This window comes from Coregonus clupeaformis, chromosome 13 (genome assembly GCF_020615455.1).
Source record: "Coregonus clupeaformis isolate EN_2021a chromosome 13, ASM2061545v1, whole genome shotgun sequence".
NCBI classification, from domain to species: Eukaryota; Metazoa; Chordata; class Actinopteri; order Salmoniformes; family Salmonidae; genus Coregonus; species Coregonus clupeaformis.
The window spans coordinates 52,184,388-52,256,476 of NC_059204.1; the positions used below are offsets into that span (position 1 = coordinate 52,184,388).

The 72,089-nt window shown below is 42.4% G+C and overlaps 2 protein-coding genes across 3 annotated transcripts; one reads left to right on the forward strand and one right to left on the reverse strand.

The window, feature by feature from the left end:
* The first annotated feature begins 6,350 nt into the window (after positions 1-6,350).
* LOC121580278 lies at positions 6,351-9,216 on the forward strand. Of its 2 annotated transcripts, none has more exons than XM_041895335.2 (3): positions 6,351-6,576; positions 7,573-8,321; positions 8,519-9,216. In XM_041895335.2, exons 2-3 carry the CDS (start codon positions 7,697-7,699, stop codon positions 8,584-8,586), a joined length of 693 nt encoding a protein of 230 aa, XP_041751269.1. In that variant the 5' UTR covers positions 6,351-6,576; positions 7,573-7,696; the 3' UTR covers positions 8,587-9,216. The 2 variants fall into 2 exon arrangements, with proteins under 2 accessions (XP_041751269.1, XP_041751268.1); XM_041895334.2 differs by having other exon boundaries at positions 8,523-9,216.
* Positions 9,217-15,412: 6,196 nt separating this feature from the next.
* LOC121579724 (transmembrane protein 272) lies at positions 15,413-42,397 on the reverse strand. Its single transcript, XM_041894563.2, has 5 exons — positions 42,173-42,397; positions 34,195-34,278; positions 33,696-33,746; positions 33,174-33,383; positions 15,413-16,354 (listed from the first exon to the last, which is right to left on the reverse strand). The coding sequence occupies exons 2-5, from the start codon at positions 34,256-34,258 to the stop codon at positions 16,146-16,148; spliced, it is 534 nt and encodes a 177-aa protein (XP_041750497.1). The 5' UTR covers positions 34,259-34,278; positions 42,173-42,397; the 3' UTR covers positions 15,413-16,145.
* Between the last annotated feature and the right edge of the window lie 29,692 nt (positions 42,398-72,089).

The window sequence follows — 72,089 nt, forward strand, 5'->3', positions numbered from 1 at the left end:
ATGTACTGGCTTAAGCAGGGGGACACGTCTGGCACTGCAGGATTTGAGTCCCTGGCGGCGTAGTGTGTTACTGATGGTAGGCTTTGTTACTTTAGTCCCAGCTCTCTGCAGGTCATTCACTAGGTCCCCCTGTGTGGTTCTGGGATTTTTGCTCACCGTTCTTGTGATCATTTTGACCCCACGGGGTGAGATCTTGCGTGGAGCCCCAGATCGAGGGAGATTATCAGTGGTCTTGTATGTCTTCCATTTCCTAATAATTGCTCCCACGGTTGATTTCTTCAAACCAAGCTGCTTACCTATTGCAGATTCAGTCTTCCCAGCCTGGTGCAGGTCTACAATTTTGTTTCTGGTGTCCTTTGACAGCTCTTTGGTCTTGGCCATAGTGGAGTTTGGAGTGTGACTGTTTGAGGTTGTGGACAGGTGTCTTTTATACTGATAACAAGTTCAAACAGGTGCCATTAATACAGGTAACGAGTGGAGGACAGAGGAGCCTCTTAAAGAAGAAGTTACAGGTCTGTGAGAGCCAGAAATCTTGCTTGTTTGTAGGTGACCAAATACTTATTTTCCACCATAATTTGCAAATAAATTCATTAAAAATCCTACAATGTGATTTTCTGGATTCTTTTTTCTCAATTTGTCTGTCATAGTTGACCTGTACCTATGATGAAAATTACAGGCCTCTCTCATCTTTTTAAGTGGGAGAACTTGCACAATTGGTGGCTGACTAAATACTTTTTTTCCCCACTGTATATGGACTAGCAATGACAGAGCGGCATGGACTAAGATACAGTAGAATATTATAGAATAGAATGCAGTATATACATATGAGATGATTAGTGCAAGATATGTAAACATTATTAAAGTGACTAGTGTTCCATTTCTTAAAGTGGCCAGTGATTTCAATAGGCAGCAGCAGCCTCTAATGTGCTAGTGATGGCTATTTAACAGTCTGATGGCCTTGAGATAGAAGCTGTTCTTCATTCTCTCGGTCCCAGTTGAATGCCATGGAACTTTTCAGAACATTCAAATTATAACAACGGGGGAGCACATAAGACTTATTATGCCACACAGCTCACTCCAACCCACTAAACTAACCTACCAGTGTTTATCTACATGTAGTAATCATTTACTTTTAATCATTTACCTTTAGTCTGTCAGCTGCCTTGCACAGTAGTAAACCCCCACCCAGCTGGTGGCGGTGATGTGCAATTCTGTGCTAGCCACCAACTAGAACCAAGGAATGTTCTAAAATTCCTTGACAAGAACACGGAAGTAAGATTGGCAACGATTTTGTTTTGATTTCAGAAAGACATACTGACTTACACGACACATTCACAACTCTCATTCGACCAAATATGTCCATTCATCCATATTCCATAACTTTGTTAATCTTCGCACTCATCCCTCCATCCATTAGGTCTTTCATCCTGTCTCCTTACTTTATATATTTATTCAATTAGAATGGCGCTGCAGACATGGATATCTACTGTCTTACTGTCTTATTGGCTCCTGACCAATTCTGCTATATTGTGTGTGTTTTTTTACGCTGATCTCAACTATAGTTTTTACATAATATTTCCGCCATCATTTCCTATGATCAAAAACAGCTTCAGGACATCAGAACAGCAATCACTAACCTCAATTTGGATGAAGATTTCTACTTCAACGAGTCAGCAGGTGTGGATGTACTGCTCATCCCGGACCAGGCCCTAATTCACGGGACAGCTGTAGAACATTTTGAGGATTTGAGGGCCCATACCATATCTTTTAAACCTCCTGAGAGAGAAGAGGCGCTGTCGCGCCGTCTTCACGGCTGTGTGTGTGTGGACCATTTTAAGTCCTTAGTGATTTGGAGACCAAGGAATTTGAAGCTCTCGACCCGCTCCACTGCAGCCCCGGTGATGTGGATGGGGGCGTGCCCTGTGGGGCCCCCGTGTTGAGTGTCAGCGTGGCGGAGGTGACGTTGCCTTCCCTCGCCACCTGAGGTCAGCCCTTCAGGAAGTCCAGGATCTAGTTGCAGAGGGAAGTATTTAGTCCCAGGGTCCTAAGCTTGGTGACGAGCTTGGAGGGGACAATGATGTTGAACGCTGAGCTGCATTCTCACATAGGTATTCCTCTCATCTAGGTGGGTGAGGGCACTGTGAGATTGTGTCGTCTATGATCTGTTGGGGCGGTATGCAAATTGGAGTGGGTCTAGGGTGTCTAGGATGATGGAGTTGATGTGTGCCATAACCAGCACTTCATGATTACAGATGTGAGCGCTTCAGGCGGTAGTCATTGTGGCATGAAGCCTTAGAGTTATTGGGAACATGAATGATAGGGGTAATCCTCACTGTGGGGACAACGTCGCCAATGTATTTCCTAATGAAGCCGGTGACGGAGGTGGTTAGCTCGTCAATGTTATCGGCGGAATCTTGAAACATATTCCAATCTGTGCTAACAAAGCAGTCCTATAGCGTAATCTCTGATCCTGGTGACCATTTCTCAACAGAGAGAGTCACGTGTAAACAGGAAGCAGGAGTACGGAGCATCCAAACGTCATTTGGGGTGGCCCCCCTCTTGATGGTGGAGAGAAGTATTCACGTTTTAAATTTAATTTCCTGCAATTTTGCCAATTCTACTGATTTTGCCATGTGGCAGAGAAACTTTTTTGCAGTTTTAAAACAAGTTTTCTGCAGTTCTACACATTTTGCCATGGGGTTGAGAGATTATTTTGCAGTTTTATAGCTAATGTCCTGCAATTCTACACATTTTGCCATGAATGAGAGTGACTAACAAAATCAATGGGGGCCCCCTGGAGGTCAGGGCCCCTGGGCATGTGCCATGTGTGGCCGGTCAGTATTCGGCCATGATTACTATAATAACATAGTAATAGTTACTACAAGTTTAGATAACTGGCTAGACTAACTTACAATCAAAAAATTGTTAGCTGACGTGGCTAATTGAGAGAAAAACTGCTGATGCACAACCCAATTTTTTATTGACACCTGGTGTATTCTACTATTCTAACTCTCAACAGTAAGTTGAGACCCCGACTGAGTTCCCCACAAAAAATGTAAAATGTAAATGAAAACGTTTTTGGGGACCGTTTATGTTGGTTATCCTGGAGCCAGCTCTGGCTTCAATCATTTTCTGGATTCTGGCTTCAAGCATTTTGCAACCTAATAGGTATGATCATATAATTAAATAAATTAAACAGTTGCCAAATCTGATAAAGGCTTACTAGAGCCTGAAACATAAAATGTATCCCAAACCCACAGATCAAATATTTACAGTAGGCCTAGTCAAACCTTTTTTCAAATGGTAACATTATTTATTCTGTCACAAAAATCTCCATGCGTCAATGTCACATGAGCAAGCTCTTGGTCAAGAGAAAGCCCTCAGCGGTATTCAACATATAAGGATATTTTTCAAACCTAAACTCAAGTCTACACAGTCAGTGACACATTAATCCCTCCTAAACTCTGTCTGTGTCCCAAATGGTACCCTTTTACCAATATAGTGCACTACTTTTGACCAGGATCCATAGGGCTCTGGTCAAACGTAGTCCACTAGGGAATAGGGAGCCATTTGGGAAGCACCCTCTGCCAATGTTTGTTGGCCCATGTGAGGTCTCAGGCCAGTCTCAGTCTTCTGGCGCATGTCACTCTGTCATATGGTGGTGAGATAATGTCCAATGAGAAGAGTACACAGTAACACAGTAACTGCTCCAGTCTAGTCTAGACTCATAAAACTACGTCAGTGGCATGGCATGGTGCTTTGGGGTGGACTCTGGCCTGGAGAGGGCCAGTTAGGAATGTTAGAGTTACAAACCATTCCATTTCATTTTATTGTAATCATATTGCATCAGCTTTAACAGTGCATTTCAAATAGCAAACTTTAGGGGAACTGAAAGAGTATCCATATGCTGTGAGTGGCTTTGTTCAGGGCCCAATACCATTGACTCCATATTATATGGTTATAAAGTGCATTCGGAAAGAATTCAGACCCCTTGACATTTTTTTTCCTAAAATGGATTATATCAAATGTTTTCCTCATCAATCTACACGCAATACACCATAATGACAAAGCGAAAACAGGTTTTTAGACATTTTTGCAAATGTATTAAAAATAAAAAACAGAAATACCTTATTTACATAAGACTATTTGCTATGAGACTCGAAATTGAGCTCAGGAACATCCTGTTTCCATTGATCATCCTTGAGATGCTTCTACAACTTGATTGGAGTCCACCTGTGGTAAATTCAATTGATTGGACATGATTTGGAAAGGCACACACCTGTCTATATAAGGTCCCACAGCAGTGCATGTCAGAGCAAAAACCAAGCCATGAGGTCGAAGGAATTGTCCATAGAGCTCCGAGACAGGATTGTGTCGAGGCACAGATCTGGGGAAGGGTACCAAAAATCGAAGGAAGGCAGCAGCTACTCTTCCAGGGGTCCAGCAAAATTAAGGCAACTATACATTTTAAAAACATTACAATACATTCATAAGAGATTTCATAACATATTAAGTGTGTGCCCTTAGTTGAGGTTAAGCGTTTAGTGAATGATTTGTCCCAAATACAGTGCTTTTAGATTTTGAAATATTTAGGACTAACTTATTCCTTGCCACCCATTCTGAAACTAACTGCAGCTCTTTGTTAAGTGTTGCTGTCATTTCAGTCGCTGTGGTAGCTGACGTGTATAGTGTTGAGTCATCCGCATACATAGACACACTGGCTTTACTTGAAGGCAAGGGGCCTAGACAGCTGCCATGGGGATTTCCTGATTCTACCTGGATTTAGTTGGAGAGGCTTCAATTAAAGAACACCCTCTGTGTTCTGTTAGACAGCTAACTCTTTATCCACAATATAGCAGGGGGTGTAAAGCCATAACACATACGTTTTTCCAGCAACAGACTATGATCGATAATGTCAAAAGCCACACTGAAGTCTAACAAAACAGCCCCCACAATATTTTTATCATCAATCATCAGCCAATCATCAGTCATTTGTGTAAGTGCTGTGCTTGTTGAATGTCCTTCCCTATAAGCATTCTGAAAGTTCGTAGAGCTCCGAGACAGGATTGTGTTGAGGCACACATCTGTGGAAGGGTTCCAAAAAAAATCTGTAGCATTGGAGGTCCCCAAGAACACAGTGGCATCCATCATTCTTAAATGGAATTAGTTTGGAAGCACCAAAACTCTTCCTAGAGCTGGTCGCCCAGCCAAACTGAGTAATTGGGGGAGAAGAGCCTTGGTCAGGGAGGTGACTAAGAACCTGTTGGTCACTCTGACCAAGCTCCAGAGATCCTCTGTGGAGATGGGAGAACCTTACAGAAGGAGAGCCATCTCTGTAGCACTCCTCCAATCAGGTCTTTATGGTAGAATGGCAGATGGAAGCCACTCCTCAGTAAAAGGCACGTGACAGCCCGCTTGGAGTTTGCAAAAAGGCACCTAAAGGACTCTCAGACCATGAGAAACAAGATTCTCTGGTTTGAAGGAACAAAGATTGAACTCTTTGGCCTGAATGCCAAGCGTCACGTCTCGAGGAAACCTGGCACCATCCCTACGGTAAAGCATGGTGATGGCAGCATCATGCTGTGGGGATGTTTTTCAGTGGCAGGGACTGGGAGACTAGTCAGGATCGAGGGAAAGATGAACGAAGCAAAGTACTGAGAGATCCTTGATTAACTGATTTTCATCCAGAGCACTCAGGACCTCAGACTGGGGCGAAGGTTCACCTTCCAACAGGACAGCGACCCTAAGCACACAGCCAAGACAACACAGGAGCGGCTTCGGAAAACAAGTCTCGCAAGAGTGGCCCAGCCAAAGCCTAGACTTAAACTGATCTAACATCTCTGGAGAGACCTGAAAATAGCTGTGCAGCGACTCTCCCCAGCCTGACAGAGCTAGAGAGGATCTGCAGAGAAGACTCGAGGCTATAATCGCTATAGTAAATGTGATATTTCAGTTAAAACCAGTTTTTGCTTTGTCATTATGGGGTATTGTGTGTAGATTGATGAGGGGGGAAAAACAATTTAATCCATGTTAGAATAAGGGTGTAATGTAACAAAATGTGGAAAAAGTCAAGGGGTCTGAATACTTTCCGAATGCGCTGTAGAAGTGCATTTAGTGGGAACCTATTATAAAAACGAATTATAAACATTATTACAGCCTATGCTGTTTTGGGGAAAACAGTAGTTACATACATACAGATACTATGGGTCAATTATAAAGCTGGACACTGATACCAACAAGGGTCAGAGTGTAATATTCCCCATCGCTAAAAAAAAGAACGTAAATCCTTCAGATTATTTTTTGCACTGCACAGAGGTTGCCTTACCTCCCGCCCCCTTCTCCCCTTCTCTCCCTTCTCCCTCACACTATCAAGTGGCCACTTCACATAATTTATCTACCGCTGTAGGAGACTTCACGGTACACTGATGGAGCCCTTTCGCAACAAAAACATTACTGTGAAGAATTATTGCAAAGCTATTGGACTTTATGACATACTTTCGGATACATCGAAAGTAGGCTACTTTTTCTTTGGACTTTTTTAACCATTGTAGGGTAAGCGACAGGAGTGGACACAAAGTAAGTGAAATGCTTAAATAAACCAATAGATCTGTATACTTTTATGAAAGATTATGAGTAACTTGTGTAACATTTCTACCCCTTACATATTGATCTTGTTTTGCTCATTTGGGCTTCTACAATCACACTTAAACACCTTTGCTGCACACCACCAGAAAGTGCAGATAAGGATTTTGTGACGACGGCAGCATGGGGGCTGTTTTCGAATTTGAACCATGCAGAGAAGCTAGTGAAATGGGACTGTCTGCCCATTACTCTACTGTTTTGGGGAAATGATCATATAATTTTATAAGACGCATGAAGTTAAGGCAAATAGCTGTATATAGGCCCACAGTTTAAAGACAATATACTTAAAAATGCAATTGTTACTTGCCCAAAATTGAGCCTCTAATTGCGGTGTTATTGTTTTATTTTTAAAAGCCTAGAAGTTGATAATTGTATTGTAATAACTACTGTACTTCCAAGATTGATCGTATTATTTCATTATTTCCATATAGTATTTTTCCAATGATCTGTTTTGATGATTGTTTTGCTGATGTAAATATATAGACTTTAAAGATGACGGAAATACTGCAACTGTATAAATATACTGTACATTCATGTTTGAGATAATCAAATGTACAACATACATACAGCCAGGTGGAGGTGGAGCGCCATAGTAGTTTCCTCAGTTTGAACTCTGGAACTTACATTAAAAGCCATCATTAGAGGGTTGATAAAAGAAGAATGGGCTAAGAAAAGAGAGGGAGGAAGTACATGATGTACTGAAGATATCTTCATTCTGCTAAAACAATGGAAGAACATTTTGGGCCAGATTCCCGGACACAGATTATGTTTAGATAAAGCCTAAAAAGCATCTCCATTCAAATTGCTTTTTTTTGTCCAGGATTTTGTTTGATATGTGTCCGGGAATCCGACCCTTTAAGCTGCTAAGAACTACAACTTTCTTCGCTACACTAATTCATCTTTATTCTAACTTTATTTGTTTACCCCCAGGTGCAGTGAGTGAATAACTTTCTACCGGGTTTAATAACAGAGGCTTCTAGGAAAAGAACAGCAACCAAGGGTTCTGAAGTCTGAACGCACCCTGGTCCTGACCTTTGACCTCTGACCTCTAGCCATGTCTCAGAGTAACCCCTCCTTCCAGCTCATCCAGACTCTGAGGAAGTCTCCCGCTGTGTTCCGCCGCCGGTTCCACCTCCGGCCCGACCGCATCGCCACCCTCTCCCACGGGGACCCCCTCTACAAGGTGCACTACCTGGGCACCAAGAAAATCTACTCCCTGGATTTGGAGCAGGCCCAGGGGGCCATAGACCTGATGCTCCAGCAGCTGGCCCCGGAGGCCCCTGAGAAACTGGGCAAGGAGCACGCTCTGGTGGTGCGGCGTCGTTACATAGAGGTGAAGGAGATTGCCACGGGGAGACAGCTCACTAAGACCTATCTGAGTGACATAGCGTTCTGCGCGGCTGACACCAAGCACCCCAATGTGTTCCTGTACATCTGTAAGCAGCAAGGCCAGCAGCTGCAGTTACAGTGCAGGGTATTCTGGTGCACCAGTGCTGAGAGAGCTAAGGACATCACCGCCTGTCTGGCAAGGAGCTTTCAAACGGCTCTCAGTGATTGGCAGGGTACCGAGACCACTCACATGGAGGAAGGGGCGGGATCATCGGAGGTGGATCGACTGTCAGTCAACACGAGTCTTCATCCTAATACCTCCTCCGCTCTATCAGGAGATCTAAGGACAGGTGAGAGTGTTTTGAGACGATTTTGTCATTACTATTCTGTAGGTTACTGGTGTTTGAAATTGATGATGTTTGTGTCAAAGTCAACTTTTAAATATATTTGCATGTATTTGAGAATGAATGTGTCCCTTTGAGTTCTACAGAGGCTTCAACAAAGTGCACTTGGTGTTGTTAACGGTCCTGTTTGTCTGTTTGTGAAGACAGGTCGCTGGAGGAGGAGGAGGGGTGTGGCTACTCTGTGTCGTCTCAGAGCGATGAGGGGGAATGAGAGGACATGCTGCACCACCACCATCAGCAATGACGGCACACAGTCAACCATTTGATCTTTGACTTTGACTCTATCTCTGCCAACTGATAATGTATTGGGCATAGCAGAGACTCACTAGCTCCTGCAGTGCCCACCAGTGTTGAAGAATGGACCACTGCCAAACTAAGCTTGGAGCCCAGAACTACATTTTATGTGTGCGTTGGCCAGCTAAGGGTGTGAATCAAAAGCCCCACATGCCACAGAGCACCCCTTGTATCACCACCAACAGGATCATTGTGTTTACCCCTGAGTATTATTTTGGCTTGGTGTGAACTGGACTCCCTCTACTCAGTAGTTTCCCTCTGGTAGTAATTTAGCATCCTCATATGACAAACATGAAGACACCTAGACAGGGACAAGAGCATACTAGGTATTTATTTACTTTCACCCCATTGAGCTAACTAAACTTGTGTTTGTAACTAGGTTTCCATCCAATTGGTGACAGATTTTCATACAAATATTTTAAAATCAGTATAAAAACAGCACATTTCTTCACCAGAGATGTGTTTCCATCAAATAATGTAGTGCACATAAAAATAAATTTTTCTGTTAAATTCCTGTGTACCGAATAAAAAATACAAGTTAAATGGGTTTCCATTGCATTTTCAACTCTACTGATGGTTTTGTTACAGAGAAAATGGACTTATATAGCCTGTGTGCCCACTCTGGTATTGGCACGTTCGCTCTAGCCAACAGCTCGCATAATACAGTACGGGTATAGACTACATGATGAGATTACTATGGACAAAATTATTTGTATTTATCAAACGGCAGCCAAGCATTGATCATTATGTCACCAGCACAAGACCCTCAATATTTATTGGAAAGGCGCATCAAGCCTTTCACCACCCTGTGAAGTTCATCATTTATTTCATCTGTAGCCTAATAAACTGCATGCTTTCCTGAGTCGTAGTGGGAGGACCACACAACATGTCATTGCGTGACTCCAAATTGAATTCAATGTGATGGTTATTCCCAGCTGGCACAGAACGTTCCTGTAACGTTCCCTAAAGGTTCTCCTTTGGTTCTTAGAAAAATAACTTTGACAGAACGTTCTGGGAACATTGTGGGAAAGTATTTTTTTTAAGAGCCAAAAGGAGAACCTTTAGGGAACGTTGCTATTTTGGAAAGGGAGAAACACATTGTTCTGAAAACGTTCAAAAAACCTCATAAAAGAACGTTCTTTTTTGGTGAATTAGAACTTTTACGTAACGTTCCCCTGTGGTTCCTGTTTGGTTGTTGGGAAAAAAAACGTTCTGGGAACATTGCATATCTAATGGCCATATTGGATAGTTAAAACGCTGAAAGAGGAGATAAAGTGTGTGGAGGTGAGTGCACATCATTTATTCCACCCCCCAAAAAAAAGAAAAAACGACATGTTTTGAACTCTTCTATAGAAACGGATTCTTTTAACATCACTTTCTGTTGACTTTACTACTACAATAGAAACTCACCGGACAGTTTATTAGGTACACCACCCTGTTCACGAAAATTGATTGCTCCTACAGCTATTAGTCCGCTTATCTGATCTCTTGGCTACCGTTTTTCCTTTTTTTACAGATGAAGCAATTGTGGGACACCACCACTTGTGAACACCTACTCAACCGCTAAGGTAAATGTCTTACAGTAACTTGATAGCATTGAAGAATTCACATTTGGACCTTTTTTTGGACCTTATTTTGTAGTGTCATACTTTAGAGCCTGAACTTTCAAATGAAGTCTGACATACATTAGACATCTGTTAATGTTAACGTGATTAATTTAGTCTCAGACGTCTCTCCACCCAACCGTACCGCAAGACAGCAGAGGTAAATGGCTTACAGTAACTTCCTATATTTATAAACCGTATTTTGTGGCGTCAGCTTTCAAAGGAAGCGTGACATACAGTACATTAGACATCTGTTAACAGACATCTCTCCACCCAACCGTACCGCAACAGTCCCAGTTTCTCCACTCGTCCTGCAGTCTCTCCACCCAGAGGAGGAGGACCTGCCCTCTGTGACAGTAAATAAACACTGAAGCATACAAATTGAGGAAAAATATAATGTTCATTGTGAGATTAAAGTGAATCAAATCAAATCAAATGTAATTTGCCGAATACAACAGCTGTAGACCTTACAGTGAAATGCTTACTTACAAGACCTTAACCAACAAGGCAGTTTTAACAAAAATAAGTGGTAAGTAAAAAAATATATATAGATAAGTAAACATTTTTTAAAATAGCAGTAAAATAAATAGCAGTAAAATAAAATAACAATAGGGAGGCTAGGCTATATACAGGGGGTACTGGTACAGAGTCAATGTGCAGGGGCACAGGTTAGTCGAGGTAATATGTACATGTGGGTAGAGTTAACCTCTACGGGATCGGTATCCCGTATACGGGACGGTTGAGCTAACGTGCGCTAATGTGATTAGCATGACTGTTGTAAGTAACAGCAAACTTTCCAGGACATAGACATGTCTTATATGGGCAGAAAGCTTAAATTCTTGTTAATCTAACTGCACTGTCCAATTTACAGTAGCTATTACAGTGAGAAAATACCATGCTATTGTTTGAGGAGAGTGCACAACAACAAAAAACTTATCACGGCAACTGGTTTGATACATTCACCTCTGAAGGTAAATCATGTACTTACATTCAATAATCTTGCTCCAATTTGTCATCCTAAGGGTCCCGGAGATTAAATGTAGCATAGTTTTGTTAGATAAAATAAATTGTTATATTCAAATGTAGGAACTGGGTTCTACAGTTTGAACCACTGCTGTCTCTGGTTCCACACCCACCCCGCCCGGCCATCTAGATGTGTGAAAGTTAGTGTATAAGCTAATGATCCATCATGTGTGACATTCCTGGGAGTGTGTAAACTTACATTTTGTATTACCATATCATTTTTGTATGTTCTCTATTGTTATGTACCTGAAAATGTATCAATTGACCAATTCGGCACATTTGGCCAGACCTGATACAAAATAGTCCAGTATTGCAATGCCTCACTGGATCAATCTGAAACTTTGCACACACACTGCTGCCATCTAGTGGCCACAATCTAAATTGCGCCTAAACTGCAATATTATATTGTGGCCTTTCTCTTGCATTTCAAAGATGATGGAACAAAAAAAATAATAGAAAACGCATGTCCTTGGTCCTTATCTTTTACCAGATCTAATGTGTTATATTCTCCTACATTTATTTAACATTTCCACATACTTCAAAGTGTTCCCTTTCAAATGGTATCAAGAATTTGCATATCTTTGCTTCAGGTCCTGAGCTACAGATTTGGGTAAGTCATTTTAGGTGAAAATTGAAAAGGTCAGATCCTTAAGAGGTTAAAGTGACTATGCATAGATAATAAACAGAGAGTAGCAGCAGCGTAAAACAGGGGGTGGGGTGGGGAGGACAATGCAAATAGTCTGGGTAGCAATGATTAGCTGTTCAGGAGTCTTATGGCCTGGGGGTAGAAGCTGTTAAGAAGCCTTTTGACCTAGACTTGGTGCTCCGGTACCGCTTGCCGTGCTAGAATCCTTAATAGAAACCATAAAAAAGCTCCCCGCCTCCATTTTGGTATAAAGCTGAGGGATGGGCCTGTTCATAGACAGATTATCTTTTTCTGTTGCATTTCTCTTATTTATTCCTACAATCCTGTCTCCATAACTCCCCTTATGTATGTTGTTACTATAGGAGCGTGCCAACTTAACTTTAAAAAAGTGAGGAATACGTGGAGGAGGTCGTTGGAGCCATACTGAAAATATTTCCACACCAAAAGGGAGGGAAGAAACAGGTTCGTTTTCACACTACAGAACAAAAACTGAGCCAAGCTAAGCTGTACTGGGCTGGCGTAGATGCACATTGAACACAGTTGCAACATCAGTCGTAGGGTTCTAATTAGCCACTTGATACGTGGGTTACTGATAGCCTGTTTTTGATGCATCTCTCCATCTCCTTCATGTCTCCTCCATGCATCAAACGAGATGTGCCTTTTAACTTGTTCAGATAAACATATTGAAAGGATCAACACTCACTTGATATGATTTGCAGTTAAAGCTTTGTGTTTATTTTCTTAAATTCATAGTATCAATATGTCTTAATACACTACACGGATATGTTTCAACTTGCACCTTCCTCAGTGCGTGTCCAGTTCTTACACTTGCTTCCTGGCCCCAACATGACCAGATGTTTGATGGTTAGCAAGGGCTACTGGCTATTGGTTTGGTTGAGAGGCAGGCAGCAAGGATCCTATGAGCAGCCAGAATGGATCCCTCTTCCTGTAGAAAGGTGATCTTCTCCTTGTGCATTTCCTTTCTGTTGTACACTGCTCCACTGAGTGACCATCTTCACAGATCAAACTAGATACATTGGGTGTATTTTCAGTTAGAATAGGAGAGTTTGACTTATGGGGTCTAAAAGAGGCCTGAGTCTACTGGTGGAATCAAGGGCTCTGACAGATTCATGGTTGAGCCCAAACATTTCTGGGGGTCTGATTGAGACATGGGTCGGAGGCCTAAGAGAGTCAGGGGGTCTGGAGAAGGATGAATATTGTCCTTGGTCCTCCTGTGTTTACATCCAATCCTTAGGCTGCACATTCTGAGTGTGTGACATGGAATGAGAGTTTAGGTTTTGTTTCAGCGTTAGCCATTGAGCAATGAGATTTCAGTGGCAGCTTTCATGTCGCCCCTCATGTCGCTCCTCTCCTCACTGCTTTTAAACATAGAGGGCACTAGTACATTTACATTTAAGTCATTTAGCTGACGCTCTTATCCAGAGCGACTTACAAATTGGTGCATTCAACTTAGGGTATTGCTAGATATTTGATGTCCAGTTTAATAATAATAATAATAATATGCCATTTAGCAGACGCTTTTATCCAAAGCGACTTACAGTCATGCGTGCATACATTTTTGTGTATGGGTGGTCCCGGGGATCGAACCCACTACCTTGGCGTTACAAGCGCCGTGCTCTACCAGCTGAGCTACAGAGGACCACAGCTGCCTACTTTTCCCGGTCAGGGTTCTGCTGAGGTTCTGCTCCCAGTCTGCTTTCTGACCAATACAGCATTCTCTCTCTCATCACCTTTGTGTGTATGTGACATGATTTGTGTTATGTCCTAATTCTCTTCCTCGGGGGTTCAGCTCGAGATCCAAATTAGGAATTAACTGTCCTCCAACGTCCCAAATTAAGAAGAAATAGTATTATGTGATTATAAATGTATTAACTTGCGACCCACCTCTCACATACCCAGGGCCCACTTTGGGTCCTGACCCACCTCCATAAGTATGCACCAATGGCACCCCTCATTAAAGCATTGCATTGAGTCGTTTTATTTTTCCATTCTGGTTTGGATTTAAAACCCAGCAAATGCTTATGATTTCTGATTTTCCTGGTTAAAAAATCACTGAACATTTTCTGTGTTAAATAAATAAATAAATAATTAACATAAGTTAAATACCAATGAACTACCAATGCCCAATGCTAAACTTTTGGGAAGGACACAATATCCTTAAGCCCTGATAATAGTATTTAACTAATTAAGAACTGTTTGTTTTACAGGTTGCAGAGGGTTGCAGAGTGAGCCCTTGACGCCCCTGTACCATAGACGGTGTTCAGACAATTGTGTAATCCTGTGTGTGTGTGTGCCAATCAGATTGCAGATTTCTGAATTGTTAACTAAAATTATAAATGTGTAAACTGTTTATATTTTTAAGATGTATTTTATTCAAACAATACAAAACATGCACATACAAACGACAGCACACAGACACACACAAACATCAATGACATCCCACCTGCTCACACCCCCATCCTTCTCCAGCGCCCGCATCACTCTCCGCCACATGGCCTCAAACTGCACCCTTTTGTTTTTCTCTGTCGCCCACGCACTTTCAACATTTAGATAATAAAGTATTTGACCTTTCCATTGTGTTAGCGATGGAGGATTGGTTAATTTCTAGTTTTTAAGTGTGCATTTTTTCAAGATGATTGATGAGAAAAGCATCGTCCAACCCGTCTGGTATCTCACTGCTCCCTCATATGAAATGTCTTGAAATATGCAGACAGATGGATTAAAAGTACATGTACATTGTAATACTTCTGACAAACAACTTTTTAACTCCGCCCATAACTTTTGGACTTTATAGCATTCACAAAAGCAATGATTGAGTCATTGTTAGTTTTACACTTAAGACATGACACTACCGTTGTGCTGTAGAATTTGTGATTTTTTAAAATCTTGTATAATCAATTCTATACATTAGTCTACACTGGATTAAGTGTCATTTTGCTAGTGCTGTTCCAACATTCCCTCCATCTTGTGCCAATACTAGTTATTTTTAAGTCTTGGAAGACTTTAAAAAATCATTTTTATTCTATTCGTTTTATTTGCCCATATAAAGTCAGTTATGACCGAGTCTTCAGTGGGGTAATTGGTATTACCAAGAATAAATATAAGAACTGTTAATATTTAATTGTGCAAGCCTGTGTGTGTGTGTGTCAATCAGATTGCAGATTTTTCCAAACCCATTTTATAAAATGAATTGATAACTAAAATGATAAATGTGTAATCCTTGGAGTGTGTGTTTATACACATCTCCTAAATAAAATGTTAAATATATTTTGTTTATTTCATGCATCGTTATGAGAAACGTTCAAGGAACATTAAGAAAACCATCCCTGCTGATCTTGAGTGAACATTGGCAACCTTCTGGAACATTCTCTGCATCTCAAACCTTTTTTCTTTCAAATAGACTACTTTTCCTCAGAATGAAAAGGCAGAGGCACATCCAGACACATATGTTATTTTAGCACACTGAGAAAGATAACAATCAGTCACTTTATTCTCAGTGCATTATGCCTACGGGGTGAAATTCTAATCTATACAGTCATATTCAGTCATGTGGAGGCACTATTACATGTGGATTAAATATATTTATGCTGGAATATACAGAAAGAATAGACTAGAAAGAGATTACAGAGACATTAGTATTTAACAATGTACATTCGGTAATATGAAGCAGATTCTTTGACACACACAGACAGGTCGTGAGTACAAAAGGCTAGAAGGCATGGCAGTACGGATAATACTTTTTCACAATGCTAGTGCAATGTGCAGTGTGTGTTGAACAATCCTTGAGCGCCAGGACTCCTCCCACAGAGGTGTATTCGATGACATTTAATGTTCAAAACATTGCAGATGGAAATGTAAGGAATTAAACAACTGATATCCTGTCAAACATGACAGACAATCCAACTCTCTGTTCTACAAAATATATCTGAACGTTCTGAAACACTACGCCCTCCTGAACAGAACCTGATCCCTATGCCCTCCCCACCAAACAGACCTGGGTTCAAATAGTTTTTCTTCTTCAAATACTTTTCAGTGTTTGATTTTGCCAGATGGGTAGGGTTTGTACTTTTGGGACTATTCCATCGGTTCCATTGTGTCATGCAAGCTCAATTAAGCACAGCTAAAGCATTTGCAAGGAAACAAATACTATTTGAACCCAGATATGCACCCCTCGCCTCCCCCTCAGACGTCGGCACTGTTCGAGCCTAGCCCCCTTCCACCACACAGACACATGCAGATAAGCACACAGCAGCCCCCCACCAGGAGCATGCCCAGGAAGATGTACACCAGGGTGGTGGTCCAGAAGGCAAACAGATACAGGGTTCTGTTGCAGTGGAGAGCATCTGCTTCGTTATAGTTGGCAGGAAATATAGAGTAGATCCACACGTTGCCTGGAGATGGAGAGATAGTAGGGAGGGTGAGGAAATATAAAGGGAAGGCTGATTGCCCTTTTGAATACATTATGGGCTGGTTTTGTGGGTTCCTGGGCACAAACTAAATTAAGTCATTCACAAAAAATATGCTTAAAAGGAGATTCTTCATTGAGAGTGCTTCTTAGTCCAGGACTGGGTTTAATCGGTGTCAGGGAGACTGGTCCTATATGTTCAGATAGTCACAAGTGTGACAAATGCCCTTAATTACTGTGCATGCTTCTGTCCATGTGCTACTGCTTGATTCATTGAGTAATGTGATTAGCGCCCCGTTTTTCCCTGCCCCTTTATAACATTTGTTTGAGGTGCGGCCGCCCAGGGGAAGGCGCATGTGAGAGGGAAGTTACGTTTGTTTGGAGGCTGTGGCAGAGCTCCTTTGAAGCCTTGGCTTTGCTAAAATAAGTATTACTTAGATGAGATTATGATTTAAATTAAGGATAGGATTAAAGTTGAAATGCTTTCCCTGCACTGAAACCTGTTTTTGTTTGATTTAATTATTATTTGATTGTGTTCCTCCCTCCATTCTCAAAGAACCTGTGTTGCCTATGGTAGAACTGTTAATCAGATTTCCCTATACTCTTGGGGCCCGATTCCGACCCGAGTTAAGAATGCGTAAATGGAACGTAATTCCCTTTCTCTCTATGCGTATTCTGACCTTGTGCTTAAGCATGAGAATAGCATAATATCCAGCCACTATTTGTTTGGGGTGGAGATGTCTACAGTTACACAGTATTCTGACCTTGACTTAATTCCCTAATAATGCCACCACCTTTACGCGTGAGGAAACCAAGAATAAGGCCTAGTGAACCAACTGGTTCCAAGTGGAAAAAGCATCTACTTTATTTTTCCATATAGAAATAACACCATTCTCCATGCACTGTATTGATAAGAGCTATTGATAAGAGCTAGGTAAATTAGTAATCCGTTTGGAGAAGGGAATTGTATAATCGCTGGAGACAAATGTGAAACCAGTCATATGGCAGCAAACTGAAGCCTATCATTATGAAGAATTTGTATTGTACAGATTTTTAACTTGCAGGGATGGGCACTCTCGAATGTCTTAATTATAGGCTACCCCAACTTTCTCTGTTTCCTATTTCTATCATGTTTAGCCACTCAGTATTGACCGTCACTAGGCATAAAAACAACACATATTCAACTGCCAATATACCGTATTTTCCGCACTATAAGGCGCACCGGATTATAAGGCACACCTTCAATGAATGGCCTATTTTAGAACTGTTTTCATATATAGGGCGCACCGGATTATAAGGCGCATAGAATAGAAGATACTGCAGTCAAACGTTTGACTGGGGTTGTGTTATGCATCCACTAGATGGAGCTGTGCTAAAGGGAATGTCAACAAAACAGTCAGATAAAGTCAAACTTTATTAAGCATTCTGACAACAATTTTGGGGTCTTTATACACACACAAGTGGTGTGGGACTGTGAGTAAGCACAGTACCGGTGTTTACTGACTACGGTAGCCGTAATGCTGCAAGCGGTGCGGCTTTGTAGTTTACCAGTCGTACTGAAACATTTCATTATTATTAAATTGTTTTTATTGGTTTTTCATACTGAAACATTTTGACAGAGCGCCTTGAGCGCCGTGTACAACCAGTATGGATCAACCAATTAACCAATTGATCCATATATAAGGCGCTCCGGATTATAAGGCGCACTGTCGTTTTTTGAGAAAATTAAAGGCTTTTAAGTGCGCCTTATAGTGCGGAAAATACGGTACTGTTAGTTCTCTTCAGTTGGTACAGCCTACATTACCATTCCATTTAATTACATTGTTTCGTTTACCTTCATTTGCTTCCTCTGTAAACGCTGTCACGGCCATGTGGTTAATGAGGATCATTAGTAACAGTTGATAATACACCACATGACCAAAGGTATGTGGACACCTGCTCTTCAAACATCTCATTCCAAAATCATGGGCATTAATATGGAGTTGGTCCCCCCTTCGCTGCTATAACCGCCTCCACTCTTATGGGAAGGCTTTCCACTAGATGTTGGAACATTGCTGCGGGGACTTGCTTCCATTCAGCCACAAGAGCATTAGTGAGGTTGGGCAATGTTGCACGATGCGATTAGGCCTGGCTCGCAGTCGGCATTCCAATTCATCTCAAAGGTGTTAGATGGGGTTGAGGTCAGGGCTCTGTGCAGGCCATACAAGTTCGTCAACACCGATCTCGACAAACCCTTTCTCTATTGACCTCGCTTTGTGCATTGGGGCAATGTCATGCTGAAACAGGAAAGGGCCTTCCTCAAACTGATGCCACAAAGTTGGAAGCACAGAATTGTCTAGAATGTCACTGTATGCTGTAGCGTTAAGATTTCCCCTCACTGGAACTAAGGAGCCTAGCCCGAACCATGAAAAACAGCCCCAGACCATTATTCCTCCTCCACCAAACTTTACAGTTGGCACTATGCATTCGGGCAGGTAGTGTTCTCCTGGCATCCTTCAAACCCCGATTTGTCCGTCGGACTGCTATCACTCCAGAGAACGCGTTTCCACTGCTCCAGAGTCCAATAGCAGCGAGCTTTACACCAGCCGATGCTTGGCATTGCGAATGGTGATCTTAGGCTTGTGTGCGGCTGCTCGGCCATGGAAACCCATTTCATTTAGCTCCCAACAAACAGTTATTGTGCGGACATTGCTTCCAGTGGCAGTTTGGAACTCGGTAGTGAGTGTTGCAACTGAGAATAGACCATTTTTATGCGCTACACGCTTCAGCACTCGGCGGTCCTGTTCTGTGAGCTTGTGTGGCCGTTGTAGCTCCTAGACGTTTCCACTTCACAATAACAACACCGACAGTTAACCGGGGCAGCGCTAGCAGGGCAGAAATGTTACTTGTTGGAAAGGTGGCATCCTATGATGGTGCCGCGTTGAAAGTCACTGAGCTCATCAGTAAGGCCATTCTACTGCCAATGTTTGTCTATGGAGATTGCATGGTTGTGTGCTCGATTTTATACACCTGCCAGCAACGGGTGTGGCTGAAATAGCAGAATCCACTAATTTGAAGGGGTGTCCATATACTTTTGTATATATATTGCATATAATGGCGCAATACTTGGCTGTGTCATCACACAGTTCCATAGTTAGTGCAGGAAAAAGACAAGGGTAGAGCCTACTATTGTACACTATTCTCCCTATTATAATTATATGTACAGTCGTGGTCAAAAGTTTTGAGAATGACACAAGTATTGGTCTTCACAAAGTTTGCTGCTTCAGTGTTTTTAGATATTTTTGTCAGATGTTACTATGTTATACTGAAGTATAATTACAAACATTCCATAAGTGTAAAAGGCTTTTATTGACTATTACATTACGTTTATGCAAAGAGTCAATATTTGCAGTGTTGACCCTTCTTTTTCAAGACCTCTGCAATCCGCCCTGGCATGCTGTCAATTAACTTCTGGGCCACATCCTGACTGATGGCAGCCAATTCTTGCATAATCAAAGCTTGGAGTTTGTCAGAATTTGTGGGGTTTTGTTTGTCCACCCACCTCTTGGGGATTGACCACAAGTTCTCAATGGGATTAAGGTCTGAGGAGTTTCCTGGCCATGGACCCAAAATGTCGATGTTTTGTTCCCAGAGCCACTTAGTTATCACTTTTGCCTTATGGCAAGGTGCTCCAACATGCTGGAAAATACATTGTTCGTCACCAAACTGTTCTTGGATGGTTGGGAGAAGTTGCTCTCGGAGGATGTGTTGGTACCATTCTTTATTCATGGCTGTGTTCTTAGGCAAAATCGTGAGTGAGCCCACTCCCACATGAATGGTCTCAGGATGCTTTACTGTTGGCATGACACAAGACTGATGGTAGCGCTCAACTTGTCTTCTCCGGACAAGCTTTTTTCCGGATGCCCCAAACAATCGGAAAGGGGATTCATCAGAGAAATGACTTTACCCCAGTCCTCAGCAGTCCAATCCCTGTACCTTTTGCACAATATCAGTCTGTCCCTGATGTTTTTCCTGGAGAGAAGTGGCTTCCTCGCTGCCCTTCTTGACACCAGGCCATCCTCCAAAAGTATTCGCCTCACTGTGCATGCAGATGCACTCACACCTGCCTGCTGCCATTCCTGAGCAAGCTCTGCACTGGTGGTGCCCCGATCCCGCAGCTGAATCAACTTTAGGAGACGGTCCTGGCGCTTGCTGGACATTCTTGGGTGCCCTGAAGCCTTCTTCACAACAATTGAACCTCTCTCCTTGAAGTTCTTGATGATCCGATTAATGGTTGATTTAGGTGCAATCTTACTAGCAGCAATATCCTTGCCTGTGAAGCCTTTTTTGTTCAAAGCAATGATGACGGCACGTGTTTCCTTGCAGGTAACCATTGTTAACAGAGGAAGAACAATGATTTCAAGCACCACCCTCCTTTTAAAGCTTCCAGTCTGTTATTCTAACTCAATCAGCATGACAGAGTGATCTCCAGCCTTGTCCTCATCAACACGCTCACCTATGTTAACGAGAGAATCACTGACATGATGTCAGCTGGTCCTTTTGTGGCAGGGCTGAAATGCAGTGGAAATGTTTTTGGGGGATAAAGTTCATTTTCATGGCAAAGAGGGATTTTGCAATTAATTGCAATTCATCTGATCACTCTTCATAACATTCTGGAGTATATGCAAATTGCCATCATAAAAACTGAGGCAGCAGACTTTGTCACAATTTATATTTGTGTCATTCTCAAACTTTTGACCACGACTGTACACTAATCTTCCAACATTACCATGGGTTAAAGAACAGAATGTTGCAATTTTCAGAATTAATCAAACCACCATTTTCTTTCATGCGTAAAGGCTTGCCAAACCTGTTTTTTTATGATTCATAAATACTTTTCTAACCCTAAATAATCTACAAGATCAGAGTATTTTTAAATCTACCATTTGGTGTTGAAACTGAGACGAATATGCATATATTTAGATGGCTTTCTTTCATTGATCCCTATATTCTGAACCCATTCTCTCGATTCTATTGAGTCTGTCGACAAAATTGGGAGGGGGAGGGTGGCCAATTCTAAAGAAAGGTGCACTGTATTTAAAGGGATGGCTTAAGATAAATGTACCGAAAACCCCATTTAATGAAAACTCCACCAGAAAATCTGTTGGCCAGCAAGTGGGAGGGTTTTCAGTGGTTGAATGAAATGTATTCAGAGTGCGCAAGGTAGCCACACCTACAGAGCGCGTTACATGACTAAATAAGGTAAGACCACCAAAAGCGGTATCGATTCAAGACCATGACCAGAGCAAATCGAGTCAAGACCAACACCGGAGGGGGGACGAGACCGAGTCAAGACCGAGACTGGGAGGGGGACAAGGGGTCCGAGACCAAGTCAAGACCGAGACCGGGAGGGGGACAACGGGTCCGAGACTGAGTCAAGACCGAGACCAGAAAAATGAGTCCAATTCAAGACCATGATTGTAATTTTGTCAAATCGCCACCATAATAAGAGTTCAAAATCTCCAGTATTTCTGTGTTCATATTTCAGAAGAACATTCTTTAGACATTCAGAATGGTGAAAAAATTTATGCTGAGGGAAAATAGAGCCACTCTAAAAAGTATTACTAACCCAAACACAGTGGGGAACAATGAGGGCCTTCTACGCCTTCAGAGAAGGGCTAAGGATTTATAAAATATTTACATTATTCTTTTCAATTATGTTCTCATTTAATCTCTTTAGTTTTTGTTGGAAAGGAAAGGGTTAACACAGAAGAGAAAAAAATATCTAAATCAGGATTTTTCTTTTGTAGTCTCTGGGGAGATAAATCTATCTAGCTAAGTCAGCCATTGGCTAGGCCATCAGAAGCTAGATAGAAGGCATCTGCCATTCAACTGTATTAGGGCAACATTTTGGAGTGACAGTGGAATCAACCAATCACATTTTGACTTATAATGGATGGGACGTTTTTTCAAAAAACATATGGAAACTTATGCCAACCTTAAGGCCAACAGGTCACTGCGCGATAGCGAGCAGTAGTTGTTGCATTTCAACTTTAGGTCACCGGTTACTTTGTGTGCTAAACATGAAATGTTTTTTGCAATGGGAAGTAATAGTTGTACATTTCAATTAGGAAATGCTTAGCCTAACGGTTGTATTCTTATGATTGGGACCTACTGGCTTATTATGTCCGTGTGAATCGAACCCACAACCTTGGCGTTGTCATTAATTCATACATTGTTGTGCCCCTGGCCTGAGAGGATGGAAGTTCAATATGTAGCTAGATGTAGAAGGCTAATAATGTTAACTAGCTAACGTTGCCCATGAATGGAAGTTAGGCTAGCGAGCAAGCATTTTAGCCAGGTAGCCTAGGACAACAAAACATTTAAGTGTGTACTGTAAGACAGAGTGATAGAACGTTTCGTCAACATGAGAGGAGGATGGCATTGGCGTTTCTCTACAAGTAGGGTGAGTCAACGTGTTTTTCTACTTGCACGAACGCACGCACACTCACATGCGCAAACAGAAATCAGAACCATGGACAGCCACATTATATTTAGCTTATGTTGATTGGACTAAATTGTTTTTGGTATCTTTAAGTTGTCACTGTATTAGACTAACATGCTGACCACACCACTCACATTACGTGCGTGAGCATTGCAAAATAAATGTACACATACATGTTATTCAATCATTTCATCCAAACTGCTTGCGAGCGTCTGCATAGCCAGGTACTAAAATAGAACTTGGTTCTATTTTTTACGCTTGTCGCGCTGCAAGTCCTGCCTCTCCCATCTCCTCATTGGTTTTTAGGAGCATATGCCCACATGGGGGATATAAAGATGCTGATTGGCTGACAGCCGTGGTATATCAGACCGTATACCATGGGTATGACAAAACATTTATTTTTACTGCTCTAATTACGTTGGTAACCAGTTTATAATAGCAATAAGGCACCTCACAGTTTGTGATATAAGGCCAATATCCCACGGCTAAGGGCTGTAATCCAGGCAATATCCTTAGCCGTGGTATATTCTCCATATACAGTGGGGAAAAAAAGTATTTAGTCAGCCACCAATTGTGCAAGTTCTCCCACTTAAAAAGATGAGAGAGGCCTGTAATTTTCATCATAGGTACACGTCAATTATGACAGACAAAATGAGTATTCTTTTTCCAGAAAATCACATTGTAGGATTTTTAATGAATTTATTTGCACATTATGGTGGAAAATAAGTATTTGGTCAATAACAAAAGTTTCTCAATACTTTGTTATACAGTGAGGAAAAAAAGTATTTGATCCCCTGCTGATTTTGTACGTTTGCCCACTGACAAAGAAATGATCAGTCTATAATTTTAATGGTAGGTTTATTTGAACAGTGAGAGACAGAATAACAACAAAAATATCCAGAAAAACGCATGTAAAAAATGTTATAAATTGATTTGCATTTGAATTAGGGAAATAAGTATTTGACCCCCTCTCAATCAGAAAGATTTCTGGCTCCCATGTGTCTTTTATACAGGTAACGAGCTGAGATTAGGAGAACACTCTTAAAGGGAGTGCTCCTCATCTCAGCTTGTTACCTGTATAAAAGACACCTGTCCACAGAAGCAATCAATCAATCAGATTCCAAACTCTCCACCATGGCCAAGACCAAAGAGCTCTCCAAGGATGTCAGGGACAAGATTGTAGACCTACACAAGGATGGAATGGGCTACAAGACCATCGCCAAGCAGCTTAGTGAGAAGGTGACAACAGTTGGTGCGATTATTCGCAAATGGAAGAAACACAAAATAACTGTCAATCTCCCTCAGCCTGGGGCTCCATGCAAGATCTCAACTCGTGGAGTTGCAATGATCATGAGAAAGGTGAGGAATCAGCCCTGAACTACACGGGAGGATCTTGTCAATGATTTAAAGGCAGCTGGGACCATAGTCACCAAGAAAACAATTGGTAACACACTACGCCGTGAAGGACTGAAATCCTGCAGCGCCCGCAAGGTCCCCCTGCTCAAGAAAGCACCATCTGAATGATTCAGAGGAGAACTGGGTGAAAGTGTTGTGGTCAGATGAGACCAAAATCGAGCTCTTTGGCATCAACTCAACTCGCCGTGTTTGGAGGAGGAAGAATGCTGCCTATGACCCCAAGAACACCAAACAATCAAAACGTCAGCCTCGAAACCTTAATGACTTGGAGAAGATCTGCAAAGAGGAGTGGAACAAAATCCCTCCTGAGATGTGTGCAAACCTGTTGGCCAACTACAAGAAACGGCTGACCTCTGTGATTGCCAACAAGGGTTTTGCCACCAAGTACTAAGTCATGTTTTGCAGAGGGGTCAAATATTTATTTCCCTCATTAAAATGCAAATCAATTTATAAAATTTATGACATGCGTTTTTCTGGATTTTTTTGTTGTTATTCTGTCTCTCACATTTCAAATAAACCTACCATTAAAATTATAGACTGATCATGTCTTTGTCAGTGGGCAAACGTACAAAATCAGCAGGGGATCAAATACTTTTTTCCCTCACTGTATACCCTTTGTTGGCAATGACACAGGTCAAACGTTTTCTGTAAGTCTTCACAAGGTTTTCACACACTGTTGCTGGTATTTTGGCCCATTCCTCCATGCAGATCTCCTCTCGAGCAGTGATGTTTTGGGGCTGTCGCTGGGCAACACGGACTTTCAACTCCCTCTAAAGATTTTCTATGGGGTTGAGATCTGGAGACTGGCTAGGCCACTCCAGGACCTTGAAATGCTTCTTACGAAGCCACTCCTTCGTTGCCCGGGCGGTGTGTTTGGGATCATTGTCATGCTGAAAGACCCAGCCACGTTTCATCTTCAATGCCCTTGCTGATGGAAGGAGGTTTTCACTCAATATCTCATGATACATGGCCCCATTCATTCTTTCCCTTACACGGATCAGTCGTCCTGGTCCCTTTGCAGAAAAACAGCCCCAAAGCATGATGTTTCCACCCCCATGCTTCACAGTAGGTATGGTGTTCTTTGGATGCAACTCAGCATTCTTTGTCCTCCAAACACGACGAGTTGAGTTTTTACCAAAAAGTTATATTTTGGTTTCATCTGACCATATGACATTCTCCCAATCCTCTTCTGGATCATCCAAATGCACTCTAGCAAACTTCAGACGGGCCTGGACATGTACTGGCTTAAGCAGGGGGACACGTCTGGCACTGCAGGATTTGAGTCCCTGGCGGCGTAGTGTGTTACTGATGGTAGGCTTTGTTACTTTGGTCCCAGCTCTCTGCAGGTCATTCACTAGGGTGAGATCTTGCGTGGAGCCCCAGATCGAGGGAGATTATCAGTGGTCTTGTATGTCTTCCATTTCCTAATAATTGCTCCCACAGTTGATTTCTTCAAACCAAGCTGCTTACCTATTGCAGATTCAGTCTTCCCAGCCTGGTGCAGGTCTACAATTTTGTTTCTGGTGTCCTTTGACAGCTCTTTGGTCTTGGCCATAGTGGCGTTTGGAGTGTGACTGTTTGAGGTTGTGGACAGGTGTCTTTTATACTGATAACAAGTTCAAACAGGTGCCATTAATACAGGTAACGAGTGGAGGACAGAGGATCCTCTTAAAGAAGAAGTTACAGGTCTGTGAGAGCCAGAAATCTTGCTTGTTTGTAGGTGACCAAATACTTATTTTCCACCATAATTTGCAAATAAATTCATTCAAAATCCTACAATGTGATTTTCTGGAGAAAAAAAATCTCATTTTGTCTGTCATAGTTGACGTGTACCTATGATGAAAATTACAGGCCTCTCCCATCTTTTTAAGTGGGAGAACTTGCACAATTGGTGGCTGACTAAATACTTTTTTTCCCCACTGTACCACAACCACTCTGGCCTTATTGCTTAATTATGTTCCGACCCCCAACCATCCGCTCAAGAAAAATGTTGGCCCGTGTCTGAATCTAGTTGATGATCCCTGCCATAGGCTGTAGGCTTATTCATTTAGCAGACAAGATATGCTTATGATTCCCTTGCCATTATTTTATATTATATGATTTTATAGTAAGAAGAATATCATTGAACATAGCTGAATAAAATAGAAAGGATATTCTTCCCATTCCGGAGCGAGTGTGCATATGAAGTTGCTATGTTGAGCGTAAAAGTGATAAATTGAAACAGGTCCTATACGTACAGTTGAAGTCAGAAGTTTACATACACCTTAGCCAAATACATTTAAACTCAAGTTTTTCACAATTCCTGACTTTTAATCCTAGTAAACATTCCCTGTCTTAGGTCAGTTAGGATCACCACTTTATTTTAAGAATGTGAAATGTCAGAATAATAGTAGAGAGAATTATATATTTCAGCTTTTATTTCTTTCATCACATTCCCAGTGGGTCAGAAGTTTACATACACTCAATTAGTATTTGGTAGCATTGCCTTTAAATTGTTTAACTTGGGTCAAACGTTACGGGTAGCCTTCCACAAGCTTCCCACAATAAGTTGGGTGAATTTTGGCCCATTACTTCTGACAGAGCTGGTGTAACTGAGTCAGGTTTGTAGGCCTCCTTGCTCGCACACACTTTTTCAGTTCTGCCCACACATTTTCTATAGGATTGAGGTCAAGGCTTTGTGATGACCATTCCAATACCTTGACTTTGTTGTCCTTAAGCCATTTTGCCACAACTTTTGAAGTATGCTTGGGGTCATTGCCCATTTGGAAAACCCATTTGCGACCAAGCTTTAACTTCCTGACTGATGTCTTGAGATGTTGCTTCAATATATCCACATAATTTTCCTTCCTCATGATGCCATCTATATTGTGAAGTTCACCAGTTCCTCCTGCAGCAAAGCCCCCCCACAGCATGATGCTGCCACCCCTGTGCTTCATGGTTGGGATGGTGTTCTTCGGCTTGCATGCAACCGCCTTTTTCCTCCAAACATAACGATGGTCATTATGGCCAAACAGTTCTATTTTTGTTTCATCAGACCAGAGGACATTTCTCCAAAAAGTATGATCTTTGTCCCCATGTGCAGTTGCAAACCATAGTCTGGCTTTTTTATGGCGGTTTTGGAGCAGTGGCTTCTTCCTTGCTGAGCGGCCTTTCAGGTTATGTCGACATAGGACTCGTTTTACTGTGGATATAGATACTTTTGTACCCGTTTCCTCCAGCATCTTCACAAGGTCCTTTGCTGTTGTTCTGGGATTGATTTGCACTTTTCGCACCAAAGTATGTTCATCTCTAGGAGACAGAACGCGTCTCCTTCCTGAGCGGTATGACGGCTGTGTGGTCCCATGGTGTTTATACTTGCGTACTATTGTTTGTACAGATGAACATGGTACCTTCAGGCGTTTTGAAATTGCTCCCAAGGATGAACCAGACTTGTGGAGGTCTACAATTTTTTTTCTGATGTCTTGGCTGATTTATTTAGATTTTCCCATGATGTCAAGCAAAGAGGCACTGAGTTTGAAGGTAGGCCTTGAAATACATCCACAGGCACACCTCCAATTGACTCAAATGATGTCAATTAGCCTATCAGAAGCTTCTAAAGCCATGACATCATTTTCTGGAATTTTCCAAGCTGTTTAAAGGCACAGTCAACTTAGTGTATGTAAACTTCTGACCCACTGGAATTGTGATACAGTGAATTATAATTGAAATAATCTATCTGTAAACAATTGTTGGAAAAATGACTCAAAGTAGATGTCCTAACCGACTTGCCAAAACTATAGTTTGTTAACAAGAAATGTGTAGAGTGGTTGTAAAACAAGTTTTAATGACTCCAACCAGTGGCGGCTCCTGAAAAAATTCTCAGGGGGGGCAATTTTTCTGATGATTTAGGTGACCTACACACATTTTAAAAAAGATATGTCCAGCAACAACATGAAGACAGGGGCAGCATATAAGTCAATACCAGAAGCATTTATTGACTGATCTCAAAAGTGTTGGCTTACCAGGGTTGGTGGAGCCCTCAGTTTCATCTTTGCCTCGCAAAGCTAACTCAAACACTCCGCAAAACTTCACACACTGGATTAGCCGGCTGAGGATGTGGCGGTTCTTGCTAATGTCGTAGTAAATATATTTGTTATAGTGAATATGGAATATGATATGTTGAGTAAAATGTTGTGCTAAGATCTATTTAGGTCAGGAGCTGGTTATAAGTTATGTTCCTATCCAATAACAATGGACAAAAGGGTCCTATCTTGTCAGCCTTGTCAGCAGGTGGCCAAGGACAACACCCACGCCATAGGCCTCTCAGTTCTTCCAACTCACGAGTTCTTGCTCTGAGGACACACACACACACACACACAAACACACACACACACACATCATCACTGTTAAACACACACACACACACACACACACACACACATCATCACTGTTAAACACACACACACACACACACACACACACAAAAAATCCCCTCTCTTAGGCTGAACATTTGAAGACAGAGAACCCGACTCAGAGCCAATGCAACAGTGACAGTAGCCTGGAGGGGACCTCGCCCAACTCATCAGGACCAATCAGAAGATCAGAACTACTAGATTCAACCTACTTCATTTATTGCATAAAATGTCTGCACACAATGTTTCGGGGCTCTCTTCAGATAATAATAATAATAATAATATGCCATTTAGCAGACGCTTTTATCCAAAGCGACTTACAGTCATGCGTGCATACATTTTTGTGTATGGGTGGTCCCGGGGATCGAACCCACTACCTTGGCGTTACAAGCGCCGTGCTCTACCAGCTGAGCTACAGAAAGTGGATACTCATGGATGCGCATCGCAATTGTAAAATGTCAACACAATTGGAGACACCACGTCATTTTTGGAGACATGTTATTGACAGTAAACTATTGTAGATGCGACTGCTAACTAAATAAAACATTTTAGCTGGCTAGCTAATCATCTTAGCTAAATGTGGGGCAAACAATTCAGTTATTTACCGTTAATTTGAGGGATTGGGGTGAAAGAAATCGAGTTACATAGTGATACTTTACGATATACTGTATTGACAATATCGCAATATTTTAGCGCTAGTTGGCTGTACCTGCACCAAAACACCATTATTGTTCCTTCATAGCTTGTTCTCAATCTTTTCACATTGGGAGCCAATTTGTTTTCAGCACTTTTATTTCCATGACTGATCAAAACTCGTTCTCATGGCTTTCTGATCCCTCTGCAACAGACATATGGTGCGCAATAAAATCACAGTATCGAATCTCAATACGTATAGAATCATGAGACTCGCAATGCATATATCTTATCGTGAGGTTCCTGGCAATTCCCAGCCCAAGTTCATTTGCCACAACAAATCTCTTCGCTAGCAAACGCGATGTCTTCTCCAAAACGGCAATGTGTCTCCAGCAATGTTTACTTTTTTGACGTTCTATGGCATCTCCACTTTCCAAGCATATATGACCACATGTAATATTTTGGTAAGTGATGCAAATAGTGAACTATGTAGGGCCAGGATGTAAAATATATGTAGTTGCAGCAATTTCTCTTATCTGATATGGTAAGTAATGGGGCTTAATGTATAGCTCCCTAAGAGTTTGACGAACGGGTCCGTGCACGCGATTCCAGATATCTTTACCTCTGAATAAACTGCCTTTATTATACCATATCCACCCTGTCCAAAGTCTCTACTTGGTCTCAGTTCTCCAGTAAACTTGTGATTATCAACACTAACCTCATCGTTGTGGCGGCGGACAGCTAGCCTGTATCCCTCATCCAGTTGAGTGGCAATGTTATTTTTTCGTTCAGTACCAATTTTTGGAAAATCCTCGGGTGTAGGACTTTCCGCCTTTAGTAGAAACCTGTTGAATTATTAAATTTGGTCTGGGAGGTCCTAATTGTTTCGTTGCCAATTTATCTTCATTTGTTCGCCGACAAAAAGGAACTTCTTTCAAAGACACAATCGAGTTGCACTGAAGCCTAGCCATTTTGATAGTAGTAGTGAATTGATTGAGGCTGCTACCCGGTCTTTTCTTAGTTACGTTCATGGTTACGTTACGTATGACGAAAGCGCTGTAAGTGCAAGCCCTCAGACACCCATAGAGATTGTATTGAAAGCTCTGAAATTTGAAAAAAATAGATTTTACATGGGAGTCTATGACAGACTTCTGGGGCGATTTTCAACCTGACTGAAATCGCCCCAAAAGGGGGGGGAGCCATTTGAAGCACGACTTTAGCCTGATTGGACATTTAGTGGCAGTGTGGCACTGTGGCAGATCAGACGTCTAGATTACAACACTGATAACTACTGTTGCCGTGATATAATTGATTAGAAAAAAAATCCCTTCCTTTTCCCGTTTGGCAGTGCGTCGCCCATATCGCCCTATTGAACACACCGCCCCTGACTCCAACCTAAGTGTATATAAACTTCCGACTTCAACTGTATGTGCTGCATGATGCGACTATAGGCTATTGATGATTTGAGAAAGTCTACAAAAAAACTTGCACTCTGTTCCTTGCTCAGGCTGCACACGCTGTTCTGTCGTCAAGTGATCATATTTCCACCCATTAGACTATTCTCAATTTAATATTGTCTATACTAATATGTCAAATTAGTTTCGATTTAGAATGGCCCATTATCAAATGGGCAGGAACAGGGGCAGGTGAAAAAAAGACATGTCATCTGTATGCACTCGAATAGTGAAGGCCACTTTCCCGCCAGTTAGTTTTTCACTCATGCGGGTCAGGCTACTCAGGTTATTTCACTCCACACACCAACCACTGTCTGAGGAGCATGCAGCCTCTCTCTATGCGACAGGTGATATTCCACCCAAACACTGTATGCCGTGTGCTCTCTGACCCAGTTCCTGCATCTACCCAGTACTTAATTGGGAAACGAAGTGAAATCTGTTCGGGAACATCGATAGTAACATGTTTTCCCAACTAAACATATTTAATTAAACTGTTGACAGCCCCTCTCTTTGTGCGCTTGAGAAAGGAATGAAGGAGAAATGGTGAGATATTCTGTAGCTAACGTTAATGTGTCAGCCTATTAATTATGAAGATATCAAAACATCTCTCCCAGAATAATGGATAGATAGTTTGGAGCGTAGCATAAGGTCACCAGTCCATCCAGTATGCATAATAATACAATGCACACTCAAAGGCGATTACTAGAATTTGTTTAACTTTGGAGTATAGGCTAGACCAATTATGTACCAAAGACATCTTAAATAATGTTTTTTAATGTTTTTCTGCCGTGCGTAATATGCAGTGCAGTGTACGGCTTAAAGTGGTCCTATGGACAGATACTCCAATCTCCGCTGTGGAGCTTTGCAGCTCCTTTAGGGTTATCTTTGGTCTCTTTGTTGCCTCTGATTAATGCCCTCCTTGCCTGGTCCATGAGTTTTGGTGGGCGGCCCTCTCTTGGCAGGTTTGTTGTGGTGCCATATTCTTTAAAAAAAATTATAATGGATTTAATGGTGCTCCGTGGGATGTTCAAAGTTTCTGATATTTTTTTTATAGCCCAACCCTGATCTGTACTTCTCCACAACTTTGTCCCTGACCTGTTTGGAGAGCTCCTTGGTCTTCATGGTGCCGCTTGCTTGGTGCTGCCCCTTGCTTAGTGGTGTTGCAGACTCTGGGGCCTTTCAGAACATGTGTATTTATACTGAGATCATGTGACAGATCATGTGACACTTAGATTGCACACAGGTTTACTTTATTTAACTAATTATGTGACTTCTGAAGGTAATTGGTTGCACCAGATCTTATTTAGGGGCTTCATAGCAAAGGGGGTGAATACATATGCACGCACCACTTTTCCATTATTTATTTTTTAGAATTTTTTGAAACAAGGTCTTTTTTTAATTTCACTTCACCAATTTGGACTATTTTGTGTATGTCCATTACATGTAATCCAAATAAAAATCAATTTAAATTACAGGTTGTAATGCAACAAAATAGGAAAAACGCTAAGGGGGATGAATACTTTTGCAAGGCACTGTACATGTCGGCAGTGAGATTCTCGGTGTGTTTCATGCTTTATGGGGCTAGTTAGGGACCATCAGTAAATTACACAATGTACATGGGATAAGGTCAATAGCTCCAAATTTCAATGACTTAAAACCTCAAACCAACCAATATTAATGAGATGTGCAACATGAAAATATTGTCCCATTTACATTGTATCATTTAAATGTACATAGAATTTCATATACAAATACTGAAAGCATTTAATGAGATGTGCAACATGAAAATATTGTCCCATTTACATTGTGTAATTTATTGATGGTCCCCAACTATCCCCAGAGATAGGCTATCCAAAGTCAAACCAACTTTGCCATGGTCGCACACCAGCCGGCTAAAGCTAATTGGCAAAATAATTTGTCCAACGATTCCCACCTGCGAACATACACGAGACACCCACATCAAACCACACCCAGAAACCAACTCACGTTTGAATTCAGTCAGCGAGGAAGAGGCAAAGCGAGAGCATTTACTCCGCCTAAAATCTGTCCATGTGAGATAAGTGTCCATTTACGTGAGGCTTATTTAATCGAATAGAAGTTTCATAATGTTTAGGCTGTTACAAATGTACTAATATAAGTGGATGCACGTGGTGTTCCGGCAACTATCTGCCCCCTCATTGGCTAGAATGGTCCCACCTGATCTTGCCTGCCTTCAATCATTGAGGACATGTATTTTAATTGTTAGAGCGGTCACTCAGCTCTCTTGTCAATATAATAGGTACTTTTTTATTCAGTCATGGCCGCTAGCATTTCTTAATGAACCAAATCTAAAACGAGGCCAAATCACTGCAATAGGCCTCCAAGTACCTACAACTTCCCTTTTCACATCTCACACCATTAACAACCACTCTCATTATCTTTTCTCACCCGCTATGAACCAGCAGAAGAGGAATAGTGACACCAGAGAGTTCCAGGCGGTACAAAGGCTGCTGAGAGGGCTCTGCTGCTCCCCCTCAGCCTGCTCCCTGGTGCAGGGTAGGCAGGACAGGACAGCCAGGGCCAGGGCAAACACCCCCGTCACCACCAGGTAGATGGGGATATAGCGCTGCTGGGGGCAGTTCTCCAGGAACATACCACCTAGTAGGGAGAAGAAGGTGTATGGGTGTAGGAAAGTAGGCTAAACAAAGGTAATTCACATTAGATCTGCAGGAGTGTGGTACATTTTACATTTTAGTCATTTAGCAGACGCTCTTATCCAGAGTGACTTACAGTTAGTGAGTGCATACATTTTCCATACTGGCCCCCCGTGGGAATCGAACCCACAACCCTGGCGTTGCAAACGCCATGCTCTACCAACTGAGCTACACGGGACATAGTAGTAGTTGTTGATCGGTTAGTGTGTGTGTGTGATCATTAAAACACTTATAATTAATAGTATATGATACATACCTATTACGATCTGGGCGACTGGCAAGGCAGTCATGATGAGTTTGGATATGACTGAAGGCACAGAGGAACAAGGCAGACAATCACAACAGTTCTCTTTCAATGTTTCTGCATTCATGATGATGTGGCAAGTTAAAATTAGCCTTTTGAAAGTCCTATATCTTGAAAACTTGATTCCTGACATGCAAAACATTTTGGGACTGTATGGACTAATGAAAAGAATACCAAAATATTGTTTTTGAGTGGATTATTCCTTTCAGTGGTGTACAGTGGCTAGCCACTTATAAACATTTCTAGTTAAAGTCAATCTACCTCAGAACACTGGGTAGAGAAAATAAGGCTAAAGTTGCATCAGATAAAACATGCGGTCACAAGTTGTTACATAAAGGCACAGAGGAACTATGAAAAAAAAACTGCAAACACCCACAAACATACACCCATAACTCAACACAAAAACACAGTTTAAAAACACAGCTTGAAAACTGTATGTAGGATAGCATACCAAGCACAGGTGTACTTGGTTTGGGCGCTTGGCGCATGTTCTGCAGTAAAGTCCCGTCCTCCATTTCTACTGATACTCACTGACCTGCAGAGTGGGGCAGACAGTGAGCTGTTAGAGTCTAGTTCATAATAATCATCATCATTTAACTGTGTGACTGTGGATGGATATACATTACATTTTACATTTTAGTCATTTAGCAGACACTCTTATCCAGAGCGACTTACAGTTAGTGAGTGCATACATTTTCATACTGGCCCCCCGTGGGAATCGAAACCACAACCCTGGCGTTGCAAACGCCATGCTCTACCAACTGAGCTACACGGGACACATCAACCGGGTCATGTTCATTAGGCACCAAAGAGAAGAAAACTGACAAACAGGGAGGGACTACCAGGGGTGTATTCATTAGTCGGATAATGTTGCAAAATGTTTTGCCTGTTGCAAAACGTTTTGTAACATAAACCGTTTACTCCAGACGCTCTTCAACATGATGTAAAAGCTGCTGGGTTCATAAATGGAAGTTGTAGTGTATTTTAATTTAATGGTTTCCACGCATTGCCATTCCAATCCGAATAGTTTGCTAAGTATTGACATGAGCTGCACATCTATAAATGATCGATTCTTCCATGCTCTAAAGTGGAGTGAAGTCCACATGGTTCCTTCCGACTTCTTGCAGACGCTTATTTTTTTTTAAAGAGAGACACGACTGAACTACAACTTCCGTTTAAGAACAAAACGGAACTCAACAGCATTCGGAGCAGTGGAGGCTGCTGAGGGGAGGACGGCTCATAATAATGTCTGGAAAGGAGCTAATGGAATGGTATCAAACACATGGAACCATGTGTTTAACGTATTTGATACCATTACACTTATTCCGCTCCAGTCATTACCTCGAACCCGTCCACCCAAATTAAGGTACCACCAACCTCCTGTGGTTTGGAGTAAACGGATTCCGTTGCAAAATGTTTTGCCACAGAATCCGACTAATAAATACACCCACCCCTGGACTCGTCCAAAAAGAAACACTTGTTTTCGTTTCCGTTGCAAAACATTTTGTTACGGCATGCCCTAATGAACAAGACCTAGGTCACCAAACAAGTATAACTCAGGGGCAGTTCAGGGCCCGGTTACCCGAAAGCGATGGAACTTAGGCTTACGAGTTTTTTAACAATGCATCTTTCACACAAAACGTCCGAAGATGTAGCATGCATTTCCCAAAACACCACGCAGAAAAAGCGTTCGCTAAGTGCGTCATTGAGGCATGTGTCGATACTGATAGGATCAAAATAAAAGGCAGTGCTGCTCTCAGATCAGCATCTTCCCATTCAAATATTACCTTAACATTAGATTTATTCCACAATACTCACGACAGATCAGCTTCTACTAGTGAGATATTATCACTTATGGCTACAAATATTGAGGCGGCTTATTCTAATGCTTAGGCTACCCCAATAATAATGCACTAAATCAAGATTTGGCACATCATTGCGCAATGTTAGGCATACACATCATGAAATATATTGAGACAAAAATGACAGACAGTAGCATACAAAAAGCTAAATTTAATTTAATGAACATGAAATGTATTCCAATATCATTGAAATATATAGGTCTATGTAGCCTATACTCTATTTAAATTTAAATAGGCTTCAAAGTGTCAATCAGTACATATCCAATTCAACTAATCATAGACTCCAATCAAAACTTGATTAGTTTGAATCAGGTGTGTTATTGCTTGGTTAGAACAAAACCTGCACCCACACTGGCCCTCTGTGGATAAGAAGCCATGCACAAAGACCATAACACACGCAACTTTCAATGAATTATCTGAAAGCTATTTCACATTTACTGTACTGCTACTCATGTTTTGGAAAGGCACACACCTGTCTATATAAGGTCCCACAGTTGACAGTGCATGTCAGAGAAAAAACCAAGCCACGAGGTCGAAGGAATTGTCAGTAGAGCTCCAAGACAGGATTGTGTTGAGGCACAGATCTGGGGAAGGGTACCAAAACATTTCTGCTGCATTGAAGGTCCCCAAGAATGGAAGAAATTTGGAACCACCAAGACTCTTCCTAGAGCTGGCCGCCCGGCCAAACTGAGCAATCGGGGGAGAAGGGCCTTGGTCAGGGAGGTGACCAAGAACCCGATGGTCACTCTGACAGAGCTCCAGAGTTCCTCTGTGGAGATGGGAGAACCTTCCAGAAGGACAAGCATCTCTGCAGCACTCCACCAATCAGGCCTTTATGGTAGAGTGGCCAGACGGAAGCCACTCCTCAGTAAAAGGCACATGACATCCCGCTTGGAGTTTGTCAAAAGGCACCTAAAACTCTCAGACCATGAGAAACAAGATTATCTGATCTGATGAAACCAAGATTGAACTCTTTGGCATGAATGCCAAGCGTCACGTCTGGAGGAAACCTGGCACCATCCCTACGGTGAAGCATAGTGGTGGCAGCATCATGCTATGGGGATGTTTTTCAGCGGCAGGGACTGGGAGACTAGTCAGGATCGAGGGAAAGATGAACGGAGCAAAGTACAGCGAAATCCTTGATGAAAACATGCTCCAGAGCGCTCAGGACTTCAAAATGGGGCGAAGGTTCACCTTCCAACAGGACAACGACCCTAAGCACACAACCAAGACAACACAGGAGTGGATTTGGGACAAGCCTCTGAATGTCCTTGAGTGGCCCAGCCAGAGCCCGGACTTGAACATCTCTGGAGAGACCTGAAAATAGCTGTGCAGCGATGCTCCCCATCCAACCTGACAGAGCTTGAGAGGATCTGCAGAGAAGAATGGGAGAAACTCCCCAAATACAGGTGTGCCAAGCTTGTAGCGTCATAACCAAGAATACTCGAGGCTGTAATCGCTGCCAAAGGTGCTTCAACAAAGTACTGAGTAAAGGGTCTGAATACTTATGTAAATGTCATATTTCAATTTTTTATTTTTAATACATTTGCAGAAATGTTTAAAACCCTGCTTTTGCTTTGTCATTATGGGGTATTGTGTGTAGATTGATGAATTTAGAATAAGGATGTAACTTTACAAAATGTGGAAAAAGTCAATGGGTCTGAATACTTTCCGAATGCACTGTATCAGCAAATTAATCACTTAATTTTACATAAAGTATGATCACTTATCTGAGAAGGTACTAAAAATAGCTGGAAAATGTGTTTATCTGAGGGTCGCCTCAACACCAACGTTTTTTTTGCAACTTTGAAATTGGGAACTTACACATAACTGTCAATAACTTAATAATAAACCATCTGATTGGCTTAGAATAAAAACTGTTATGGATATAACAACCAGATGAATTGGTTGAAACATTAAAAATAGCGGAACATTTATTTGAAGCCAAAGATGGAAATGGGCTTAATAGGTACGCTTAACCTACTGTTGGATGAATACATGGCTACTATTTAGAGTTAGCGATCTAGTTAATGTGTTTTGAGTTTCCACTTCCTCACGTGTTGAACCCCAAATTAATTAGCCCATGATATTAGTTAGTGCATAAAAATGTATGTCATTAATCTCTATTGAACAAAACAATCAGGAAATTCTGGGGTCCTATTTTGACAGTAACATATAGCAATTATAGTCTAATTGTCAACCCATTATTCATGACAATCACTGGATTAGGTTGCACATCCAAAATATCTTGAGTCATGCATTCCTGCTTGGACGTGTTAGATGAAACAATGTATTTCTTGAATTCCTCTATTTATTACACGTCATAATAAAGTACTATGAATGACTTTATAAGATGATTAGGGCTGGTGCCACCAACTGTAAAAGTTATTGGCATCAGTTACACCAGGGGAAAATGTTAGTCTGCAGCCCTGTAATAGCAATTAACACTTGGGGTAGTTGTTGATTCAGAGGCACACATATGACAGGCAATAATTAGCAATATAGGCTAAGTTGTTAGCTTGGCTTTTGTAACGTATAAGGCGTAAGCAGACAGACAGAACAAGAAGCACAGAGTGACAGCAGAGAAGATGCAGAGACAGACAGCATAACAGGGAAGCAAACAGATTGGCTAGAGCAGAGGCACAGTTATAGTATCTCCAGTGGTATTTTTACATATTCTATTTGTTTTAAGCATGAGCTGGTTAAAAAAAATGAGGAGGTCCATGTCTCGCCGGTACTGGTACAGAAATGGTTGAGAAACACTGTACTGTACTGCCAATGTTGTGTCAGCACTATATCCTGTGTCTTAGTAGGGTGTGTGTGTGGGGATGGGGTGTGTGTGTATGGTTTGGGGAAGCCGATAACTTCAGAACAAAGTTGACTACAAATACAAAGTTGCCAATGTCTTTGCAATTGATACAAACAATCCGAGATGACTGCATTAAAATATAAACAGTAGGCTATAGGCCTATTTCAATTAAATTAGTTATATTTTGCTACTTGTAGGCTACTGTCTGTAATTTGTCTCAATGTACACTGAACAAAAATATAAATGCAACATGCAAAAATCTCAAAGATTTTACTGAGTTACAGTTCATATAAGGAAATCAGTCAATTGAAATAAATCAATTAGGCCCTAATCTATGGATTTCACGACTGGGAATACAGATATGCATTGGTTGGTCACAGATACCTTCAAAAAAAACTAGTCAGTGCATTTGCCTCATGCAGTGCGACACATCTCTTTCGCAGTTGATCAGGCTGTGGATTGTGGCCTGTGGAATGTTGTCCCACTCCTCTTCAATGGCTGTGCAAAGTTCCTCGATATTAGCGGGAACTGGAACACGCTGTTGTACACGTCGATCCTGAGCATCCCATACATGCTCAATGGGTGACATGTCTGGTGAGTATGCAGGCCATGGAAGAACTGGGACATTTTCAGCTTCCAGGAACTGTGTACAGATCCTTGCGACATGGGGCCGTGTATTATCATGCTGAAACATGAGGTGATGGCAGCGGATGAAAGGCACGACAATGGGCCTCAGGATCTCGTCACTATCTAAAATTGCCATTGATATAATGCAATTGTGTGCGTTGTCTGTAGATTATGCCTGCTTATACCATAACCCCACCGCCACCATGGGGCATTCTGTTCACAATGTTGACATCAGCAAACCGCTCTCCTACAAGACGTCATACTATCTGCCCAGTACAGTTGAAACCGGGATTCATCCGTGAAGAGCACACTTCTCCAGCGTGCCAGTGGCCATCGAAGGTGAGCATTTGCCCACTGAAGTCGGTTAGGACGCCGAACTGCAGTCAGGTCAAGACTCTGGTGAGGATGACGAGCATGCAGATGAGCTTCCCTGAGGGTTTCTGACAGTTTGTGCAGAAATTATTTGGTTGTGCAAACCCACAGTTTCATCAGCTGTTCGGGTGGCTGGTCTCAGACAATCCCGCAGGTGAAGAAGCCTGATGTGGAGGTCCTGGGCTGGCGTGGTTACATGTGGTCTGCGGTTGTGAGGCCGGTTGGAGGTACTGCCAAATTCTCTAAAACGGCTTATGGTAGAGGAATTAACATTAAATTCTCTGGCAACAGCTCTGGTGGACATTCCTGCAGTCAGCATGCCAACTTGAGACATCTGTGGCATTGTGTTGTGTGACAAAACTGCACATTTCAGAGTGGCCTTTTATTGTCCCCAAGGTACACCTGTGTAATGATCATGCTGTTTAATCAACTTCTTGATATACCACACCTGTCAGGTGGATGGATTATCTTGGCAAAGGAGAAATGCTCACTAACAGGGATGTAAACAAATGTGTGCACAAAATTTAAGAGAAATAAGCTTTTTGTGCATATGGAACATGTTTGGGACATTTTATTGTTGGGTTTATATTTTTGTTCAGTACATTTCATGTGTAGCCTGATCCGAGAGCAGCGCTCCCTTCCTTTCGATCCTATCAGTATCAACACATGCTCCAACGACGCACTTAGCAACCGTTCTCTCTGCGTGGTGTTTTAGGAAATGCATGTTACATCTTCAACCGTTGTAGGAAAGATGCCTCGTTAAAACACTTGTAAGCAGGTGTGGTGATACTGATGATTTGTCGGCAGAGATGGTTTGTTTAGGCTACATTGCAGGTTAGGATACTGTGGCAGGTTAGGATAATGTGGCAGGTTAGGATAATGTGGCAGGTTATGATACTGTGGCAGGTTATGATACTGTGGCAGGTTAGATTAATTAACTTGGCAGGTTAGTAGAACTAACGCAGCAGGTTAGGTTAATTAATGTAGCAGGTTAGGAGAATGAGGTTAAGGATAGAAAAAGGGTTAGGGTTAGGCTAAAAGCCTATTTATGCTTGATTCGAAAATGTGGTCAGAGGCGCCGTATGGATGGTGTGACACAATTGTGGAGCCTCCGGAGGCATGCAGAGGCCAAATTGAGTTCTGTACAGCAACGCCGTGCGCCTCTCAAATTTTGTAACAATGCAGAGGGCTCCGTAAAGCTCCGCATTGACATGATTGGTTGACAGTAGGTGAGGGTGGGAGGTCCTGTATAAACACAAACTCACTTCCTTGACAACTTCCAATCTGTGGTGACAAATCATCAGTGTCATAACACCAGACCCTGTTCTATTTGACCACAAGGGAAACCTCTGGGAACAAATGGCCTATCACATGGCCTAACATATGCTGCATGGACAGAACCCCTGATAACCCACAGTAACCCAATTACCTAGTAAATCTGAACAGGCATGACTCTCCACATCTGAGGCAAACAATGCAGCAGTCAGCCTCATAGTAAAAGCCAAGGATATCTGGCTTAAGCCGTCACAAGCTCAGTGGCTGAGCCTTGCGCTGCTCTAAGAGCGAAAGAATGTCTCTGAGTACAGAGTAGTAGAAGAAGTACTAGCACAGGGCCTTATTACATAAAGAGGAGAATGTATGGAGAAACTTCTTAGAATGGCCCTGAATTTTCTTTTCATGACAAGAGGGCTTCAGTTTAAGATTTCAACCACATTCCATAACCCAACATTATGTTACCTACTACAGCCTGAGCCTCTAAATCTATACTGCAATGGTCATTGCTTACAGTATTCTCTGTGTGTGTGTGTGTGTGTGATAATATCATAGCTGTGGTTGGTTGATCACACATGCTCCAAACCAACCAATCCAAACGAAGCTACAAGTAGTTTTAACTTTTCAGATCAAGCTCTTGATCAAGTATTATACAATTGTCTCCAGAACCCAGATCTTGCTGTGCAATTGGCTCTCCTCCAGCAGAGGATTACAATCTCACATCACCAATCACATGTTGTTTTGCATTTCCTTTGGTCTTGTGAAATAGAGCAGCCACTCACTCACCTCTTGACTAATATTTTGTAGTTATGGCTACAAAGGTTATGGATATGGTGATGGCCTAAATTGGCCTAAAAATCTATAGAGATTTAATGTAGAAATTGTATAAGGATTGATATTAATTACAAGATTGATAAAATCAAACATTAAATCATGTTAATTGTCGGCAAAATATCCGTGAACAATTTAAACAAAATGAGCAAAGCAGACACATTTCTCACTTGCTGTTAGAGCATTATCCTAAGAAACATCCTGATCTAGCAAGTTAACGTTCTGTTTCGCAACAGGGATGTGTAGCGAAACAGAATGTAAACTCGCGTGATCATGATGGTTCGTACGAGGCTAACAACAGGTGAGGCACACCTGAAAAAGTTGCATTTATCGTGTGTAAAGAATGGGGACTTTCGATTTATTTTACAAACGTTACATTGTTGCTTGACATTCCAAGCAAATAAAGGTGCGCTTTTCTGCGGGAATTTTTAAACAGAGTAGGCCTACAATCCGGGGTGTATTCATTCCGCCAAACAGTTGCGAAACGTTTTACAACTAAAACGAATACGTTCATATTGGACAAATTCAGGTAGGTCCGTTTCGTTCCATTTGCTTCCGTTTAAGAAACGTTTTGAAACAGAATTAGCTGAATGAATAAACCCATGGTATTTTCTTAGTTCAACAAAAGTTTACAGTATCCGAAAGCAATATTTTACCTGTCGGTCGTAATTGTGACAGTGTCCAAATCACCAGTGAATGCGATGGTGTCATAAAATTAGATACAAATGAATGCAGCTTAGAGGCAAAATGAAAGTAAAGACAAAAAGTAGACTGAGGAGATTCAGCAAATTCAATAATGTAAACTAACTCCCTCTTTCTCTGCTGCTCCGCTGGGGTGGAGTGAGCGAGGGAGGGACCAGACCAGCAGATCACGCTGTTGCTGATCATACCAAAACTCCGCACAGTGATGGGCCATGAGCGAGACGATCAAAACCGCAATGTATCATGGGTAAATTCTGACTAACTGATCTACAAAAAATAAGGAATCGTTATTTATTATGCAAGCTGATTTTTAGATCAGTCAGTCGGCAATCCCCTGCAGTTGTTTTGATGCTCACGAACACGGCCAATGGGCGTGTTTGAGTGGTAAACCGAAAGTAGCCGACTGTAGACGGAAGTCGACGGTGGTAGTAGGCCCACATATGCATCGACAGCAAGTCTGACAACTTCTGCTGTCTCTAGGAAACGTGACAGTAGCTAGGTTTTCGTCCAATTGGCGACATATTTTCATGCAAATATTCCAAAATCCACATGAAGAAAAATGCGCATTTTCCCACCAGTGGTGTGTTTCCACCAAACTGAGTTTTCATATAGGTCTACTGAAAAAGTTTCCATCACATTTTCAACTCTACCGATAGTTTTGTTACAGAAACTGTTGCATTAAATAGCAAAAGTGTCTACTCTAGCCAGCAGCTCACAGATACAAGGCTAGTCTACATGATGAGATTATTATGGATAAGAGCAATAATAGTTTTATTTGTCAAACGGCAGTCAAGCATCAATCATCATGTCACCAGAATAAGACCCTCATATTTATTGGAAAGAACATTAAGCTCATCACCTTGCACTTTCACCAGGCTGTGAGAATTATTATTTATTGCAGTGAAATTATACAACAAATGTATTTTGTCTCGGAAACAGGAGTGGGAAAATATAATATTTATTTCTGTCAGCATCTCTTGAGAAAATGTGAATGTGTGTCATTGACACTGTTATGCAAGCAGACAGTATTTCAACCACATAAAAGATGCACTCAAGACAAACTGAAGTCTTATCAGAAACATTTTTCTTTGTTTTCTCAGAATTGTATTTCCTTAAAACCGGTCAAACTGATGACATTTGGACATTTTGCACAGGACCAATCTTTCCATCGTTTTCTCCCCGGTCCCTAAACGAAACCCAACAACTTTACCAGTGTTAACTAGATTACTAAGGCATTAATTCTATCGATGTAAGACATTATTCTGGTGAGCACTACTTTATTTAGTCTTCTGTACTTTATTTAGTCTTCTGGGGCAACAAGTTATGACAGAAGAGAAGCTGCAAGTATCAAGATATAGTTGACAAAATATAGTTGGCCTACCAAATGTCGAAAATTATAATATGGCCTACCAAATGTTGGAAATTATAAACAGAAACTTGCCTAAATTAGGGGTGAAAGTAGCAAGTAGTAATTTATAGTAAATTAATTACAGTAGGCTCAATTATTATGGAATTATTATGGTGGATCAAACAGGTAGCCTACTTTATAAAGTGATTTGTTTGACAATCAGATGAAAACATCATCACACAACACCTATGATATGTGAAACTGAGCCTGCACAGACAGCAAAAACAACAGCAAAAACAACATTAAATGGGATGAACTCCAATTTGCATACCACCCCAACAGATCCACAGATGATGCAATCTCTATTGCCGCCCACACTGCCCTTTCACAGCTGGACAAAAGGAACACCTATGTGAGAATGTTATTCATTGACTACAGCTCAGCGTTCAACACCATAGTGCCCTCAAAGCTCATCACTAAGCTAAGGACCCTGGGACTAAACACCTCCCTCTGCAACTGGATCCTGGACTTCCTGACGGGCAACCCCAAGGTGGTAAGGGTAGGTAACAACACATCCGCCACGCTGATCCTCAACACAGGGGCCCCTCAGGGGTGCGTGCTCAGTCCCCTCCTGTACTCCCTGTTCACTCATGACTGCATGGTCAGGCACGACTCCAACACCATCATTAAGTTTGCAGATGACACAACAGTGGTAGGCCTGATCACCGAAAACGACGAGACAGTCTATAGGGAGGAGGTCAGAGACCTGGCCGTGTGGTGCCAGGACAACCTCTCGCTCAACATGATCAAGACAAAGGAGATGATTGTGGACTACAGGAAAAAGAAGAGGAGAGAGCATGCCCCCACTCTCATTGACAGGGCTGTAGAGGAGCAGGTTGAGAGCTTCAAGTTCCTTGGTGTCCACATCACCAACAAACTAACATGGTCCAAGCACACCAAGACAGTCGTGAAGAGGGCACGACAAAACCTATTCCCCCTAAGGAGTGAACATATTTGGCATGGGTCCTCAGATCCTCAAAAGGTTCTACAGCTGCACCATCGAGAGCATCCTGACTGGTTGCATCACTGCCTGGTATGGCAACTGCTTGGCCTCCGACCGCAAGGCACTACAGAGGGTAGTGCGTACGGCCCAGTACATTGTAGTATCTTAACAGTCTAGAAACGCTGACCGTTGCAAAAAGTAGGAAACTTGGCTCTAAGATTTTGCTGATGTGGCAAAATGGTCTAATAGATGAACTCGACTCTACGGTGCTGAAAACATCTGGAAAGCATTACTAATGTTCATGGAAAGATGATATGGGGAGAGACTGAAAAAGACTAGGGATTGGTGTGTTGGAATCACGTCATGCTCTGTCATGTATGATATAAATGCCATGTCTTGGACAATAGGGGGAGAAATAGCTAATCAGATTGGGTCGGGCTGTTCTCTAGATATCGGCAGGTATCTGTAAATTGGACACTTTAAACTCTTTGTTATAATAAACCTTTATAATCAAAGTACAGTGTCGGCGGATCTTCTTTTCACTACGGCATTACCAGCAAAAGCTCGGTTTTGTTTACCACATTTAATGGCGACGAGGTAGTTTTAATTTTTATTATTTTTGGGGCGTGTTACGTCTTTTCTTTGCATTCCATTCCTGGGCTACAAAACGACTACCTCTCAAGAAGCCGGCAACTAAGGTGAGTTTTTATCACTAAATCATTGGGCGTTGGTCGTTTTGTGAGTCCAGAGTGTGTGCGTTCAAGATGTACCGTTAAATTACTTATGCGTGCATTTTGCTGGTTCTTTTTGCTGTGTGATAGGAATTCCGTTCTAAATTTTCTAAATTAGTTTGCGTTGAGAACAACGCAGAAAGGGGGGAGAGTCTATAGACATTATTGACACTGGGCACACATATTTTGGCTTGGAAAAAAAAGTGTGTGAGAGAGTGTCCAGGAAAATTATGAAGAAATAAGGCCAGGAATAAAATAAGTATACTTTTAGGGCGCCGTTAATTTAAGCAAGCCCTTGAAACACAAGGCGATCAATATGATGGGCCATAAATCTTGATAGTTATTAGATTAACTCTCAAAGTCAGTTCTGGGAACTGCATGTTGTTAGGACATTTATTCAATTGTATGTTTACCTCTCGGAATATGGTTGACGAATTGTATGTCCGACGTGACCTCTCATTGAATGTCTACAACTGAAGGTAGCAGAAATTTAGCAAAAGGAATATAAAAGAAAATAGAAACGGCGATAGGCATGCCTTGAGTGTACGGATCCGGCGTGTGTGTGTGTGTGTCTGAGAGGAGGAAAAGCACATTTCTCTGTCAGCGTGTGTGTGTGTGAAACAGAGTGAGTGTGGCTGCGTGCTTGATGAGTTCCAGATGTGTGTCGACTAATACTAAGGACCAGGTTTTTTTTTATTTTAGTCTCTTGTAAATAAATGTGTTAGGTATTTTTTTTTGTTTTCAAAAGTTAAGCCCCTAGAGTAAAAAGTTAAAGCCCCTACAACACAGTTAAGGTTAAACATCTTATGAGTCTCTGTTTGTGAGAACGTTTATAATTCTTAAACTATATAAACTATGAGCCCCCTGGAAGGACAATAAGTTTAAAATCTTATGAGTCTCTATAAAAAAAAAAAAGAGAGAACGTTTACTAACTAATCATGAGCCTACAGGGAGGACTTTTTAAGAGTGTATAGAGATGTTTTGTATTTGATAACATCATTACTATAAATCTGCAGATAAGTGATAACAAACTTCGAAGTTGGATATGTCTTGTATGTTCTATGTGTTCAGTTTGTGAGCTCTGTTAATGTCTTAAGTCTTATTGTCTATAGGAGGGGAGCACGGAGCAACAGCGGGTCTGTTTATAGCTCCTTCCACTCTGAAATCACATTGGTGACTGAACTGCGCACGCGTAGGATTTATGAGTTCAGCCACTCCCCTGCACTGAACTGATTGGGAGAGTCCGTTTTCAGTGCAGACAAAAAAGAAAACGGGAGGGGGAATTTTGCACACAAGTGAAATGTTCTCTTGCATTAACTATTGCTTGACTGTAAACCTGTTTGGTTGATAATCGGTTGAGTTGGTGAATGAGAGATATATTAACGGATTAAAAATAATAATAATAAAATAAATGAATAAAATAAAATGTTATTGAGCTATTTATAATATTCCTGGGTTAAGCTGTTTGCTTATTTCTTAGCGTGAATGTGGAAAAAGTATAAACTAAACTCTTCTTTGTTCTTTTGCCTTTCTGTCATATGAGAGACGAGAAGGAGGAGACAGAGAGAGAGAGAGAGAGAGGAGGGGCTGACATCAACTGACACCAGTGACGGCAACCCAGTCCAAATCAAGGCCAGTGCTGTTATTATTCACAAATCTACTTTCCCTTACAGGATATAATTGATACATTGTATTTACATAGAATGTTTCATGTTGTGACCATTTCGCAAGAGCTTGGCAACAGACTGATGAATTTATGTAATTGATAATTGCACATTACAGTTTCCGTCAATGACTTGTTTTGATTAGAGTTGTCTTGGAAATCCAGCATTAACATTATTCTGTAAAATTAAAGTAATTAGGTACTTATTAAGCAATTGGGTAGTGTTGCTGGTACAGGTATTTTATTTTTGAATTGCTCTGGAGTTGACTACTTTCCTTTACTCTTCCTCATCGGATGTGGTAAGACTGCCACCAATCAATAATTTGGTAAAATAAAATTCACAAACAAATTCATATATGGACTGAATTGATTGATTGAATTAGTTGATGAGTTAATTAATTGATATATTGATTTAATTAGTTGATTGATTGATTGATTGGATTAATTGATTAATTGATTTGATTAGTAGTTCATTGATTGATTTGATTAGTAATTGGCTGATTGACTTGATTGATTGATTGATTGATTTGATTAGTGATTGATTGATTGACTTAATTGATTAGTTGATTGATTGGATTAATTGATTGATTGATTGATTGATTAAATTAGTTGATTGATTTTTTTATTTGATTGATTGATTGATTTGATTAATGATTGATTGATTGATTGATTTGGTTAATTTATTGATTGCTTGTTTGATTGATCAGATTGATTGATTGGCTAAATTTGTTGATGGATCGGATTGATTGATTGATTTGTAATTCGTTGATTGATTTGATTGATTGATTTGATTGGTTGATTGGTTGATTGATTTGATTAATTGATTGATTGATTTCATTAGTAATTGATTGATTTGATTGATTAGTAATTCATTGATTGATTTGATTAATAATTGATTGATTGATTGAATTAGTTGATTGATTTATTGATTTGATTTGTTGATTGATCGATTTGATTTGTTGATTGATTTGATTGATTGTTTGGTTGAATTTATTGATTGATTGATTGATTGAATTAGTTGATTGATATATTGATTTGAATTGGTTAATTGATTGGTTGGATTAAGTGATTAATTATTTTTAATTTAAAAAAAAAAAAAAAAAAAAAAAAAAGAAGAGGGAAACAAGAGGGAAACACATAACATAGTCATTACAATGGGGAAAAAGGACATCAAAACTACAAAAGCAATTACTCCTCTTCATGTAGTACAGAATAGTAATCCTCTAGTTAATGGTATAGCAAAATTATCTGAAAAATGGAATAAACGTTGGCCTGACATTGAACAACCATGGCCATTGGAAGGCACTTTTAACCCAGACGTCATCAAGATAACGCAAGTGCTTGTATCCACGTATAAGGCAGAACAAAAGAAGGGGAAGAAGGGAAAACTTCGCAAAGAAAAAAGACAAAGAGAGCTGGATGTTCTTAAGCTGTTTGAAAATGAAGGACAAAAACTGATAAAAGATACAAAAGACAGGAGAGACAGAGGTACAGAGAAAATGGCAAAAGAGGTGAAGGTGACAGAAAAACTGATTGCAGAAGTCAATACACCTTTCTCATATATGGATTCAACAAAAACACCCCCACCTTATGAGAAAGAAGCCAAGTTTAAGGACGTTTATCCTCAGCTTCCAGTGATCATTCAGGAAGGTGATTATTGCATCAGAGATGAGGATGAACGAATAATAGAAAGAGGACAAGCAGAAACGACCATAAAGATGAATCCAAACTCCAAAGGCAGGAAGACAACGAGACGTCTGGAGACTAAGGGTAGAGTGAGATCAAGGAGGATGGAACATGATGATGATGATGATGATGATGATGATGATCAGAGTGATTCAGAAGAGATCATGGGTGGATATGACCCTGTCATCAGACAGAGGTTGGCCAGAGCGGAAAGAAGGGGTGATGGAAGTTGGAAGAAGAAGAATACAAGCGATTCAAGCCCTGATGAAAATGAAGATGGAGACAGCGATGAAGATTTGGAGACTAAAGGTGCTTCATATTCAAGAGGATTTTATCCTCCAATGACTAACACAGAAGAAGTAGAAAGAGATATAGACCGATGCGTATCATACCTGTATAAGGCCAATAACTTAGAAGAAGTAAAAGAACTGGAAGAACGACTCAAGAAGCTGAAGACAAAGGAGAAGAAGCTGCTGAGGAAAGAATCCCAAGAATCTGAGAAGAGATATACATTGAGGCCAAGGAAAGATGGCACTAGTAAGAAAATTATGCCGGTGATCATTCGAGGACAAAACCTAGAATATAAGCCTTTGCAGAACACCGATATGTCAGATATACTTGAGAAGCTGCCTACTCTTCAAGATGGAGCATATCCTTGGATTTCAAAGTTGGAAGAAATTACGGTGGGAACACAGTCTGCCATAGGAGACATTAAGAGACTTTTGGCTAATCTCCTTGGGATTCCAGGCATGGAAGAAATTTTTCAGAGAGCTGGACTTCATAGATACGTGGGAACTGCTGTGAATGATCCTGAATTGTTGGCTGCAAGCAGGAATCGGCTGTGGAGAGCACTGAAGGATACGTTTCCAACCAATGTGCATCCTGACAACATTCTGATTGACCCACTAGGACAACAAGAAAATCCGAGAGCCTACGTGTCAAGAGTTCATCAAGTGTGGAGAAATATTACCGGAAATGATCCAGATGTGAGTCAAATTGAGCAGTCAATCTTGAGAGCTAAACTACAGATGGGACTGCCCTTACCGGTAAGGAGCAAACTGGCAGAAGTGGTTGGACTTGGAAGCATGACAAAAGGCGTCTATACAGATCATATAGCCCATCAAGTGGATCTGTACCGGAAAAAGGAACACAACCAGAAAGAACAGGACCAAGAAACTCTCAGAAAACTCAATCAAATACAATTGGTGGAGAATAAGAAGGAGAAAAAACAAGCTCTGGTGATGCAGAATCAGGGTAAACCAAATCAACAATCACTGCCACAGCTTCAACCAAACCAGTTCCAACCACAATTGTATCAGACACCAATAGCGGTACCAGTTGTTTCATATCCACAGCCAGTTTCTGGACAGAGACAGAATTGGAGAGGAAGAGGACGAGAAGGTTCAGGAAGAGGAAGAGGAGGAAGATTCAAGCCACACTTCCAGCAATCTTCAGAAGTGTGTTATAATTGTGGACAGGTTGGTCATTTTGCCCGTGAGTGTAATGGGCCAGAAGGAAACACCAGAGGGAATTTCAGAGGAAGATACAGGAGCCAGTCAAGATCATCTGGAGGACCGGTGAACCCTTATAGGGGCCCGGAGCAAGGATTCTAGAGGTGCCCAGAAGATCCGAAAGGGGGGTGTCAGCTGGTAGCATCAGGACCGGAAAAAGATCCAACAATTGAGGTGAAAGTAAACAAACGACCATTGGAAGTGATGGCGGATAGCGGAGCTGCTTTTACCTGTGTTCGGCCTGAAGATGCTACACATCTCCCTATGTCCAATCAACTAATTAGGACAATCGGATTTGAGGGAGTGAAACAGCTGATTCCTCTTACGGAACCAATTGAGCTCTGCTATGAAAATCAGAAAATTACAATACCCATACTAGTATCAGAACATACACCTATTGCATTGTTGGGAAGAGATGCATTGTGTAAATTGAACTGTACAATAAAATGTACACCAGACGGCTGTCTGGTAGAGATGCCAAAGGAAAATGTTTACCAATTGTCGATGACGACTGAGATGGATTCTTCTTCAGTATTCTGGATTGGAAATCTCAGTGAAGATTTTTGAAGCAGGCTAAGATATGGGAGAAATTCATTGTGACAAACATGCCAGATGCGAGGCTTCCGGAATATCCATCTCATTGTACGCTCAAGTATTTCAAGAATGCTGCCCAATCGGACTCAGAGGAATGGCTGAGTCGTCAACCAAAGAAAGTTCAACTTACCTCATGTTGCATAATTTTAGGACCACAAGGAGCAGCTATGAAGATAAACACAGACGATTATCTGGATAAAGAATTTGAGATTGAGAAGAGTGTGCCACATGTGACCTTGTTGGTTTCTGAAGGCTATGAGCAGAAGCAAATAGGAGAAATGATGACAGAAGCAGAGAAAGCTGTTTTCATACCGATGAAAGAGAATTTGGCGATCTGGAGGACTGAAGATCATCGATTTCTCAAAATCATGATTTCGGCTCAAGGACAAGGAGAGCCACAAGCTGTACGGATAACACACGAATCTATTTGCAGTGTGAAGATGGATTCAGACCCTATGAAAGAGGAGATGTTGCAACAAGTTCCAGAATTTCTGTGGTCTCAACACAGTACCGATATTGGACTTGTGAAATCAGCCCAACCGGTGAAAGTTGAACTTCGACCAGGAGCCAGACCTCCTTGGAAGAATCAGTATCCATTGAAAGATGAAGCAATCCAAGGGATCGAACCACAAATTGAAGGACTTTCGAAAGCAACTGTTTTAAGGACAACAAAAAATCCTCAGAGTAACACACCTTTGTTACCTGTGAAAAAACCAGATGGAACTTATCGTGTGGTTCATGACTTGAGAGCAGTGAATGAGGTAGTAACTGACTTTCCAGCGGAAGTGCCAGACCCGCATACTTTGTTAGCCCAAATTCCTCCTGATGCGACACATTTTACGGTGTTAGACTTATGTGGTGCATTTTTTAGTGTTCCACTTAGTGTAGAGAGTCAGGGTTTATTTGGGTTCACATATAAGGGACAGTTCTATGAGTACAATCGTTTACCACAAGGTTTTCGGCACAGCCCGCACATCTTCAATAAAGTATTGAAGGAAGATTTGGTAGGGATAGATCAGATATTGCAAAGCACTGTCATTCAGTATGTAGATGATATAATTATCTGCTCACAGGATAAGGAAACATGTCATAGAGACTCAATTAAATTGCTACAGGTATTGGCAGAAAAGGGACATAAGGTTTCACAGAAAAAAGTTGCAATATTGCCAGGAGAAGGTTGTCTATTTGGGTCAGACAATAACGCACGGAAATCGAAGCATTTCGGATAGTCAATTGGAAGCTATTCGTAAGGCTCCGAAGCCTAGAACTGTCAGAGAGATGATGACATTTCTTGGTATTGCTGGATATTCTTCAGCTTGGGTTGAGAGCTATGCTAGTTTGACAGGACCTTTGAGAGCTATGGTAAAGGATACTGGAAATGGTCAACTCCATAGCAATCTTTCCTGGACACAGGAAGGCCTTGTGGCATTTGAAACGATCAAACAGAGGTTGCAGGAGGCACCTGCACTCACATTACCAGACTACTCTAAGAATTTTTTGCTATATGTGTCTACTTCTACTGGAGGTAAATATGCATGTGCAGTTCTTTGTCAGCCGACAGGCACAGGGACGAATCCTCAGCCTATTTCCTACTACTCTACTGCCTATTCAGAAGTAGAACTAGGACTACCACTGTGCTACAGAGCAATGGTGGGAGTATATTCAATGTATAACAAAGCATCATCCGTTACAATGGGTTACCCAGTAACAATTCTTACCCATCATAGTCTCAGAAATCTTCTGAACTTTGGGAAATATACATTGACTATGCCTAGGCTCAGAGACTATCACAGGCTCTTAGAGCAGGAAGATGTCACCCTAGTAAGGTGTGATACGGTGAATCCAGCCGAGAATTTGCCAACTTCAGAGGATGGTGAACCACATGATTGTGTCCAGGAAGCAGAGAAATACTCAAGGCTTCGATCAGATTTGCAAGCCTTTCCATTACGTGAAGCAGACCTGGAGTATTGGACTGATGGGTCTTGTTATCGTGTGGGAGACAAATTGTGCGCTGGCTATGCAGTAGTCAAAGCCCAAGGAACTGGATTTGTCGTCGAGAAGGCTGAAGTAATACCACAGCCTGCGTCTGCACAACTTGCTGAACTTGTGGGGCTAACAGAAGCATGTTTGTTAGCAGAAGGAAAGCGAGTGACGATATACACTGATTCAGCATATGCACATAGTGTATGTCATCTGTTCGGAGCAGTGTGGAAAGGTCGAGGGTTTAAGAAAACGGATGGTTCTCCGATACAACATCATGCGCAAATAATGAAACTGTTACACGCTATGATGAAGCCTACAGAGATAGCGATAGCTAAGTGTGCAGCTCATAGGAAAGATGTGTCGAAAGTTACACAAGGGAACAAAGCTGCTGATGAAGCTGCAAAAGCCATCACAGGAGCGGACAAATTGGGCAAAGTTTTTCTGGTCACTCATGCAGTGGACTTGGAAGACAAAATTACGCTTAAGGATGTGATTTTGATGCAGGAAGCTGCTTCTACGATCGACAAACAGTTATGGCTTGACCGAGGTGCCGTCAAAGATGCTACTGGTCTGTGGAGAAACCATGAGGGGTTGATAGTAGCGCCTCCAGACCTATTAGGTCTGATGATTCAGGAAGCACATGGGTTAGCTCATGTTGCAAGGGGGGAGGTTAAAAGAAAGATCACAAAGGAGTATGGTTGTTGGGCACCATATTTGCTTGAACAAGTTGACTATGTCATAGGCAGGTGCACAATTTGTCTGAAAAACAATGTTCGCCGGGGTGTGACTGTTCTTCCTGGCCACATTCCTACACCGAGAGGTCCTATGCGTGAGTTGGTTATCGACTTTGTTGATATGATAAAACCAGTTGATGGGAAAAGGTACATGTTGGTGGTTGTTGACAGATTTTCACGATGGCCGGAGGCCTGTCCAACTAAGCGAAAAGATGCTCAGTCGGTTGCTAAGTTCTTGTGCAAAGAAGTCATAAGCAGGTGGGGATTTCCCGACCGAATATCCTCAGACAATGGGAAAGAATTTGTGGATAAATCAGTGAAATTGACGTTGCAAAAATTGGGAATTAAGCAACGTCTAGGAGCAGTTTATCACCCACAAAGTCAAGGGATTTGTGAAAGAATGAACGGTGTCTTGAAAAATCGCATTATCAAAATTTGCCAGCATACGGGTCTAAACTGGATAGCGGCGCTTCCTTTAGCATTAATGGTGTGTCGCTCAAGTGAGTTGCGTGATCTACGTATGACACCCCATGAACTGGTCACAGGAAGAAGGATGCCTACGCCTTGTTTGCGAACAAGCGGAAAGGGTCCAAGCTTGGCTCTCCTGGAAGATGAAATGAGAGCATACGTTACATATATGGCCAATTTTCATAAAAAGCTGTCCACGTATGTTTCTGACAGGCAAAGAAAAGAAGAGGTGCAGGAGAAGCTTGATGAGCAAAAAAGGAGTACAGTGCAACCGGGGGACAAGGTGTTCGTGAAGGTATTTAGAAGGAAGTGGTATAACGAACGTCGTGAGGGACCATTTGAAGTTGTTCGTAGTACTGGAACAGCTGTGCAGGTTAAAGGATCTCCAACGTGGTATCATTTGTCACATTGCGTTAAAGCGCCTGGAGAAGTGGTGCCACGCATAGAGAGACAGGATGTTGAAGGCTCAAGAGAGCAGGATGACGATAGGGAAGAACAGGTGGAAGGAGAGATGCCTGACAATATCCAGAGTCAACACCCAGAAGGAGAGATTGTTCATGTTGTGGACAACATTGATGATAATGTGTACACTTCTGATGATGCCAGAGATGACTCTGCAATGGATGGGAAGGAAAAGAGATTTGGGGACATTGACTTTCAATACGTCCCAGACACAACAGGGAATATTTCAGTGGACTGTGAAACCACGGAGATCACCAAGGGCAACTCTGTTACAGGAGAAGCTGATGATTCAGTTAGACAAAGTAGGCCCAGACCAGTTAGGAGAAAAGTCAGACCAAAACGTTACGAAAACTAGGGTAGAAGTAACCCTAGGAAAGTCAGCTCAGCTTCCATGCCAGTGCACGAGAGAGAACAGTGGTGAAGGGAAATTTAGAGTTCAGTGGGAAGACAACCATGGCAGGAGTTTAGATCTATTAGGAGCAGTTGCATTGAGAAAGTATGCGTTGCTGAATGATAAGAGAAGAATGAAGATTGAGGGTGATTGTACTCTCTATGTGTACAATTCCCAGCAGGAGGATCAAGGTGATTATAAATGTATTTTTTATAATCCACAGTTTGAAAGTGAGGGATTAGAGTCGGGACTAAGAGTTAATGTAGTGACACTAGTGGTGATAGAGGGAAGTATAAGTAAAGAGCTCCAAGGTATAGGGAAAATAGATGAATCCACAACTATTACATCAACACTCCAACCTAATGCAACAACAGTAAGAAGCAATTCAACTCTTTCAACATTGACAGCTGTTAAAGCTATAAATGTATCACATTTCATTACAATGGCGCCTCAGAAACTCGTTCCAACACCAATTTTAGACAAAAATATTGTCATTAGGGCTAGGATGGGTGGTACAGCTCATCTTCCTTGTAGATGTGAGAGACGGAGTGGGGGTGGTGATATTCCTCCCACGTGGAGAGATAATTATGGAGAAGAATTGTTGTTATCAGGACTAGTGTCACGATCGTCTGAAGAAGCGGACCAAAGCGCAGCGCGTGGAGTGAACATGATGACTTTATTAATTAAAGCAACCACGAAGAAAACAACAAATGACGATACGTGAAGTTCAAATACTGATACAGACTAACAGCAACACGGAAACAATAACCCACAAAACAAAGGAGAAAACACACAGAATATATATGGCTCCCAATCAGAGATAACGAGCCGACAGCTGACACTCGTTACCTCCGATTGGGAGTCATAGACCAATCACCATAGACACCAACAAAATGAAACTCACCCATCCCCAACACCACCAAATGAAATACACCCAAACAAATGTAAGTGAACAACCCTGGCTCAAATATCAAAGTCCATGGAGCCAGAGTGTCACAGTACCCCCCCCTAAAGGTGCGAACTCCGGGCGCACCAACATCAGGACTAGGGGAGGGTCTGGGTGGGCGTCTGTCCACGGTGGCGGCTCTGGCCCCGGTCGTGATCCCCACCCCACCACAGTCACAACCTGCTTCGGTAGCCTCCTCCCAATGACCACCCTCCAACTAACCCCACCTGGACTAAGGGGCAACACCGGACTAAGGGGCAGCATCGGCCTAAGGGGCATCACCGGGATAAGGGGCAGCACCGGGATAAGGGGCAGCACCGGGCTAAGGGACAGCACCGGACTAAGGGGCAGCACCGGACTAAGGGGCAGCACCGGACTACGGGGCAGTACCGGACTAAAGGGCAGTACAGGACTAAGGGGCAGCACCGGGCTAAGGGGCGGCACCGGACTCAGGGGCAGCACCGGACTAAGGGGCAGCACCGGGCTAAAGGGCAGCACCGGACTAAGGGGCAGCACCGGGCTAAGGGGCAGCACCTGACTAGATGGCGGATCCTGGCTGGCTGGCTCTGGCGGATCCTGGCAGGACGGCTCTTGCGGATCCTGGCGGGACGGCTCTGGCGGATCCTGGCGGGACGGCTCTGGCGGATCCAGGCTGGACGGCTCTGGCGGATCCTGGCGGGACGGCTCTGGCGGATCCTGGCTGGACGGCTCTGGCGGATCCTGGCTGGACGGCTCTGGCGGATCCTGGCTGGACGGCTCTGGCGGATCCTGGCTGGACGGCTCTGGCGGATCCTGGCTGGACGGCTCTGGCGGATCCTGGCTGGACGGCTCTGGCGGATCCTGGCTGGACGGCTCTGGCGGATCCTGGCTGGACGGCTCTGGCGGATCCTTGCTGGATGGCTCTGGCGGATCCTGGCTGGACGGCTCTGGCGGATCCTGGCTAGACGGTTCTGGCGGATCCTGGCTGGACAGCTCTGGCGGATCCTGGCTGGACGGCTCTGGCGGATCCTGGCTGGACGGCTCTGGCGGATCCTGGCTGGACGGCTCTGGCGGATCTGGCTGCTCATGGCTGGCTGACGGGTCTGGCTGCTCATGGCTGGCTGACGGATCTGGTTGCTCATGGCTGGCTGACGGATCTGGCTGCTCATGGCTGGCTGACGGATCTGGCTGCTCATGGCTGGCTGACGGATCTGGCTGCTCATGGCTGGCTGATGGATCTGGCTGCTCATGGCTGGCTGACGGATCTGGCTGCTCATGGCTGGCTGACGGGTCTGGCTGCTCATGGCTGGCTGACGGATCTGGCTGCTCATGGCTGGCTGACGGATCTGGCTGCTCATGGCTGGTTGACAGATCTGGCTGCTCATGGCTGGCTGATGGTGCTGGCTGGGAGGCTGGCGGTGGAGGCGGACCCCAGCCTCGGATTGCAGTCATCACCTCCAGCAGGGCGGCTCCCATCTGCAGGAGCTGCTCTTTCTGGTCCCGAACCTGAGCTTCCAGTCTAGTATGGGTTGCGTCGGCTCCTGCTGATTCCAAAGCAGGTGTATGATTCTGTCTGGCGGAAGGCTCTAGCGGCTCCTGTCTGGCGGAAGGCTCTAGCGGCTCCGATCTGGCGGACGGCTCTGAAGGCTCATGGCAGACGGGCGGCTTATGCAGCGCTTGACAGACGGGCAGTTCAGACGCCATAGGGCCGACGGGCAGTTCAGGCGCCGTTGGGCAGACGGCCAGTTCAGGCGCCGTTGGGCAGACGGCAGACTCTGGCCGACTGGTGACGCACCCCGTAGGATTCGTGCGTGGAGCAGGAACAGGCCGGGCTGGGCTGGCGACGCGCACCGTATCCCTGGTGCGAGTGGCCGGAACAGGCCGGGCCGGGCTGGCGACGCACATCGTGGACCTGGTGCGTGAGTAGGAACAGACCGGTCCGTACCGGGAACACACACCACTGGCCTTAACTGGGGATCAGGAACGGGCCGGACCGGACTGGTAACACACTTCAGTCTCTCATGCCGTGCCACAACAACTTCCCTCCCTCTACTCGCCAATGGCTCCCGTAATCCGATAGCCTTCTCTCCAGCTCTTCACTAGGGCGGTGATATTCCTCCGGTTGTGCCCAAGGACCCTTTCCAGCCCGTATCTCCTCCCATGTCCATGAATCTTTTGGAGGCGACCATACATCCTGTGTAGGTAGGTCCTGTTGCCGCTTGTTACGCCGCTTGGTCCTCTTGTGGTGGGTTATTCTGTCACGATCGTCTGAAGAAGCGGACCAAAGCGCAGCGCGTGGAGTGAACATGATGACTTTATTAATTAAAGCAACCACGAAGAAAACAACAAATGACGATACGTGAAGTTCAAATACTGATACAGACTAACAGCAACACGGAAACAATAACCCACAAAACAAAGGAGAAAACACACAGAATATATATGGCTCCCAATCAGAGATAACGAGCCGACAGCTGACACTCGTTACCTCCGATTGGGAGTCATAGACCAATCACCATAGACACCAACAAAATGAAACTCACCCATCCCCAACACCACCAAATGAAATACACCCAAACAAATGAAAGTGAACAACCCTGGCTCAAATATCAAAGTCCATGGAGCCAGAGTGTCACAACTAGAAGTAGAAGCTGTGCCACCTAGCCAAAGGAAGTATATTTTGTACAACGATATGAAATGGAAAAGGGTTATGAGTGATTGCTCACTCATTTTGCGTAATTTTACATGGGAAGATCAGGGAGAATATACTTGTACTTATTTAGAGCCAGCATTCAAATTTGTTCCGGTTAAGAATTACTGGTTAGAAGGCTATGTAACCCGTAAGGTGACGCTTATGATAGAAACTTTAAAGTCTGTTGAAGTTTCCACAGTTACCAAAGGAGTTCAGGAGCAGCATACTACAGTAGCTACTCCAACAATAAATAATACACAGAGGACATCTGTAACTTTGCCACTGGACCTAATCAAAAGTGTTAATACATCAACTAAAGCCACTATTTTAACAATAACTTTGGAAGAAATGAATGTTACAACAGCGATAACAAGCCCCGGAAATGTGACACAGACACCAACAACAACTTTCCTGAAACTAAAGGATGTAGTAAACGTGACTCAGAAGTCTGCGATACAGATGGAGAGTGCTGTAAATGGTAGTAAGGATAGTGTTGAAATAGGAGAACAGATGGTAGCAGTGAATCATGTACATTCATCTGAAATAGTGGAGAATACTATCCCGGGGGTACAGGATGAGTTCTTGGATTTTGATGGAAGACAAGAACATATATCTGATCAATACCGCTCGTTAGGGAAGAGAGAAACTAAATGGAAGGCATATGGATTTGACTCTTCTGTTTTGCAAATTAAAGATGGATGGGCAGGTAGGAATCTATGGTTCCAGCAGTTAACTCATTCTGTAAGATCAGTGAGGAATCTTGAGGGTCCATGTCTGCTGAGAATTCCATCACCAGGCACGTGGGGTTCAATCTTAGAGACAGTGGCCCAACCTCTATCAACCGCGTGTCAATCTTATGCTTTATCATGGTTGTTGTATCAGCAACAATCAGTAACAGATATGATGATGTCATTGTCGAGACATTTGTTTAGGCCTAAGTTTAATTGCTCTTGGTTAAATGAATTACCCTATGTCAATTTGTTAGATCAGAATGAAAATCAGTTAACAGCGATTCCTGAAGCATTGGAGGTAAAACCAATAAGGGCTAGAAGCTGTTTTTGTTCAAATAAAACATATGATGGACCAGGTATGTTTATGGGAATATCAGATTGTGATGAGTATATGATGACTTTGGATAAGCATGAACGTAAGGTTAGTGGTGAGACATATAAAGTAACTTTTCATGTTCCATCTAGTAAGAATAGAAGGACTTTGATGGTAAAAGATCAGCTTTTGCCTGGAAATGTGACTATTGGGAATTTTCGAGATATTTGGTGGGTTTGTGGTGATAAAGCATATATATTCTTACCCTATGGATGGACAGGATGTTGTTACATGTCGACGTTGAAACTTCCATATGAGGTCTATACTATCCAAAAGGGAAAGGCATCGGACACTGCTAAATCTGACTCTAGGTCTGGAAATAGGGTGAAAAGGGAAATGGCACAATTTAATAGTTTGGAGTCCTACCATTGGAGGATAAGTCTAGGAGAGAAGTGGGGACTTGGACTTTTTCCATGGTATGGTGTAACATTTTTGGCAGATCACATTGATAATATTACCTATACTTTGCAGGGTTTTGCAAATGAAACAATACGAGGGTTTGATCTTCTGTCAAATACTCAGAGAAGTCACAGACTGACGTTGTTGAAACATGACATGGCTCTTGACTATATTTTAGCCAAACAAGGTGGCTTATGTGTGGCTATGAATCTGACGGGAGATGATTGTTATACTTTGATCCCCGATAGTTCCGATAATATCACTAGTGTTATAGATGCATTGAAGAGTATAAGGGATGCGTTTGGTCAGTCAGAAGGAGCTGGATGGTCAGCGAAGGCTTGGTTGCAAGATCAGTTGGGCCCAGTGGGAGCAGTGATAGTTCAGATTTTAGTAGCAGCTCTTATAGCGCTGTGTGTGATGTTTTGTTTTTGTACTCTGTTGTTGACTTTTGCGAAGGCTATGATATTGAGATGGGTTGGAGTTGTGATGCCTGGGGACAACACTCAGATGCCGTTGTTAGCTGTTACTGAACTGGATGGTGATAAACAAGTAGAGCTAGATGGAGTATTGATGGATAGATATCCATTTTAAATATCCGATCATTTTTCACGTCTTTACATATTATTGTGATATTTAGTGTTTTGATATGAATCAAAGGGGGAAATGGAATGTCATTCATTTTATATCTAATTTTATATATCAAATTTTAGTTGACATTGATATTTTAATTTGCATGTGTTGTTTTGCAAAAGATACTGTTTGGTATTTTCTTTTCTTCCAGAAGCATATGGGGGAATATGTAGAGGGACTCAAATACTCAAACATGGACAATATGAATGGACTGGAGGAAGTGGAACAAGGAAGGAGTGGAAATGTTCCGATTCCATCATCAACGTCGCATTGAAAGACGACACTGTGGAGGAGATGAAGTGTAGTGGACTATATTCCAGTGTTATATTCTTTCTGTATTAATTTTTGAAGAATTATGTTTTCTGTTGTTGGGTACATGTGGGGACCTCAGATGTTTTTGTTTATTTCGTTGAAGTTTAGGGATATGGGGTCTAGGCAAGGACAGAGAGAATCCACAGGAGGGTCCGATGAGTCGACCAGCCTGAATGTGGACATTTTGATTGTATTTTGTTTGCTGGGGTTTTCATATGTATTCAATTGCATCATAGCTTAAAATGTATTCATGAAGATGTGTGAATTGATCTGGAGTACTTAGGTGGTCGCCTAGGGCAGAGGGGCCGTGAGAGAATTTTCCTGTCTTGACTGACTGATGGATATTTGGAATGAAAGCTGCCAGACAGGTTTTTCGCTCTTACACTCCATGACAATTCATTTACACTCCATGACAATTCATTTACACTCCATGACAATTTATTTACACTCCATAATAATGTATTTACACTACATACAAAAATGTGTCTATATAAACATGTGTTTAATCTCCATAAATTTTGGTTTATTGTTAAAGTTACTCAAGAACAAAAATTGTTATTTGTCATAATCCTATTCTTTTTGTTTTCGAGACTTAATTAGTCTCGAAGGGGGGAATATGTAGTATCTTAACAGTCTAGAAACGCTGACCGTTGCAAAAAGTAGGAAACTTGGCTCTAAGATTTTGCTGATGTGGCAAAATGGTCTAATAGATGAACTCGACTCTACGGTGCTGAAAACATCTGGAAAGCATTACTAATGTTCATGGAAAGATGATATGGGGAGAGACTGAAAAAGACTAGGGATTGGTGTGTTGGAATCACGTCATGCTCTGTCATGTATGATATAAATGCAATGTCTTGGACAATATGGGGAGAAATAGCTAATCAGATTGGGTCGGGCTGTTCTCTAGATATCGGCAGGTATCTGTAAATTGGACACTGTAAACTCTTTGTTATAATAAACCTTTATAATCAAAGTACAGTGTCGGCGGATCTTCTTTTCACTACGGCATTACCAGCAAAAGCTCGGTTTTGTTTACCACAACATCACTGGGGCCAAGCTTCCTGCCATCCAGGACCTCTATACCAGGCAGTGTCAGAGGAAGGCCCTAAAAATTGTAAAAGACTCCAGCCACCCTTATCATAGACTGTTCTCTCTGCTACCGCACGGCAAGCAGTACCGGAACGCCAAGTCTAGGTCCAAGAGGCTTCTAAACAGCTTCTACCCCCAAGCCATAAGACTCTTGAACATCTAATCAAATGGCTACCCAGACTATTTGCATTGCCCCCCCCTGTTTATTATCTATGCATAGCCATTTTAATAACTCTACCTACATGTACATATTACCTCAATTCCCTCGACAAACCGGTGCCCCCTGTCACGACTTCCTCCGAAGCTGCCTCCTCTCCTTGTTCGGGCAAGCTTCGGCGGTCGTTGTCACCGGCCTTCTAGCCACTGCCGCTCCTCATCTCATCATTCCATTTGTTTTGTCTTGTTTATTACACACACCTGGTTCATATCCCCTCATCAGTACCTGTATATGTGTTCACTCTGCCCCCTTGTCTTTGTGTGTGATTGTTTATTGTGGAGAGTAGTGAAGCTCGGTGGAGCTCCTTGTATTTTGTATCGCCAAAATATTTTCCCGTGTGCCTTGTATTTTCCATTGCGCCTGTTTTGCGCACTGGAGTGTTTTGACGCGTTCCTGCGTAACTCTTTGGTTGCGGAATAAAGCCTGTTATTCTGTGATTTACCCTCCTGCGCCTGACTCCTTCAACATCACCTCATCACACCCCCGCACATTGACTCGGTACCTGTACCCCGTGTATATAGCCTCGCTATTGTTATTTTACTGCTGCTCGGCGCATGTGACAAATAACATTTTATTTTATTTGATCAAATGTTATTTGCCACATGCACCGAATACTTACAGTGAAATGCTTACTTACAAGACCTTAACCATTACATTTTACATTTGAGTCATTTAGCAGACGCTCTTATCCAGAGCGACTTACAGATAGTGAGTGCATACATTTTCATACTGGCCCCCCGTGGGAAACGAACCCACAACCCTGGTGTTGCACGCGCCATGCTCTACCAACTGAGCTACAGGGACTACATCAATGCAGTTTTAAGAAAAATAAGTGTTAAGTAAAGAAATACATAAGTAAAAAATAAAAATAAAAAATAATTAAAGAGCAGTAGTAAAATAAAGTAACAGTATGGAGGCTATATACAGGGGGTACCGGTACAGAGTCAATGTGTGGGGGCACAGGTTAGTCGAGGTAATTGAGGTAATATGTACATGTGGGTAGATTTAAAGTGACTATGCATAGATGTTTACGTGCCACAGTATCCCGTCTTAGATCAGCATATCCCAGGCATCTTATCCGGGATACAAGCTTTTTCGGGTAATTGTAAACGGGATATGATGTTTATATGCATTAACTCAAAAACAGAATACTTGAGTATCCCCAATATTAAGGGGATATTGGTGTGCATGTAAACGTGGTCAGTGTGGGAGGACCACAAACCATATCATCCAAGTTCACTTCTATATGGTGGTTATTATATCAATATTTGCACATAAAGGCGTTTCCACAAACATTTCTTGCATAATTAATTTTACCTACACAAAAAGATCCCACCATGTCCAAAGAACAAATGATCTTTCAGCATTTATAAAATTGTACCGAAACGCCCTGTTTCCATCACAGCTGTAGTCATGGGTGGAAAAGTACCCAATTGTCATACTTGAGTTTACAGATAGCCATGGGCACACTCCAACACTCAGACATCATTTACAAATGAAGCACTTGTGTTTAGTGAGTCCGCCAGATCAGAAGTAGTAGGGATGACCAGAGATGTTCTCTTGAGAAGTGCGTGAATTGGACCATGTTCCTGTCCTGCTAAGCATTCAAAATGTATGGAGTAAAAAATACATGCTTTTCTTCAGGAATGTAGTGAAGTAAAAGCATAAGTTGTCAGACATATAAATAGTAAAGTAAAGTACAGATACCCCAAAAAACTACTTAAGTAGTACATTCAAGTATTTTTACTTAAGTATTTTACACCACTGGCTGTAGTAATTTACTTTTATATGGTATGACTTTACTTGCATAAAAACTGTGGATGGAAACGTGGTTACTAACCAGCTTTCCATCCAACCTTTCTATGCAAGTAAAGTAAAACATTGTGTCAAACTTTCCAAATGTGGACAAAACAAAATAAGCTAGACAAGGTGGGATCTTTTTGTGTTGTTAAAAGGAATTATGCGAGAAATGTTGGTAGAAACGCTTTTATGCACAGATATTGATATAATAACCTTCATATGGAAAAACACTTGGCAGTCACGCTAGGACATGTTCTGTGGTCCTCCCACTACGACTAATCTAGAAAGCATGCAGTTTGAGGCTACAGATGAAATAAATTATGATGAACTTCACAGGGTGGTCAAAGTGCAAGGTGATGAGCTTGATGCTCCTTTCCAATAAATATCGAGGGTCTTATTCTGGTGACATAATCATCGATGATTGGCTGCAGTTTGACAAATAAAAATAAACTCGCTCTTTTGTCCGTAATAATTTCATAATGTAGGCTATACGTGCGCTCTAGCGAGTGTGCCCACTCTGGTATTGGCACGTGCGCTCTAGCCAACAGCGCCAGCAGATAGGCTACCTGCACGCTATTGGATAGAGCGCACGTGCCAGTACCAGAGTGGGCACACTCGCAATATAACGCAACATTGTTTTGTGAGAAACCCATCAGTAGAGTTGAAAATACTATAGAAACCCACTTAACTTGTATTTTTTATTCGGTACATGGGAATTTAACCACAAACTGTATTTTTAATTGCATTATGCACAGCCTTTTATGTGCAATAAGTGCATTTGATGGAAAGATATCTCTAACCACGTTTCCATCCACAGTTTTTATGCAAGTAAAGTCATACTGTATATAAAAAAGTCATGACAGATGTGATGGAAACAGGAGGTTTTGGTACAATTGTATAAATACTGACAGATAATTTGTTCGTTTTACATGGTGGGATCCTTTTGTGTAGGTAAAATGAATTATGCGAGAAATGGGGTGGTAACGCCTTTATTCACAAATATTGATATAACCCTCATATCAAAGTAAACTTGGAGTCAAGCGATGATATGGCGTGTGGTCCTCCCCCTATGACTCGGGAAACCATGCAGTTTATTAGGCTACATATGAAATACATTTTGATGACCTTCACAGGGTGGTTAAAGTGCACTGTGATCTTGATGCGCCTTTCCAATAAATATCGAGGGTCACATTCTGGTGACATGATGATCGATGCTGGACTACCATTTGACAAATACAAATATTCTCCCTCTTATCCATAATAATCTCATCATGTAGACTAGCCTACCTACAGAGTCTACCTGCACTGTTTCGTGATCTGTTGGCTAGAGCGCACATGTCAAGACGAGTATGCTATTTATAATCAGTAGAGTTGAAAATGAGATGGAAATACAATATTGAACTTTTTAAAAAAATTGGTAGGCTTCATGAAAACTTAAGCGAAAAAGTACATTTTGTGTGCACTGCTTCATCAAGCACTGATTATTATCTGCAAAAAGTTCATTTGGTGGAAACACACCACTGGTGGGAAAATGCGCATATTTTCTTTATGCGGATTCGAGAGTATTCGCATTAAAATCTTTCGGAAACCTAGCTTCTGGAGGGAAAATGTGCATACAGTTTTTATGCGGATTTTTGAATATTCACATGAAAATCTGTCGCCAATTGGATGGAAAGCTAGCTAGTGGCAGACAAGGCATTCACCTTTGTTATTGCCGATTAAGTGGATGCTAGCGAAATTCCACTTCTCCTACATGATGCTGAACATGATCAACATGGTCCAATGAATTAATATCATGATGATAAGGAGATTAGATACAAGCCCAAGCTCTCTCTAACATTCACAAGACTTGTTTTGTATTTTTTGTGATTGTTTTCTCAACCAGGTGGTGAGTGCATATAGGCTACTAGAATGAGAACATATAGGTGTTTTTGCAGCATATGAGAAATGCTCTGTTTGCCATTACTTCATGCCCTTGTACCTTCCTCATTATTATTTGTGAATGTGCAACATGGAATTGTAACAGACATGATTAAATGGAGTCCACAACGATTTTTACTGTATGGTAATTGTTGCATGTCAGGATCACTACAAACTGCAGTGTACAGTGCATTCGGAAAGTATTCAGACCACTTGACTTTTCCCACATTTTGTTACATTACAGACTTATTCTAAAATTGATTAAATTGTTTTTTCCCCCCTCATCAATCTACACACAATACCCCATAATGACGAAGCAAAAACAGGTTTTTAGAAATGTTTGCTAAAAAAAGAAAAAAGAAATATAACATTTACATGAGTATTCAGACCCTTTACTCAGTACTTTGTTGAAGCACCTTTGGCAGCAATTACAGCCTCTTCTTGGGTATGACACTATAAGCTTGGCACACCTGTATTTGGGGAGTTTCTCCCATTCTTCTCTGCAGATCCTCTCAAGCTCTGTCAGGTTGGATGGGGAGCGTTGCTGCACAGCTATTTTCAGGTCTCTCCAGTTCATCTTGCCTCGATCCTGACTAGTCTCCCAGTACCTGCTACTGAAAAACATCCCTACAGCTGGTGCCAGGTTTCCTCCAGACGTGATGCTTGGCATTCAGGCCAAAGAGTTCAATCTTGGTTTCATCAGACCAGAGAATCTTGTTTCTCATGGTCTGAGAGTCTTTAGGTTCCTTTTGGCAAACACCAAGCGGGCTGTCATGTGCATTTTACTGAGGAGTGGCTACCGTCTGGCCACTCTACCATAAAGGCCTGATTGGTGGAGTGCTGCAGAGATGGTTGTCCTTCTGGAAGGTTCTCCCATATCCACAGAGGAACTCAAGAGCTCTGTCAGAGTGACCATCGGGTTCTTGATCACCTCCCTGACCAAGGCCCTTCTCCCCCGATTGCTCAGTATGGCCGGGCGGCCAGCTCTAGGAAGAGCTTTGGTGGTTCCAAACTACTTCCATTTAAGAATGATGGACGCCACCGTGTTCTTGGGGACCTTCAATGCTGCAGACATTTTTTGGTACCCTTCCCCAGATCTGTGCCGCAACACAACCCTGTCTCAGCACTTCCTTCGACCTCATGGCTTGGTTTTTGCTCTGACATGCACTGTCAACTGTGGGACCTTAAATAGACAGGTGTGTGCCTTTCCAAATCATGTCCAATCAATTGGATTTACCACAGGTGGACTCCAATCAAGTTGTAGAAACATCTCAAGGATGATCAATGGAAACAGGATGCACCTGAACTCAATTTCGAGTCTCATTGCAAACAGTCTGAATACCTACAGTACCAGTCAAAATTTGGACACACCTACTCATTCAAGGGTTTTTCTTTATTTTTACTATTTTCTACATCGTAGAATAATAATGAAGACATCAAATATATGAAATAACACATATGGAATCATATATATTTTACATTTCAGATTCTTCAAATAGCCACCCTTTGCCTTGATGACAGCTTTGCACATTCTTGGCATTCTCTCAACCAGCTTCATCTGGAATGCTTTTCCAACAGTCTTGAAGGAGTTCCCACATATGCTGAGCACTTTGCTGCTTTTCCTTCACTCTGCCGTCCGACTCATCCCAAACCATCTCAAATGGTTTGAGGTCGGAGGATTGTGGAGGCCAGGTCATCTGATGCAGCACTCCATCCCTCTCCTTCTTGGTAAAATAGCCCTTACACAGCCTGGAGGTGTGTTGGGTCATTGTCCTGCTGAAAAACAATTGATAGTCCCACAAAGCCCAAACCAGATGGGATGGCATATCGCTGCAGAATGCTGTGGTAGCCATGCTGGTTAAGTGTGCCTTGAATTCTAAATAAATCACAGACAGTGTCACCAGCAAAGCACCCCCCCAACATAACACCTCCTCCTCCATGATTTACGGTGGGAACTACCGCGTCTCACAAAGACATGGCGGTTGGAACCAAAAATCTCAAATTTGGACTCCAGACCAAAGGACAAATATCCTCCGGTCTAATGTCCATTGCTCGTGTTTCTTGGCTCAAGCAGGTATCATCTTCTTATTGGTGTCCATATTTTGTCCTTATTGGTGTCCACTAAGCTAAGGACCCTGGAACTAAACACCTCTTTCCGCAACTGGATCCTGGACCTCCCCAGGTGGTAAGGGTAGCTAACAACAGATCCGCCACGCTGATCCTCAACATGGGGGCCCCTCAGGGGTGCGTGCTCAGTCCCCTCCTGTACTCCCTGTTCACCCATGACTGCATGGCCAGGCACGACTCCAACACCATCATTAAGTTTGCCGATGACACAACAGTGGTAGGCCTGATCACCGACGAGACAGCCTATAGGGAGGAGGTCAGAGACATGGCCGTGTGGTGCCAGGACAACAGCCTCTCCCTCAACATGATCAAGATAAAGGAGATGATTGTGGACTACAGGAAAAAGAAGAGGGCCGAGCATGCCCCCATTCTCATCGACGGGGCTGTAGTGGAGCAGGTTAAGAGCTTCATGTTCCTTGGTGTCCACATCACCAACAAACTAACATGGTCCAAGCACACCAAGACAGTCGTGAAGAGGGCACGACAAAACCTAAGGAGACTGAAAAGATTTGACATGGGTCCCCAGATCCTCAAAAAGTTCTACAGCTGCACCATCGAGAGCATCCTGATCGGTTGCATCACCGCCTGGTATGGCAACTGCTAGGTAGTGCATACGGCTCAATACATAACTGGGGCCAAGCTTCCTGCCATCCAGGACCTAAATACTAGGCAGTGTCAGAGGAAGGCCCAAAAAATGGTCAAAGACTCCAGTCACCCAAGTCATAGACTGTTCTCTCTGCTACCGCACAGCAAGCGGTACCGGAGCGCCAAGTCTATGTCCAAAAAGCTCTTTAACAGCTTCTACCCCCAAGCTATAAGACTGCTGAACAATTAATCAAATGGCCACCCGGACTATTTGCATTGACCCCCCTACCCCCCACCTTTGTTTTTACACTGCTGCTACTCGTTGTTTATTATCTATGCATAGTCACTTTACCCCAACCTACATGTACAAACTACCTCGACTAACCTGTACCCCTCACATTGACTCCGTACCGGTACCCCCTCGATATTGTTATGTAATTTGATTGTGTTACTTTTTATTTTTTACTTTCATATATTTTGTAAATATATTTATTGAACTGCATTGTTGGTTAAGGGCTTGTAAGTAAGCATTTCACGGTAAGGTCTACACCTGATCATTTGTAAAAATAGAGAAGAGTAATGGGCCAAGGCAACTGCCCTGAAGGATACCGTACTGTACACATCTGATGTTAGAGTAGCTTCCATTGAAGAATGCTCTCTGCGTTCTATTGGATAAGTAACTCTCCAGCCATGTAAAAAATTATGATCAATAACTTCCATCAAAGGCTGCACTGAAATCTAACAATACATCTCCAACTATCATCTTATTTTCCATTTATTTTACCCAATCATAAGTAATCTGAGTCAGTGCAGTACAAGTTGAGTGCCCTTCCCTATATGCATGCTGAAAGTCAGTAGGTACGGTGAGGGAAAAAAGTATTTGATCCCCTGCTGATTTTGTACGTTTGCCCACTGACAAAGAAATGATCAGTCTATAATTTTAATGGTAGGTTTATTTGAACAGTGAGAGACAGAATAACAACAAAAAAATCCAGAAAAACGCATGTTAAAAATGTTATAAATTGATTTGCATTTTAATGAGGGAAATAATTATTTGACCCCTCTGCAAAACATGACTTAGTACTTGGTGGCAAAACCCTTGTTGGCAATCACAGAGGTCAGATGTTTCTTGTAGTTGGCCACCAGGTTTGCACACATCTCAGGAGGGATTTTGTCCCACTCCTCTTTGCAGATCTTCTCCAAGTCATTAAGGTTTCGAGGCTGATGTTTGGCAACTCGAACATTCAGCTCCCTCCACAGATTTTCTATGGGATTAAGGTCTGGAGACTGGCTAGGCCACTCCAGGACCTTAATGTGCTTCTTCTTGAGCCACTCCTTTGTTGCGTTGGCCGTGTGTTTTGGGTCACTGTCATGCTGGAATACCCATCCACGACCCATTTTCAATGCCCTGGCTGAGGGAAGAAGGTTCTCACCCGGTATATGGCCCTGTCCATCGTCCCTTTGATGCGGTGAAGTTGTCCTGTCCCCTTAGCAGAAAAACACCCCCAAAGCATAATGTTTCCACCTCCATGTTTGACGGTGGGGATGGTGTTCTTGGGGTCATAGGAAGCATTCCTCCTCCTCCAAACACAGCGAGTTGAGTTGATGCCAAAGAGCTCGATTTTGGTCTCATCTGACCACAACACTTTCACCCAGTTCTCCTCTGAATCATTCAGATGTTAATTGGCAAACTTCAGACGGGCATGTATATGTGCTTTCTTGAGCTGGGGGACCTTGCGGGCGCTGTAGGATTTCAGTCCTTCACGGCGTAGTGTGTTACCAATTGTTTTCTTGGTGACAATGGTCCCAGCTGCCTTGAGATCATTGACAAGATCCTCCCGTGTAGTTCTGGGCTGATTCCTCACCGTTCTCATGATCATTGCAACTCCACGAGGTGAGATCTTGCATGGAGCCCCAGGCCGAAGGAGATTGACAGTTCTTTTGTGTTTTTTCCATTTGCGAATAATCGCACCAACTGTTGTCACCTTCTCACCAAGCTGCTTGGCGATGGTCTTGTAGCCCATTCCAGCCTTGTGTAGGTCTACAATCTTGTCCCTGACATCCTTGGAGAGCTCTTTGGTCCTGGCCATGGTGGACAGTTTGGAATCTGATTGATTGATTGCTTCTGTGGACAGGTGTCTTTTATACAGGTAACAAACTGAGATTAGGAGCACTCCCTTTAAGAGTGTGCTCCTAATCTCAGCTCGTTACCTGTATAAAAGACACCTGGGAGCCAGAAATCGTTCTCATTGAGAGGGGGTCAAATACTTATTTCCCTCATTAAAATGCAAATCAATTTATAACATTTTTGACATGCGTTTTTCTGGATTTTTGTGTTGTTATTCTGTCTCTCACTGTTCCAATAAACCTACCATTAAAATTATAGACTGATCATTTCTTTGTCAGTGGGCAAACGTACAAAATCAGCAGGGGATCAAATACTTTTTTCCCTCACTGTAACTTGTTCTTTAAAAATAGCGTTGTATTTGTTTAAACACAATTTTCGCCATCAGTTTACTAAGAACAGGCAGCGAACTGATTGGGTGGCTGTTAGAGCCGACAAAGGGTGCTTTACTATTTTAAGGTAGTGAATTACTTTAGCTTCCTTCCACGCCTGTGGACACACTCCTTTAGGCTTTGGTTAAAGACCTGGCAAATTGGGGTGGCAAATAGGGGTGGCAATACAGTCTGCTACCATTCTCAATAATTTCCCATCTAGGTTGTCTATACCTGGTGGCTTATCATGGATGGATAACAACTGTTTTTCCACCTCTTCCATACAAACTTGACCAATTTTAAAATGGCAAATAAACACAAATATGATGGTTCACTGTTCAATGTTGTCATTTCACTTCACTTCACTTCAAAATTATTCTGGGGCCCGTAGTTTTTCCTGATCTGGTAACCGAACCAGGTAGAACTCCAGACCTTATACGGTATGATGTGATTAATCTGTTATAAAAAGGATTCATTTTGTCACGATCGTTACCGGAAGATACAGACCAAGGCGCAGCGTGATAAGCGTACATTTTATTAAGTACTTAACTCGACACAAAACAACAAACAAACGATACGTGAAGTCCTAGGTTACACAAAACAAACCTTTACGGAACAAGATCCCACACCGACTAGTGCCAAACAGGCTGCCTAAGTATGGTCCCCAATCAGAGACAACGAGATACAGCTGCCTCTGATTGGGAACCACCCTGGCTAACATAGATCTAAACGATCTAGAACATCAACATAGAAAATATAACACAAAAACTACACCCCCTGGCTCAACATTTCAGAGTCCCCAGAGCCAGGGCGTGACAGTACCCCCCCCAAAGGCGCGGACTGCGACTGCGCCACACAAACACAACAGGGTAGGGGCCGGGTCCGGGCGTGACCACCACTTTCTCTCCACCTCCCCGTTGCGCCCGATCTGGTCTGGCACCGCTGACTGGAGCTGGACCCGACAACGGTGGATCAAACCGTACAGGCTCCGGACTGGA

What these genes read in the sequence shown, in the direction of transcription:
- LOC121580278 (XM_041895334.2), top strand. Translation starts at nt 7,697, where the DNA reads ATGTCTCAGAGTAACCCCTCCTTCCAGCTCATCCAGACTCTGAGGAAG. An exon ending in ATCAGGAGATCTAAGGACAG is followed by an intron (nt 8,322 to 8,522) that starts GTGAGAGTGTTT and finishes TTGTGAAGACAG; the next exon opens with GTCGCTGGAGGAGGAGGAGG.
- LOC121579724 (XM_041894563.2), bottom strand. Translation starts at nt 34,258, where the DNA reads ATGGAGGACGGGACTTTACTGCAGAACATGCGCCAAGCGCCCAAACCA. An exon ending in ACCAAGTACACCTGTGCTTG is followed by an intron (nt 33,747 to 34,194) that starts GTATGCTATCCT and finishes CTGTGCCTTCAG; the next exon opens with TCATATCCAAACTCATCATG. An exon ending in AGTCGCCCAGATCGTAATAG is followed by an intron (nt 33,384 to 33,695) that starts GTATGTATCATA and finishes TCTCCCTACTAG; the next exon opens with GTGGTATGTTCCTGGAGAAC.